The 72,089-nt window shown below is 34.7% G+C and overlaps 1 pseudogene across 4 annotated transcripts; it reads right to left on the bottom strand.

Moving 5' to 3' along the window:
- Nucleotides 1–33,304: 33,304 nt before the first annotated feature.
- Nucleotides 33,305–36,653, bottom strand: LOC149538687 (pentatricopeptide repeat-containing protein At2g13600 pseudogene; annotated as a pseudogene). Of its 4 annotated transcripts, none has more exons than XR_016356095.1 (2): nt 36,261–36,653; nt 33,305–36,163 (listed from the first exon to the last, which is right to left on the bottom strand). The product of XR_016356095.1 is annotated as a pentatricopeptide repeat-containing protein At2g13600 pseudogene, transcript variant X4 (transcript). The 4 variants fall into 4 exon arrangements; XR_016356092.1 differs by having other exon boundaries at nt 33,305–33,675; nt 33,796–36,640; XR_016356093.1 differs by having other exon boundaries at nt 33,305–33,648; nt 33,796–36,640.
- Between the last annotated feature and the right edge of the window lie 35,436 nt (nt 36,654–72,089).

The following is a 72,089-nucleotide window of genomic DNA, read 5'->3' as shown; positions in this document are numbered from 1 at the left end:
AGGCTAGGCCTCACATTGAGTCTCTTAGATGAAACATTTTTTTATCAATATGAGGGATTTGTGAATGTTGATTTGCAGTTTCTTTATAGAATTTCCATAACAGGTGGGGAGATAAGACAATTTGACAACAGAGAAGTGAGACACACTCTCCCATTCTTCTCCAAGCTGCAAGAATGAGAGCCACAAGGTATATATAGAATGGATTGGAAAAGAATGAAAATTGGCTTCCATTAATAATGCAACCACCCATCTTTCTATGACCATTATTTTTGATCAGGTGTGAGGAAAACATGTATGACAGGGATGCAAAAGATAAGCACTAGTAAGAGTTAGAACAGATGAAAGGTCATTTTTGGAGCTTTGAGACAAATGAGCATGGACACTAGTTGAACTACAACTTGAGGGAACTTACACGCATGAAGAACCATTGAGGGACCACGATTGAATCGGTCGAGGGGAATGATGAGCCCCAATTTTGGAATACTTAGGCTAGTAGATAATATGTTTTTTCATATACTTTTGAGAACATTATCAAGATCTTTATGCTATTACAAGGACTTTAAGTATTTATAATAAACAATATGTGGACTTCAAAAATTAGTATAAGTATGTCTTTATGTTATGCCATGTTGAATACTTGTTGAAATCATGTTCCTGAGAACTTCTTGTAGCCATTGTTGCTATGAGTCCTGCATGTTAGAAATAGATAATACTGGGTGGGTGTGAATTAGTATTCTACAAACTTTTTCCTACAACTGAATATTGTTAATTACTTTATAACTTGCATATGAAAGTAAACCAACAATTTTGAACAATGAATATAACCATACACAAAGAGAACTCATAACACCATTATTTGTTAACTATGGAAATCCTGGCCAAGGAAAAACCCCAGTGGGGATGATACTCACTAGATGATCCATTAAACAAAAGAATCTTGTTAAGGATATTGACCCAATTAGGAGTCTATGAATTAAATATAGTGTCTTGAGTCCTTGTTAGAAGCCTCAACCCTATTAGGAGTTGCTTCAACCATGTTAGGAGTTGATAGATCAAATACAATGTATGCAAGAAGAGCCCACTGCCCTAACATGCAATAATCAATAAAGTTCTTCACAAGTATAGGTATACATACAATACTTTCTCACTACTAAAACTCACACTTTCTCTAATCATACATTAGATCTTGCATCACATAAGGCTCCCGTATCTTCACAATAGTTTGCATGTTACACATCTTTCACATAAACTTCACATCATTTGCGCAAGATAAGATCTCTACTTATATCTCGCAAATTAATAATTCTTTGCTAAGTTGGCCTTCATGTCTTCACATGCTTGACATAACATTAAATTACTTGTGGATTGATATCTACAAAGTTGGCTCATCATGACTTAGTAATTATTTTGTCACCAAATTAATTCCTTAATTCATACAACTCATATTTCTGATATGCTCTGTTCTATTCTATCAAATACATGAACTGGTATTTTAACTGTAACTTACGGCATATTGTCCATACACATATGCACAATGACTTAAGTCATCAAGACATTGTCATAAATCTATCCTTAACAATGCATGAGCTAACTCGAAGTGTGTCATTCGTACACATCAAATATTTGTACTGCTACAAATTGTCTAACACTTAGACAATTTTCTATCTGTAAATGCATAAATGAAATGTTGAATACATATTGCCATAAATGACAACTCTCTAAACATCTAACTAACCATATTGCCAACACTACAGCCACTATGAGGAATTATTTCTTTAACTCTAATATGTGGAATAAATATGTGGATGGAATGATGAATGATACATAAGGTTTTATGTTGAATTAATCTGAGATTGCAGGATTGTTAGTTAGAACATGCAAGTACTAGAATTGAGAAGAAGATGGAGCCACTACTTAAAGACTATGTCACTTCAACAATAAACAAGGAAGCAATTGATGTTCCAGTTGCAATTCATTGGAACACATTAAAGGATTACACAAGGGGTTTATTATTCACCACAGATCTAGCAGTAGTGTTGGTTTATGATCCAAATATCTAGGGAAGTGGTTCCTTAATTCTTCTAATTGTTCTGACTCTTTCCTCATTCTCATTCAAATCCTCCTTCATTTCAAAAAGGGAAAATGTTGTAATAAAATTTTCCCTATTTCAAGGAAGAGATTAGTTAGTTAGTTGTGAACTCTTGAATAAAAGGGATTTGTTCACTCTTAGTAAGAACAAAGGATGATAGGTTAATGCATTTTGTAATAGAAATTCAATTGTGAGCACAATGATGTACCCGTTGAACTATTATCAATAAAGTTATGAAGTTTTCTGTCTAGATTTGTTATAGTAATATGGACACTACCTAAGGGGGCCCACTTAGGAAGTCATTCTCTTTCATTTCCAATACGTAGGTTAGTTATCACTATTTTCAGTTGAGTTTCAGTTATACTTTATGTATGGCTTTTCAACAGTAGCTTAGCGTGACTACTCCTACAGCCCATAGAACTACATAGTTGTATGTTGTTCTTGCAACCATTAGGAAAATAATTTTAGTCACTTGTAGTAGGAGTAAAATTAGAATGTATATTTCACAAGGATGAATCTAAGTAGAATCTATGTTTGTAAAGGAACTTAGTGCATATATCATGTTGACCCATTTCAAGTTTAACATCCCTAGGTTGATGATTAAATGATGTCTTAGATCCTAATTTGGTTGCTAGTTGTTATGTCCAATCCTTAAGTAGAGGGGAATATATGTTCCTAAGTCATAGTCTGTATCTAGGACACTACACCTCCCATGTACTAGGAGCTCTTGAAATTTCCCATCATTATTTTGTAACAAATAGGTATTCTCTCTTCCTTTTTCCATAATGACATTATGTCTAAGCCAAAGTGCTTCAAATTTCCCATGTTTACCCTTGTCTTGATCCTTAGCATTATATTTCAGGATCCACTCTCCTTCCTTCAAATCTTTGTTAGGTGCCTTTTATCATGTAAGAGCTTAACCTACTAATATTTTTTGATATTATACTTTTAGCTTCCCTTTGGAGCTCATCTAATTCTATTAACTGGTCCAACCTATCTTCCATGAAATTTATATCATTAAGATGCTCTTGAGTGATAAAATTTTACATAGATAGTAAATTTTTAAACAGGTACTAAGTGGATGTTGAATGTTGTAGGAATAATGTTGAACAAATGTTTGGGTAATCTCATCAAAGGACTTAAGTGTAGGGGTAATATTTTTGAACCATTCAATAGCTTGACCACTTAAGCTCCTAGGAATGAGTCTTATAGGATAAGTTTCATCATGCATAAAGTCCATGCTCAAAGCATAAAATTGTCTCACATGGTCATGCAGATCTCCATTCCCATCATTTTTGTCATATTTAGGCATCTCAACATCTATTGGGAAAGGAGGCATTTACAAGCTCTTATCAAAAAGTAGAGCCTTGTTCCAACTTTATTGTCATCCATTCTTGTTGTATTTTCTCAAATTGTTTTGCCATTATCTTCAAAGGTGTAGATTCTTCTTTCTAAACTAGGTTGGAAACATCAAAGATGTGAGGTGATTTAATGTTGTGAGAAGATAGACACACAAATAATTATTCCTTGTTTTGTTCCAAAGTATTTATCATAAGTGTTTGCAAGCATCTATCTTTTTGAAATTGGAGGATTTCATCTTCAATAATCTCAAGATCTAAATCATGACCATGTTTTAGAGCCATGCGAATCATGTCTAATAAGTGAAGATCTAGGTGGAGAATTATATCTAGCACGGTGAGGTGATCTTGGAGGAGTTCTTGTAAGTGAATCATTTCCATTATTTCCAAACACATTTGCATTGGATTGTTGATCTAAATGGTGTGCTTGTTCTTCCAATAGGCTCTCTTCCCTAATTCAATTTGCCTAAGTCCTTTTTTTTTCATGAAAAAATCATGAATATGCTTGCCACATTCCTCTCTAGCCATAGTGTAAGAGAGACTAGTTTCGAACCTAGGTGATGTAAGGGGTGTTTCAAAGTTTCTACTAAAGTGGTTAAAGGGTTCAAACTAAGTCTCTAAATTTGCCTTAGGGGAATTGTCAAAGAGATCTTGAGGATCTTTACCAAAATGATGTTGATGTCCATTAAACAAAAGTAACTCTTTAAAGCAAAGTTGAGGTTGCTTCCTTGATTAATTTGAACCTAGTTATCACCATTTTGTAAAAGAATGTAACAAGCTAATAGGATGACTAAAGATAACTTGATGTCCAAACTAGATAAGAAATATGTCCACTTGTTCAACGGTAAGAAAGAGAGTAAAAATATATCAAAAGAGATCTTATCACAAAGTGCCCAAGCTACAGGTAAATACCCTATGTAAAACACTTGTGAGAAAATAGAGAGATCAAAGCCAAAGCAAGACAAATAGATAAAGATAAAGATGGACAAGTAAACAATCTTACTTATCAAGAATGTAGTCAAGGTATCTTAGTAATATTTTCAACTAAAAATAACCTCTAACCTACTAGTTTTAGACTAAGGAATCTAAAAAAACCAGGTATGAGATGCCCTAATCAGCCCAGATCAATTTTAGAGTGTGAATAGCTTAGATCAACAATTAGGCAAAAAACCTTAGCAAACCAAGCAATATTTGGATAGAAAAATGACACTTCATAGAGAAGCAAGGTAACACTTTAGTAGGGAATATTATTCTAAAATATAGGTATATGACAATTCATAGTATAATTAGCTAACTTTTCAAAGAAAGGCCAAATGATACCCTAGAATATCGTACAATATTTGGCACCGAAGCAGGTGACAATAAAATCAATATGTTAAAAAAGACCAAGTTTTAACACAAAAACCCTATTTTGAATGACTGTTTTGACAATTTTGACTATGTAGATTTTTTTGATAGTCTGTAATCTCATTGTTGATAGAAAGTTCAAGTTTAAAAACCAAGTTTTTCAATGCAAAAGTGATGCATGGAGTAATCCTCAAATAATCAAGCAAGGGACAAAGATGCATTGCATGATACAAACACTTGGGAAGTGTCAAAGAAAAGCCTTATGAGTACTACCATCATGTGTATGTGCAATAGATTTCTATAGGTCTTAGCACAAATGGAAGACACATCAAGAAAATTCTACCTAAAGGACATGGGTCAATACTCAATACCTTGGACCACAACTCAATGTTCCCTTGCCTCACACAAAGTGGTTTTGACACAAAGAGAATCTAAAAAGATGGGGCCATAGGCACACCTAACTATCTAGTCACCTTGTTGAGTAAACACAATGGAAGCAAGAAACACAAAGAACAACACCAAGGAGAAAATGAACAAAAAATTATTTGCATACATGCTCGAGTGTGAGGCATTCTGATTTACGACCAACAAGATTTACAAAATTTCAGACTTAGAATTTTCACAGATCCATTCTTCTAACTCTTCTAGCTCCCTTGACTTCGCACTTCCCTAGCATGCCTAACCTAAAACTAAACACCCGTATTTATACTTGCCAAAATGACCTAGAAAAGATTCTAGATCTTTACATAATAGAAAGACGACCTTGAAATGATCAACAAACATCCCAAGACAAGAACTATACCTTAAATTCATGACCTAAATTAAAAAAACATAAGTCGGCTCAAACTAAGAAATAATCGTAGACAAACTTGGTCAAAGAAGGAACCAAGAATCAACAAAAATTAGGTTCACTCGACACACGAAGGAACCATCAACCTACACTAAACAACTCAGCACATACAAAAATGCTCAGCCAATGTTGGACAACAACTGCAACTCGGAAACCACTATAGCTCGGCAATGACTACAACTCGACACATACTGACAGAATGAACAATGATGAGTAGATAGAAAGGCATCCAAAGATGCTCCTGCATAAGGTTTCCCATAATAGATATTGACTTTGTCATAAAGTGTTATTAACACATCTAAAGGAACACATACGGTGAGTAAAATCTTGGGGCAATCGAAGTAGTCCACTAGGATTAATCCTTGTGCCAAGATATTGAGCAACTAAATAAGGGTGGTCTCTAATTTTAGGTTCTTACTAAGAGTCTTCGTTCATAGCACCCCATTTGCATCTGATACAAAACTAGAGCCTCAAGACTGAGAGAGTATTCAACTTAGTAATTTCTATATGGTCACAATCCCATGAGCGTCCTCACTAGAGTGAATGGAGATACTATGTCCCCCAAGGATTTGGCCTTTGCCAAGGGCTTTTTTATTATAGTGGGTTGGACTAGTTGGGCTTTGCTCATTCTCACTTGGGCCATTCCTATTGAGATGTTTTCCCCAATAGCAAGCCCTCTAAAGATAAGAATCTCACAAGGAGATTGAACACAAAGTGGATCCATATAAGGAGGTCAAGATTTTTTATTTTTCTCAAGAGGTAAAGAGAATAGTCTCCTATTCCAAATGTTTCTCCCAAACACACCAAGAAAATTTAATTAGAGCCACTAAAGAGTGACCTCTCCACTCACTTTCTTGATTTACACTAATGGGTAAAGATCTTGGATTGCCTTAGAAAGACAAGAGCATACTCTCCTACCATCAATATGAGTCCTAACTAATGAATTATTAAGTGCCTATGAAAATAAATGCTACTGGCAACAAGCGCAAGATACAAGCAAATAAAACACAATGATATCTTTTTGTTTTTGTTTTTGTTTTCCCTCAAAGCAACCCTACAAAGCTACAAGTTAGTATGTTTTAGCAATGAAATGTCATTTAGCAAGCAATCCCTAAAAAACCACAAGTTATGGCACAAGATATACAAATAAAGCAAAGTAGTCATGCAAAACAATTTGGTAGGAGCTACTAGAAAATTAGAAAACTTGAAATACAAGCTAAATAAAAGCAAACTAATTTCAATGACTTAGATTGTGCAAGCAAATGAATCTAGATGACACTCCATAGTTCGTTAGAATATTGTACGATATTTCCCCATAATCTAGATGATATTTCAAGTTTGGACAACAAAGAAACCTACCCAAAATGATATACTATAGAACTACATGCAACATATTATAGAATAGATATACAATATTCAATAATTGGTAAAGCATCATTTTCAACAAAATGAAGTATCGTACCATAGTTCTACGAAATGTCATACGAAGTTTCTGTCTTATTGTGGTTTCACAACACACACCCCATTTCTCCTAAAAAAATGGAGACGCCTAGTAACTTTTTTTCTTTTCAAGACCCCTGGTTTGAGGTCTAAGTCTTTTTAGGGCTTTATGTAGTGTCGGAGAAAAGCCTGGTCCTCTGCCTAAGAAACCCAGATCCCAAAAATTGAAAATTCTAGAGGAAAGTGTGATTTTAGTGTTAAGGGGCACACTAGTGCACCTAGCACACCCCTTAAGGTGCACTAGTGCGCTAGCTGCACTAGTGCAGAGTACTTCCTCTTGGAAATATGCAGGTGTGCACCTCCAAGAGGTGCACTTCATCTTGGTCTTCTAAAAGCCAAGGACCTCCCCTCTTGTATTTCATTCATCTCCTCAAGCAATTTGATGGCGCACCTTCACACTATCCAAAGTGTGCCATCTCCAAAAGATACCTGCACACATAACAAACCTAAGTGAAGGTGCACACCTATCCAAGGTGTGCAAGGTGTGCACCCTTATTCACCAAAAAAGCAAGAAAAACTTAATAAAGACCTAATAAATTGCACCTAAGGTGTGCATATGTGCACCTTTAAATATGCAAAGAACAAAGAGGATGGTGCATTTTTGTGCACCTTCAAAGGTTCGCAACAACACACCATCATAACAAGAAACACTAAGGGTGAACGGTGCGTACCTTTCCACGGTGTGCACTTGTGCACCATTTTTTTGGAAATCCTAGTCTTAAGCAATATTAGGGTGCGCAATGTGCGCACCCTATTATTCCCACACTTAGAGCTTTTCCATTATAAGGGTGTGCACATGCGCACCCCAAAAGGTGTGCATGTGTGCACCCTTGGTTTATGAAAACTTGCATATGAGACAAGGCACACCTAGCGCACCTTCAAGGTGCGGCAAAAATTGTGCAACATAGGTTTTAATAAGGTTTTTGAGTGTTCTATGGGTTTTTAGGGTTCTCGGTCATATTTTTTAGCAATTAGGTTTTGTTTAAAATTGATTTTTCCACCTCCTAGACTAATGTGATTATGTTTTGTGTAGATATAATGGCTTCTTATTCATCCTCCCTCGTAGAAAAGATTGCTCCTAAATCTGTGGTCTTTAAGTTTCAAGGTGTCCAATCCAAATCCCATTTCCCGGATGCACATTCAGAGATCCGAGATACATAAATGGGTCATATTAACTAGAATGTATCCCTAGTTCTCTGCAACAAACCAAATGAGAGATCCCCAATGGTTTTTGCACTCATAAGATCGAGAGTAGTAAACGCAATTTCACACCCTGTTTTAGTACAATCTTCCTAGTTGATCATGGCTTTGGCCAAGAATTATGTTTTAGAAGAGAGGGTGGTCAAAAGCATAACATGTGAGATCATTCTTGATCTAAGACCTAAAAACATCAAGAAAGTATTCCATCTTCTGAGGGTAGACCAATATATAAGATTGGCATACCATCAAGTAGAAAGGTGGTATAGAGATCATGAACAAGAAGCTACAAAAATTATTCAATCATCATATTTGATTGATAGGAAACCTCTGGGAAGAAAAGATGGAATAGTAGATATAACAAGAGGTTACATGAAGAATGATATTGAACATTCTATAGTGCTCTTGAGCAGGATCGTGGGATTACCAGCAGCAGGATACTTAAACATATGGATGGTACACTTCATCAAAACCATCAGAATAATGAAGATGCCAATTTACTAGGCTACAATGCTTAGTGAGAATTTGGATGAACAACTGGTGGCCATCAAAATTGATCCAAGATTCTATATGACCTCATACTTGGTATATCTATCAATAGTAAGGACTACTGATTACCTAGGGTTGTTTAAGAGGGGAAGCATGCAAGATGTTAATGCTTAGTTGTATGTGGTATAACCCCAGCTAGTGAAGAAGAAATTGTTAGATCAAAGTAAAGAGTATTGGATTGTGAATGACGCTTTCATTTTTGCAATAATTAGATTCATTGAAGGTGATTATGCAAAAAAGATGTCAATAGAGGCAACAACAAGAATTGCAGAAATAGGCGCCTACGACATCCAATTTAAGACATTCACTTACCTAAGGGTATAAGGCACAATGGTAAATCCTAAGAAGCTCCTTAGGTATCCATCTGATAGGCTCATTTTTCTGGAGATAGCGAGGCAACTCACATTTGCATATGGAAGAGTGAGGAAACAACATAAGAAGAGCTGGGTATGGCCCATCACCATAGGTCCTTTTGGGGTTAAGCAAAAGTAGGATATTATGAGCTTTGATTCAAAATGGGATCAGTATCCCTCGAAGGATTATAACTCCCCTCGTCCGTGTTTTGACAATATTGGTAGAGTCCAATATTTGGTGGGAAAGCAATTTGAGCATGAGGATGCCATAGAGGATCATTGGATGAATGTGGTGAACGACTACAATATTTGAATCAGGGATTATTGTAGGGTGGATCTTTATCTAGTAGAGAAGGTCTTGAAGGTTAAGGTCCCATTACAATCAGTTCAAGAAGACACAGAAGAAGTCTTGGATCCTTTGTACAGTCAAGATAAGATATTTGATGGACCGATCATGAATGCTGAGATTGACAGGGAAGAAAATGCAAATATCAACTATAGGGCAAGACATATTATCCAATTAACCAAAGATTGCATCAAGAAGCCTTTCAAGTTGGACCTGGTTCCTAAAACAATAATCTTACAAGCCACAACCTGCCCATTAAAGGGAAGAGGGGCAAAGTTTACAATACCAACATTCACAGCCCAATCTCTAATCATACCAGAAATAGTGTATCAACATGATAGGGAAGTTTGATACTTTAAGGCATAGAAAGGAAAGAATAAGCGGGAGAGCTATTGTCCTCAACAAGCTAAGCTTGAAGCTAAAGGGACTCAAGCCTAAGAGGCAACTCAAGCCCCTAAGAATCAAGAGTTGGGAAATGTAGAAGCTACTCAAGTCCAAGATAATCCTCAAGGACCACCACTAGACCAAGGGAAAGGATCGGAAGAAAGAGCACAAGAAGTGCCTCCACTTGACCAAGAAGAAGTATAAGAAGTGTTTCCAGCTAGTCAAGAAGCTTCCCCATCAGTAGCTAAGAAAGCTAAGAAGAAAAAGACTCTAATAAGAAGAACTAAGAGACAAAAGGTAATAAGAAGGGTTATTCCTATTCCCTTAGTTCCAGAAACCATCCCCAAAGAGGATGAAGAAGATGACCTTCAAGACGAGTCAAAGGACTCATCTTGCTAGGGCCATGGAAGAAGAGCGGAGAAGGATCTCCATTTTACTGCCATCCATTCCTACACAACCTATTCAGGTTACTACTTTAGAGGATGAGCTACAACAATGGATTGAAGATAGAATCAAGGAAATGATGAATTTAATATGTCAGATTTTGACTTCATGCCTGTGGGCATTGAACTTGTTGGCGATAAGATAAGGGATACACCAAAAAATTAGCCTTTGGAAGGGGATTGGAGTCAATCACCACCTCAACTACAAGGACTTCAAGGTGCCCCGCCATCACCAAGTCAAGATTTATCTTTCTTGGATAAAGGTTCAGCCACTCCTCTCCCTCTGGTCAATGAAGAACAAGTGCAACTAGTGCAAGAAGGAGAGCCACAATAGAGGCCTGCCAATGAAGTATCAAAAAAGGGGCCAATATATGAAGAACTTTAGCAAACTTCCCAAGATACAAAGGCAAGGACTTTTGGTGCAGGAGAACCTAGCCATCATATAATTAAAAGAGACCATAATTGATTCTTTAATGATATATGCTAATTCATATATGTTTCAATGTCATTCTATGTAATAGAATCCAATTGAAAAGAAAAGTTGTAACAAAAATGTAATGTTGTCCACATTGTCATTGTTAAGGTCATAATGGTTGAAAATGTAAAAAATTTGTAAAATGACCCTTGAAAGGATAATTACCATGTAAAAGGTTATTAGATGGTCATTTCAATATGTCTTTAATGTTTATGCAAATTCATGGCATCACATTTGTCAAAAGTCCCAAAAGCTTTCAAGAAGGTGAAGAGTTGCAAATAATGCAACAATGTAAAATTGCATTAAAGTTGTAAAAGGAAGTCTAAAGATCATGGGTAGTATTTGTAAGGTCTAAAATGGCCAAAAAATTATAGAATTAATTGTAAGGTCCAACCAAATTAGAACGGAAGGAATTAGTAACATTTGAAACAAATTTAGAGTGATTCTAACTTGTTATTTTGATTGGCTTTCTAGTTCTCTTGTTGTTTTCAAACTTTGTACATCCATGTAAAACCTAAAAATGATGTATTATTGATATGGTAGAGTAGAAAAATTAATAATCCTTCCTTTGCTTTTGGTTTGAGTTTGTCTCATGCAGATTTGAGAAAGTTATGAGAATTTTATAGATGATAGTTCTTTTCAGATTTTCAAATTACAGTCATATTGAAGCAACATGTAAGAATAGTTAATCTATGTTTCAAGGGATAAATATTATATTTTTGGAAAGAGGAATGAATCAACTTTATAATGCAATTGGTTTGTTACATTTTTATTATGTTTTGTATAAGTTATGACCATTTTAGTGAAAATTGGTTGTTAACCAACTTTAATGGATTCACAAAAAAATGGGTCTTGGTGTAGAGACCATAACTTGGGATTCTACTATTGGATGTTTTTGATATTTGGAAATGTTGTTGAAAACCTAATTGCCCCTAATGTGGATGGTTGGATTGAAGAAATAATATTTGGTTAAAAATTTATGAATCTTTGTATGCAGACCTATCTCAAAGGGCAAAATTGAAGTCTATGTTTTCAAGATTGATTTGTTATTTGATAATGGTGATTTGATGGATGATTATATTGGAAAATATGTATTGATGCCTCTAGAATGTTGAATAAAAATGATTTAAGATGGAAATTCATGAGTGATTTGAGGGTTCTTGAGGTTTTATAATGATACTTAATGACACTTGCATCAACTATGGACTCAACAGATAAAAAATGCTTGATGTAGATCCTTCATAGAAAGAAAGGACTCCAGAGAGGAGCGATAGGGGAAAGGGTTTAATAGAACAAGCCCCCTCTTCATATAAGCATAATTATCTAATGGAAACTACTCCAAGATGGTTGAATAAAGAGGTGATGGTTAGGCATAAAAGGCAATTGTATTGTAGTGAGGAGGAGGGAATGAGAGAATTAGTTGAAGCCCTCAAGAAACCTGAATTGCCTAAGGGTGATGCATGTACATTGGCCTTTATTACGAGGAACCAAAATCAAGACTTGTTCACTCACATTGTCATCCCTCCTCTACATGTCGATACTTCAAAGATCTGACCACAAAAGATTATTAGATTAAAAAGGTCTTGCAGGGAAAGCCAACTATGGACACAACTGAAGTGATGGTCACCACAGGAATAAACAAAGTGTTTAACCACTTGGAAAAAGATGACTCTGAATTATTTAAACTTTGAAAATAGAATAAGCTTCTAAGGGGCTATTTGCATGAAGTGGTTGGTCCTTTGGTCCCTTATGATATAGAGGCCACCCTTGAAACAACTTTAGAAAAGAGAGATAAAGAGAGGGCAGTTATATAGGTGGATCCATTTTTTAAGGCTTTTCAATTATGGCGAGAAATTTTTGACGAAAAGGGTGTGCAAATAATACAAGGGAACCTTAAGTTATTGCACCATATGCAGAATAATGTAGAGAAACTGGTTGCTATTTTAAACCAGGATTTTGGATTGATGGATGAGGTTCATACCTAGGGAAATGACCTTCGAGCATTGCAATCAATAAAAGGTCAGAGGTATCGTATGTTGATGGATGTATATACGGGGGATGAGTTAGATAAGATAGATGTTTGGATTGAGAATATTGCGGATGGTAATAAAGTAGTGGAGACATTACACATGGATATTCATAAGCTCAAGGATCAAACCCAAGAGCAAATTTTGTAAGTAGACAAGTATTATAGTGATGTGTGCCTTGACATTTTTGAAGATGAGTGAAGAGATAAACTCCTGTCGGTGCAAATAGTTGTCAAATTTTTTTGAAAGATCTTTGAAGAAACCTCAATTGATGAAGACATTAGATAAGTATTTAAGATGGAGGAGGCATTACTAGAATTGGATGCAAAGCTTGAAGACTTTGTGGAGACTCGCATAGAAGTGAGCAACTATCGGCAAGTAGTAAAAGATAATTATGATGCTTTAGATTTTCCAGATGCAACCCAAGTGATGGAGATAATAGAGAAATTCAAGAGCAAACATTCAAACATAGCTCTGGTATAAAGAGGAACAAAACTCAGAAGCTATAATTTCAATTTTGACACTTGGAAAAATTTCGCATTTTTTGAGCTCTATCACTAAGGTATGCCTCTCCAAAGGTGCACAGATGTGCAAGGTGTGCCACTCCCAATGTGTGCTTCTCCAAAGGTGCGCCAGAATTTTTTAAAGATCCCCAACATGTGCTAATAGTTAATTGCCAGTTCCAAATTTAGAGCTTTCCATGCAACGAAAATGCATTTTGACAGCAATTCAACTCCTACAAACATTGAGAGAAGGTTGAGCTTCTATTTTTGACATTTCCAAAGATTCCCACATCATCTGATGGCTTTCTTCTTCTTATTTTCTCATGCTTTCTTTTTTTAAGACATGTAAAGGCTCATGCACCAATTAAATAATATAAACAAGGGTGGAGTCCTAATAGCAACATTTAGAGAGTTAGTTTGTACATAAATAGATTTGTTTTATTAGTTTAGAAGCATATATTTGCATGAAGAAATCTCTCACTGTCAACACAAATTGAGGAGAATATTTCCTATAAATTGAGGAATTTACTATGTATTTTGTGTCGTTATTTTGATGCAATAATATATGCTATTGATGCTCTCATTTTGAGTGTATTGATTCTTGCTAGAGTGTGTTATATTTTGTGAATGTATGTTCATGGAGTGTAATGGAGCTAATAATTTTGTTGTGTTGATTTGATTGAGTGATCTTCTAATTCAGGTGTTTGCCGCATGTTTACAAATTTCACTAACGTAGTTAGTTGGACAAGAGATCACCTACTGGTCATACATAGCTTTTTGTCTCGCATGAGTGCACTTTCTGTGGCCTTGCGATCTGATGAAAAGTGAAACATCTTACAGTTATTAAATTCCCACTGACGATTGCATCAGTGGAATTAAGGAAGACTTGCTCCTATTTTCATTAGTTAACTACCGATCTTTTCAAAGGCTTAACTCGCAGACATGTTGTTTCCATGGCTTATGTCTGTTAGGGATTTACTTTTCAAGTCATTTGCTTAAACTTCTTATTACCATATCTTCGCTATTTGCTTTTACAAACACTTGGTTAATTTAGAAATTCATATAGTTGCATAGTTAAAATTGCATTCATTATAAACACAAAATACAAAAAAAAAAAAATTCTTTTTGTGTGGTTACTCTTTTGAGATAGCAAGAAGATTCAATATCTTATTTGAAACTAATCAAACCAGCAAAGGCCTCCTTGTGAACACTCACATTTATCTTCTATTGAGCAGATTCCAATAGGTCACAAGATCGTTTGGAACCTTGGAGTTGATCCCAGATTAGCTTTTCAAGAGAAAAGTTTGAAAGGATTCCTATCATTAAGCATCATGCAAAATGATACCTCAACATGCCTGCAAAAACCAAAATGACAAACCTACAATACAAAAATCAAAAAATGCAAGAAAAATAGAGTTCAACTCTAAGTCTAGCCCCATAGTGGGCACCAAAAATGTATGCTAAAAATGCATCACACTTCTATCGACCCTTTTATCCAAGGGATCCCATTGATTAGGAGCCTTGAATGGAAACTTATAGCTTCCTACTTGTAATGTGCAAGCAGAATAAGTGAAATATTAAGCTTGTGGTCTCAAATGAACCAAGAAAGTGACCCTTGCAAGGTGCACTACAAGATGGAATATTTAAAGAAATATGAGCAAGAATGCTAGTATCCAAAGAGCTTCAAATAAAAATGTAAATGAGAGTAACTAAGATGAAATGCAAGAGCTAATCTACAATGCAAATGCAAGAACGAGGAAAGTAAAGATAATCTAACAAGATTATACCATGTGATCTAAGCTATAATGCAATAAAGGAAAGATTAATCTAAGATGCAAGCAATCTAAATGAGAGTGCAAGTGTGAGTGCTCAAGTGCTCGACAATGCAAGTAATCAAAATGACATCTTAACAATACCATGAAGACATAAGATATTAGAGAGTGAGGGGAGAGCATCCTTTTAAAGAGCGATGGAAGGTTAGAGATTAAGAACCAAAATCTATGGTCGAGAATGATTCTCATTTTGCCTTTGGTGCACAATATTCTTAAGAGGTAAAATCAATAGACATGTTTAAGAGTAAAAAGATGTGTGGAAGATATAAAGAGGCAAAAGAGATTCCACTCACCTAGGAAAGTGTGCATTCAAGTTGTAGACAAAGCCTCTTCTTTTTATTTTTAAATGAGAATATTCCCTTTTCATGTGCACACATAGAATAAAAGGTTTTTTAAATTTAATTAAAAAGGTGCATGTTCTTCTAATTAGATAAAGAATTAGGATAAGGTGGTCAAACCATGGGATAAAATCGAATAAATAATTAAATGATGATTCGATCAGGGATTATAGATTGATGAATATGAAAAATTGATTAAGCATAAGATGTAGTCTAGCATAGAGATTGAAAATACTGAAAAGAGGGCTTATATTTTACCAGACCATTTTTGGGTGATTAAAAACATAAGACTAAAAAGCTATTATTTTTATCATAGGGTACATTGAAAATATGGAAAAAGCATGAAAAGTTCATAAAGAAAATAATCATAGTAGCATACAAAGAATGATGGATAGAGAATTGATTCATCCACTGTTATCAATCCACTATATTTCCACTTAAAACTTGACATTGTTTATGTAACACTCCACATTGTCTTTGTTTCTAATGTTTGCAAACTCAACATATTTCCAATCATTGGCACCTTAGTGCTTATCAAGTGTTATCATGATATCTATCTTCCCAAAGAACTACATCCCTTGAACATTGTGAATATATGAAATATGTGATGCATTCTTTTACATCACTATATGATTTAGCTTGATGGCTACAACTAAGGATTTTTAAGAATGTATCACTTGAATTTGAATGCTCTTGGCACATATTGCAATAACTTCCCCCATCTACATCTATAAGTTATGTCTCCCACTTTGATAGCAAGGGGAAAAGGTAAGGGGACATTATTTCACTTTCTTGCAAAAATATACTCCCACTAACTATATCATCCTGGTACACGCTTCCCCTAAAATGTAGAAGAAGTTCCACAAAACTTGACTTAGAAAAAACCTTATCTTCTATATTATATATTTATACATTGTTCAATAGATAATAACGGAGTTGGTGTTGAAGACCTTGAGAAAGGTGAGGAGAATGTTAAGAAGTGTGTGTGAAGGCTTTGTGGAGTTTGGAGCAATCGAGGAAAGATCCAAGTTGAGGAAAGTTGTTGATTAGTAACTCTATCATGGTTTGATAGTCATATACAAGAGCTTGTTTTAATTGATTTGGATATTTGGTAGATAGTGAGTCTAGGGTAGAAGGAAGAAGTGAAAAAAGCCTTAAATAACTTACCTTCTTGTCCCTAGGATGAGATAGGTTGAACGTCATCAAAGAAAAGTATAAGGGAATGTTTACTCTCATAGTGCTAGAAGATTGGTTAAGGGTTTGGCAAAGTGATCATAATTCAAATGAGATAATGCACAATTAAGTTTTTTAGGAATTATCGTAAATAGAGGTGTTCCCTATTGATAGGGAATTGGGAGTTTGAAAACAAGTTTAGATACAAGACTATGGCCTATGGTTGAAGAGCCATTGTGAGGAGTTGAAGTGTGAATGTCCAAAAGTAAGAAGATATTGTCATAATGATGTTGACATGTTCATGGTTAGAGATTGGCTACATTTCATATGTAGAGTAAGGAGGGTATGACAGTTGGTAAATAAATGGGTTTGACCATTGAAAGGTTTTGTGTGTGTGAGGAGTTAGTGGGTAGGTTGATGAAACCTAAGCAGTGCCTTGGAGAAGGTTATTGGCATGAGAAATTGTATCTCATAGTGATATTAAAGTTGTTTGTCCTTGTTTGGTAGGACTCAAGAGGAAACCCACCAATCTCTACATCATTTGGTTATACATTTTAAGAGTTGTAGACTAATTATCATGGCAATGACAGTGACAAATGATGACAAATATAAATTGTAGTGTTCTATGTAAAGAAAGAGTCTATAATGTAGAACATTGTAGATTTTGCATACACTATGGAGTTTTATAAATAAATTGTAATTGATTGAGATTGGTATTAAAAAAAGTGAATATATTTTTATCCTCTATTATTTTTTGTAGTAGACCTATTCTTTTTGGTTTCTATATTGTTTACTCTTACATGATTTCCATCTCTTCTAGCATCTTAATTAGAATCACTGGTGCCTCTCATTTGTAATGAAACATGTGAACTCGTCTATGACTAGACTAGGCAATTATGACAGTAAGGAATACAACTAATTGCAAATAGAAATAATTGAAATCTCTTTATAGTAGTATGTTAAAGGTAAGCTGAAGGGATGTGGGAAAAAAGTGGAATGACCTACAGAAAAAATAACCTACTAGTTTTGACATAGAAAATTTTGTTGTTAGGACAATTGGAGTCTATGATAGGGCGAGACATTTTTCTATTGTAACCCATCTAGGGCTTAAGAGGGAAATCACTTCCTACTGACATTAGTAGACCATGAAATAACCCTAAATATGTATGATCTAATGCTCCAAAATTATCTTTTAACTAATTTTCTATATAAATATGAAGTTTTAAAGAAAATAAAAAATATAATTTTTTGAATTATCTGACAAAACATATAGTAAAACCCTAAATTTATGTTCCATACTCGATGTATTTAATCATTCACTAAAGCATGCGAGGGCATTTTGGCAATATATTGGGTCACTAGGAAAATGAAAATACCATGAAACATATATTTTTGGTTTCTAATGCAATACTATTTTTATTAGGTTTAACAATAAGGGGCATAGTAGAGTCCTCAGCTATAGATTAATTATTGTTGCTCACTACAACATGTAAATTCTACATCCTCTAGAATCCTAGGTTGGTTGTCCACCACATTGCAAACAACAAATATGCAACATTATTTTTATTAGGTTTAACAATAAGGGGCATAGTAGAGTCCTCACTTGTAGATTAATTATTGTTGCTCATTGCAACGACCTGTGTAAATTCCACATCCTCTAGAACCCTAGGTCAGTTGTCCACCTCATTGCAAACAAAAAATGTATGCAAAGAAGCATACATGTATCTTGGCTTTTGGTTGGGGTGTATCTTTCGTGGATAGTTGGTTGAGCTTTTGCAGGTAGCTAGTTGAGCTTTCATAGGTGTATCTCGTAAAAATGATTTGTTCTTTTTAAATATCATGTGACATTGTCAGTATTTTGACTATAAGATGGTATTATGTAGTTGAAATTCCAATGTCAAAGAATATGATCTTTGCTGTTTCTATAGCCATCGAAATTGTAATTTTGACAAATGGGTACCATTTAAAAAAAATGAAAAATCATCACAAATTGTCTTCTTGATTGGAAATTTCCATCGAAAATGTACTCTTAAAACCAAATGAGCCACATAAATATTAAAGTCTTTCCAACTATGCAAAAAATATATTTCTAACACCAATATGGAACTCCAACTTGCACATACTACATGTTTACAGAATATTGATAACCCAATTAAATCATCCTTATAGAATGTAATGTGGCATACTTCTAACACCTCCTCTATACAAAGCTCACTCACTTGTGATTTGAGATTAAAAAGAACACCATCATCACTTAAACTCAATTAATCTTCATGGCTCATATACAACTATGATACAAAGACCAAAATTAATGTTTGCTAATAGGATGTTATGTTGAATTCAAAAAATGTCGAATCACGACCCCTTGGTACACATTTCATTGGTCACCAACCAAGTTAACACAGGGTAAAAATCAAATGACACTATCTCCAAAAAAAGACATTGTTATTTTTTGATAGCCAAATTTGCCAAATGATCAGTCAAACCACTCTCTTCTCTAAAGACATGAGAAATATAAAGACTTTCAAACATAACAAGAAACCTCTAAACCTTCTACACTACGTATTAAGATGTCAATTATAACACATTCTTTCTTTGCATGCATTAAAAACAATCAATGAATCACCTTCTATTTGAATAATAGAAATGTCTAACTATCTGGCCAAAAGAAAATCATGTAGATATGTCAATGCTTCTGTGATTGTATTTGTGCCTAAAGGTAAAACAATTGACTTGGTTGACTTCAAACCCCATGTGAATCTCTAATACAAAACCTCTACTCTACATACTCTTGGATTACCTTGGAAGCCCCACCAAAGTTCATTTTGAGAAAATCATAGATTGGAGGTTCTCATTTAACTTGATTTATATCAATTTTGGGCTTATGGGGTTTCTACAAATTGCGTTAAATGGAAAGCATATATCTTTCTTGTTCTTCAGAATGTTAACATCCCAATCCGTGCAGAGAGAATTGACATTCTTGTAATTTTGGGCATAGAATTTTATTTCTTCTAATACTGATTTTTCAATTACACATTGAACATTTTGAACTCCAAAAGAGATTTCCTAAAAATGCATTTATTCATTCCCCTCCATAATGCCCAAATGAGTGAGGTAGGAAGAAGGTGCCAAATGTGTGCAAATAAAGATGATTTATATAAGATTGACCATGCCTGAAATAGGTCCTAGATTGTTTCTAGAAAAGAAGAATAAAAGCCTAACTTATGAAACACAAACTTCCAACAATCATGAGCAAATTGACACAACAAGAACAAATGGTCGACATCCTTAAAGACTTTGCTGTGTAGTACACATTTGAAAGGTTTTGTGATTCCTAACTTATTGATCTTTTCACTTGCTAAAACCCCTTTACACTAAATAAGTGATGTGAAAACTCCCTACTATGGGTAATACCATACCATTCCAACAAAATAAAAAGGCTTTGTGACTGAATTTGTGTATCTCTATTGAGGACAACCATGTATCTTTGTTTGATTGTATAATTACCATTTTTGGAAGCATCCCAAATGATTTTATCAAAAGAATTTGAATGGTACACTACTCCTTTAGCTAAAGCATGTTGCATGAAGTCCTTTTAAGCTTTTATTATTTGCAAATCCAAAAATTGTTTCCATATTATCATGCTTGTTACCAACTCTAGTGATTCAACATAAACAATCAACCTAGTGCCCTATGACTGGGATAAGATTTGATTAGTAGTCTACAATTCTTGATGATCTTTGAATCGTGGAAGACAATTCCAAGAATCATTCCATAATGAACATTGTCCCCATTGTGAACCTCCCAAGAAGTGACCACCTTCTGACAAGACACCATGAAGTTCCACATAGCAGAACCATTCGAAGGATCATATATTATAAACATTCTTGATGGATTATGATAATTCAATTATTTTTCCTAAATGATTTGATACCAAATAGAACAAGGCTCGATATACAATCTTCAAATCAATTCACCCTCAAAAGCCAAGTTTTACTTATAAATATTATGCATTCCAACTCCACCTTTGGATTTTTAGAATACATGTTTGTCAATAAGCAATATTGTTTGCCTCCATCCATGATGTAGGAGCATCTCGAGGTAGTTGGCTATCCTGCATGATTAAAGGATTTTAGTGGAGTTGAGTGGAACTATTTGGGTCTTGGTTAATTTTTTTTGATGTGTTTAATAAGTATTGTAAGCCTTTAAAGGCATTTGGTATTTAATTTCTATTGGAGGCCAACTTGTGTCTCTTCAAGTAGCTAATGTAAGGGATATTTAATTTGTAGCTTACTAGGCTGACTTGTGGCTTAGTTGGGTATAATTAGAGGTTTTGGTGAAGTCTTTAGTCATTATTCATTCATTCTTTCATTTGGAGGAGTGAGTGTGGAGAGCGAGTTTTCCTGAGTCTATAGATAGAGCGCTGAATGCGAGGTAGTTTATAATAGGATTGTGATTATTCATCCATCTTGGAGAAGAGGAGGTGGTAGAGGAGCGACTTTTGAGAAGGGCTAGTGGTTGAGGGTTGGGAAACAAGGAGATTGCTTGGTGGGCTTGCGAGTACCAACTGGATCTTCCTTGGAAGTTTCTACCAGAGTGTGGATCTAAACTAGCTAGGGTTTGGATTGGATCTTGAGGGATCTTGCAGAACTATTACTTGCTTTAGATTTGGTCATAACCAAGAAGGCCTTACAATCCAACACATTGCATATAATCAGTTGCTTTATGAATAAAGAGTTGTGATTTATTATCAGATCATGCATTGTTGTTGTGTTTCCACTTTGTGGTTATATGTTGGGGGCTAGGACATCTCTTTGGGAGATTTTCCTGCCTTGCACTGCATCAAGTGGTATCAGAGCGAAGGTTGTTCCTAAGTATGTAGACAGATCATCGAAGTTGAGGCAGTTTGCACCAGGACCTTGGGAGGACATGCAAATGGATCTATGGTTGTAAAGATGGAAGGTTGATCTTGTTCGGGAAGATTGATTTGTTGGTGATTTATTGTAGAGGGTTTACAAAGATCTTGAAAGATGGCTCTAAGAGGATTGGACCCTAAGGTGATTGTGAATCTTCGTAATGTGATGGAGAAGAGATTTTTAGAGATGTCTGCTTGGTTTGAAGCTAGTTTGGTTGATCAAGTTAAGGAAGGGCTGGTTGAGTTTCATAGAGATTTGTGAAACTAGAGTCTACTGATCCGGAAGAGATTTGTCTAGTTGATTAGAAGACTTGTTCGAGAGAGAAGATGGCATCACAAGGTCGAGGTGGAAGAGGTTGATTTTGTTGACAGTTTATGGAGTCTGATATAGAACCTATAGAGCGAATTGAGGTTGTTGTTGAGGATATTCCTAATCTTGTTGATGTTGGGATGGAGATTGGTTTTCATCATTAGTTGTTTGAGTTTGACATGGAGATTGCAGAGCACTCAGTCATGGATGATCTGGTTGTTGTTGGTGGTGACTTGTATGTTGTAGAGCATCTTGTTGTGAGTAATGAGATGGTTGGTTTTGAGAGTTTGGCATATGTTGTTGAGGAGCTACATATTGTTGTTGATATGAAGTTTTTTGTTATCAATGTGGATTCACTAGTTGCTGATGTGGATGAGGGTTTGTTGATGAAGCATTATGTTTAGTTTGTTCCTGGAAGTGAGTATGTTGATTGAATGGTTGAGATTTTTGCATTTGACATATGGATGTAAGTGTGGATAATTTGCATGTTGGTTTTCTTGTCCCTGTTGGAGTGGAAGCCTTTGGTGAAGATGAAGATGGTTGTGGATTTTTCATCGGGCATCAAAGTGTGGGACACACTTTTCTTTTCACACCTAGGGAGTCTGATGTAGGAGCATCTTGGGGTAGTTGGTTATCCTACATGATTAAGGGATTTTAGTGTAGTTGAGTGGACCTATTTGGATCTTGGTTAATTGTTTTTTTATGTATTTCATAAGTATTGTAAGCCTTTAAAGGCATTTGGTGTTTAATTTCTATTAGAGACCAACTTGTGGCTCTTCAAGTAGTTAATGTAAGGGATATTTAATTTATAGCTTATTGGGTTGACTTATGGCTTAGTTGGGTATAAGTAGGGGTTGTGATGAAGTCTTTAGTCATTATTCATTCATTTTTTTGGAGGAGTGACTGTGGAGAGTAGCTGGAGAGTGAGTTTTCCTAAGTCTGTGGACAGAGCGCCAAATGTGAGGTAGTTTACAATAGGATTATGATTATTCATCCATCTTAGAGAAGAGGAGGTAGTAAAGGAGTGAATTTTGAGAAGGACTAGTAGTTGAGGCTTAGGAAACAAGGAGATTGCTTGGTGGGCTTGCGAGTACCAGTTGGATCTTCCTTGGAGGTTTCTACCAGAGTGTGGATCTAGACTAGCTAGGGTTTGGATTGGATCTTGAGGGATCTTGCAGAACTATTATTTGCTTTGTATTTGGCTATAACCGAGAAGGCCTTACATCCCAATACATTGCATGTAATTAGTTGTTTTATGAATAAAGAGTTGTGATTTAATATTAGATCTTGCATTGGTTGTTGTGTGGTTATTTGCTGGGGGCTAGGACATTTCCTTTAGGGATTATGTTGCCTTGCGCTACATCAATCCATATTACCATTCCATAGAAAACCTTCTAAAAAAATTGACTTGACCCATAATGATTTTGGAGCTTTAAGGATTGAAATGAAGTGCTTAGGGTTGTTAAAACAATCTTCATTAACAAAATGTGACTTGATAGAGATAGCCAATAGGCTTTCCAGGAGGATTCTTTGGATCTAATCATTTCAATGACCTTGGACATGTAAGAAGACTTGTTTGTGTTAGTATAAATAATTATTATTTACACTTTACTTAAGTTTACTCAAGATAAGTGCATTATTTTATTATTTCTTAGATTAGACACTTACAAGTTTGTGTACTCATATGAGTTGTCTTGTTGACAACACAAGAGTAAACAACTCTATTTTAGCACATGGTGTCTACAACACTGGAGTTTGCATAATCAACTGAGTTGTCATGTAGACAACACAATTGTTCACACTCTTAATTAAGCACATGGTGTCTACAACATAATTTGACATGACACACCTTTGTAGGCTTATCCTCTCATCATCGTACTAACTCCTATGCTCAATGGAGGATAATCCACTCTTGGTGGACATGTGCTTAGTTGTGAGGCTTATCATATTGCTAACTCCTAGACATTCTAGAAGCATCTTAGAGGCCTTTATATTCAAGCACTCCTAGTGTACTATTACATCAATTGAATATCATATTGTTATTTTGATCATACTCTATTGGTCTATTTTGTGCTAGTTGTTGAGCTTCTTGGTCTTGGGTGATTTTGCCCTATGAAAAATTATTACATGGTATCAGAGCCATAGAGATGTTATTTCATAGCCATTGGAGACAATTCTTGCTTCACCTCTCTAAGGACACCTCGATTCAGATCCAAAGTATCCGCAACTATTGGGAGCATCTAGAGCCAAAGCAAACCTCGCCATTGCATCCAGAGTGTCGATTTGATGAAGTTTGACTATAAAATTGCCTATATTGGGCAATAGTCAAAATTGAGGCAAATTTATTTTGCAAACCGACACCCGAAGGCCTGATTTTCAAATTTGATATGATCTTTTTTAGATCTGCGCATTTATTTTTTCAAATTTGAATTTATTTTCTCTGCCATTATTCTACAATTTTTGGATTTGTATTTTCAAATTTTTTTGAATCAGACCCTGCTAGCGGCCAACAATGAACTTCCGACAATTAAATATGGCATCGGTCCATTAAAAGCTCCCGTCGACACCGCTCTAAACACCCTCCGCCAACCTCCTCCTTGTCTGCACCACCGAGGAGCCAGCTCGATGTCCTTTGTGTCCAGTCAACCATCTAACTCAGTGGCATTTGCAGTGAGTGCCACGTCGATAGCGTTGTACAGTCAGCAATACATGTGCCTGCCACATAAGCAGATATCATACAAGCCATGTGACATAGCCACATAGTCAGATCTGTATGCCACACAACAATCTGTATGATTCTGTACAATTGACGTCACTACCACATTAGCTTGGAAGGCATTTTTTGGTGATGTCAACTGACCACGTCATTAAATTTGATGGCCATTTAACCGTCATCAGTAGGCCAAATTGTACTACCATGATGGTCATTTGGACATCAAATTTAACCTCACAGTTTGCTAATGAGACCCCTCTCTAGATTTAGTTTTGATTTGACAGTCCGACTTTGGGAGGCCATAACTCAATCATCCAGACTCCAAATTAGGTGCAATTTTTTAAAATTTTGGGTAGAATTTCTTGAACTTTTTAGTGGTGCTTTATTTTCTAGTTTTGGTGAATAGATTTGTTAGAAATTATAGTTTTTGGTGACTATACTTGTCCAAACTTGCATTTTGCAACTTCAATTGCTGTGTACAGGCTCATCTGGACTCAAAATCAGGTTTCATTTTTTTTAAAGTGAATAATTTCTCGTCTACTTTCCAAATCTGCAATTGTGGACAAAAATACCACTTTTAGAATTAGGTTTTTTTTTGCATTCTAATGCTTTGATAAAACTTCAGAACTGTTGTATATCTGAGATACATTGTAAAGTTCCAATTTTGAACTCCAAAAGGAGGTTTTAAACAACAAATCAGAAGACCACTAAGGCCAAAATTGGCAAGTGGCTATTATAATCACACTAAGTATAAAGTTTGAAAATCTTTCATTGCGCGGGGGGGTTCTTGATTGAGTGAACAGGGGGTGTCTCTTGGTGTTGTGTTCATCTTTTCCTGCTATTATCTTTCATTTCTTTCTTTATGGGAAATCTTAAGATTCCAAAATTAACACCACATAACTATGCCACATGGTCTATTAAAACATGGTGTCAATTGATGCATGATGAAGTTTCTCAATATGTAAATGGTTCTCTTCCTAAACCAACAGGTGATAAAGTATCTCAAAGTGATATCGAAGCTTGGGTAAAGGAAGATAGGAAAGCCCTAAGTGATATTAGGTTTGGGGTTGAAGACAAGATCCTCTATCAAATCATGAAGTATGATACATCCAAGGAAGCTTGGGATGCCCTCAAAAACCTATATGGTAAAGTGATTAAGGAGGATGTTTGAATGAATTAAGAACAAAACTTGATGATTGTGGAAGTCCTATTAAAGATGACATGTTAATCTATCTCATTCATAATAAGTTGTCATCTGAGTACTCCATAGTTGTCTCTTCTTTCAACACCACTAAGACTACCTTAGGAGCTTCCTATAAGAAAATCACTTTTGATGATTATGCTTAGCTATTAGAGGATGAAAAAACTAAGTTGAAAACAATGGGAATTCTCAAGTCTTCAAAGTCTAAGGCATTGGTGGCTAATAATGAGGGTTCTCAAAATTCAGCTAGTCAAAGTTCAAACAAAGGAAAGGGAAAAAAAAAAAAAGTAAAAGTGGAAGAATAACAAACAAGAGGATACAAAAAGGTCAATACCAACATCAAATCAACAAGAAGGTAGGGCTTCCCCTAATAAAAACAAAAAGGGGGACACTAATCAGGAGAAGAAAAAGTGTGCCTATTATAAGAAGATGGGTCATGATGAACATCAATGTTATCACAAATAGATTGATGAGTTGAAGAACATCATGAAGAAACACAATGTTCCACTGCCTAATGCTTTTAAAGAGAAAGGATCTTCATCTTCAGATTCTAAGGGCAAAGGGCATGCTTTACTCACAAACAATGTTAGTCAGGGAGAATGGATCATTGATTCAGGTGCCACACATCATATGGGTGCATCAAAGAGAGATTTTTCTTCCATGACACATTCTGAGGTACCACACATCTTTGTAGGTGATGATACTAAGGTGGATGTTGAAAGTAAAGGTGAAGTTGAGATGAACAATGGAGAGTTCAAGGATGTTCTATATGTTCCTGATCTTACCTCCAACCTTCTTTCAGTCTACCAACTGACTCACTATCGAGGTGGAAATAAAGTTGAATTTCTTCCAGATTCAGTGGTACTGAAAAGCTTCAAGGATGACTCTATGATTGCAATAGGAGAAGCCAATCATGATTCAAGGCTTTACACTTTCTCCTCCTTTGTGCCAAAATCAAATGCACAAGCCTTGTTATTACATTCAAATGCATAAATTAAATTGTGGCATGAGAGATTTGGACATCTCAACTATAGATATCTTCAGTAGCTTAGTAGCAAGAAAATGGTCAATGGTCTACCTCAAGTCCAATTTTCAGAAGGTGTTTGTTTAGGTTGTTCACTTGGGAAAAATCCAGAAAATTTTTATGAAAAGGGGAAGTCTTGGAGAGCACAATGTGTTCTTGAATTGGTTCATAGTGATGTGGTGGGCCCATTACCAGTGCCATCATTTGGCAAGTCTCACTATGCACTCACCTTCATAGATTACCACTCTCACTTTACTTGGGTTTTCTACATGGCTCATAAGAGTGAAGTGTTTGAAAGATTTCTCAACTTCAAGGCTCAAGTAGAAAAGCAGTTAAGAAAAGCCATCAAAGTTCTTCGAATAGATAATGGGGGGGAGTATGTGAACACAAGACTAATAGACTTTTGCACTCAAGAGGGAATTGACCTTCAGCATTCAGTACCATATACGCCACAACAAAATGGTGTTGCTGAAAAGAAAAATAGAACTCTCAAAGAGATGACCACTTGCATGCTACTGAACAAGTCTCTTAATCAAATCTTTTGGGCTGAAGCAATGAATTGTGCTAACTATATTCAGAATAGGAGTCCTCACAAAGCTTTAGATGGTATAACTCCTTTTGAAGCATGGATTGGCAGGAAACCTAAGGTTAAACACTTTAGAGTCTTTGGTTGTCCAACATGGGCATAAATACCTCCACAGAAACGCAAGGCATTGGAAGCTCAAAGAAAACCTTGCATCTTTGTTGGATATGCAGACTCACATTAAGTCTACAAGTTGATGGATCCTGAGACACATGATATATTCTATGAGAGGAGTGTACATTTTGAAGAAAGTTGTCCAAGCTTTACTTCTTTAACTCCTTCTTCCTCCATTGAAGAGAGTGATAGTGAAACCAATGACTTGGAAGATGTTCGTCCCCGACCAGAACAGAGGCATCAACTAGTTGAGATTGAGGATACTCCTACTACATCTTCTTCCAATATACCTAGATGGGCTAAGAAGACATTGGATGCAGTAAGACCATTGGCAAGGAATCCTTTAGATAATACGAGGAAAAGGTCACAACACAACTCCCTCGCACATGCTTATATTGCAGTTGCTTTAGATCCACAATCATTTAAAGAAGCATCAGGTATTCCAGAATGGGATAGAGCAATGGAGGAAGAATATAACTCTCTTATGAGAAATGATACATGGGACTTAGTCTCTCTTCCTAAGGGAAGAAAATTGGTTCGATGTAAGTGGATCTATCAAACCAAATTCATAGCAAATGGAAGTGTTGATAAACATAAGGCTCGACTTGTTGCAAAAGGCTTCTCTCAAGTACCTGGCGTTGATTACACTAAGACCTTTGCACCAGTTGCAAAGATGAATTTCATTCGTTTGAACTAGCTATAGCAGCAACTCAGAGATGGGTTGTTCATCAGATGGATGTGAAAAGCGCATTTTTGAATGGGGATCTTCATGAGGAGATATATATGGAGCAACCACAAAGATTCATACAGGATGCTACCTTGGTTTGCAAATTGAAAAAGTCTATCTATGGACTTAAAAAAGCTCCAAGAGCTTGGTATGCCAAGATGGATTCTTTCCTTCTCTCCAAAGGATTCACTAGATGTCATTTTGATCCAAATGTCTACATTCTTCAAAGGGATGATTCACATTTGCTTCTTGTGCTTTATGTTGATGACTTGATCATTACAAAGAGCACAACATTCATTATTGATAGTGTCAAGGCTACTTTGCAAGATAGGTTTTCGATAACGGACTTGGGTCTACTACACTATTTCCTTGGTATTGAGACACATCAGTCTTTATCAGGGATAACATTATCACAACCCAAGTATGCTCTTGATCTTCTTGCTTAGTTTCACATGAGTGACTGCAAAGCTGCACCTACTCCCTTTCTTTCAGTTGTTATGTTAGAAGCAAAGTGTTCCACTCCACTTGTTGATGCAACTTTGTATAGACAGTTGGTTGGAAGCCTTATCTACTTGACACATACACGCCCTAACATCTCATTTGCAGTTGGCATGGTTTCTCGCTTCATGCAAGAGCCACATGAACTTCATTGGAAGGCAGCCAAACAAATCTTGCACTATATCTAGGGTACACATACACATGGGATACACAATGCAGTTGGTACAAGACTTCATTTAGTGGGATATACAGACTCAGACTATGCAAGGGACCTTGATTCTTATAAGTATACTTTAGGATATATGTTTCACTTTGGTTCTGACCCCATTTGTTGGCAGAGTAAAAAGCGGAACACTATTGCTCTTTCATCGACAGAGGCTGAGTATCGAGGAGTTGTGACTACAGTGACAGAAGCTATTGGGTTGCAGAAAATTCTAAAGGAGTTTGGTTTTGATCTACCCAGACCCACAATCATCCATTGTGATAACCAGAGTGCTATTGAGATCTCAAAACATCCAGTGCAACATCAGCGCACCAAACATATTGAGGTTCATATGCACTATATTAGAGAGTTGATTCATGAGCAGGTCATCGCATTACAACATCGCCCTACTGAGCAGCAGGTAGCCGACATCTTCACCAAGCCCTTTACAAAGGTCAAGTATCTTCATTTGTGAGATCTCTTGGGGGTGAGGGATTTTTCACCAGGGGGGTCACATGATCCTTCTCGTCTATATTGTACATATCTCTTTTTTTGTGGGGAGGGTTTTTCCCATGAGGTTTTCCCTCTTTCTTCGTTTGTAGAGAGATTTCATTGCATTTCAGGATTGGATTTGTACTTGGGTACCTAACATGGCCTAGTAGTCGAGACCCATTATGCATTTCATCATAGCTTTTGTGAGCTTAAGTACATTCCCCTAAGTTGCACTTAAGGGGGGGTGTTAGTGTAAATAATTATTATTTACACTTTACTTAAGTTTACTTAGGATAAATGTATTATCTTATTATTTCTTAGGTTAGACACCTAGGAGTTTGCATACTCATATGAGTTATCTTGTTGACAACACAGGAGTAAGCAACTCTATTTTAGCACATGGTGTCTACAACACTAGAGTTTGCATAATCAACTAAGTTGTCATGTAGACAACACAATTGTTTGCACTCTTAATTAAGCACATGGTGTCTACCACATAATTTTACGTGATACACTTTTGTAGGCTTATCCTCTCATCATTGCACTAACTCCTATGCTCAATGGAGGATAATCCACTCTTGTTGGACATGTGCTTAGTTGTGAGACTTATCATATTGCTAACTCCCAGACATTCTAGAAGCATCCTAGAGGCCTTTATATTCAAGCACTCCTAATGCACTATTACATCAATTGAATATCATATTGTTATTCTAATCATACTCTATTGGTCTATTTCGTGCTAGTTGTTGAGCTTCTTGGTCTTGGGTGATTTTGTCCTAAGGCAAATTCTTACAGTTTGAACCCATCAAAAGGGAATTACTAAATATGTACATGGGAATTCTGCTTCTTGAAAGCCTAAAATCTGAAAAATTTCCCTTTGGTTGAAGCCTTGCAATTGAAGACAAATTTTGGACTTCTAAGTATTCATCTTTTGCCTTGACATTGAGGTATAAAGATTCAAGCCCCATTTTATTTCCTTGGCTTCTTCAATGGTACCTTTTGCATATAAAATGGTATCATCAACAAAAAGATTGTGTGTAGTTGAGATATTTGTGTGAGGAATAACTACACGTTGTAATCTATCCAACCTATGTCTTTCCTTTGTTGCCCTACTTGAAGCCTCAACCATAATGATGAATAGAAAAGGGGGTAGAGGATCCCCTTGCCCAACCTCCTATGTAGCACTAAAAAATTCTGAAGGAAACCCTTTAATAATTACTAAAAATTTGGTGCTAGACAAAAGAGCTAGAATCCATTTGCACCACTTGCTACAAAAGCCAAATTTGGCTTAAACCTTCATTAAGAAGCATGAATCAATCTGATCATACACTTTCGTCATATCCAGCTTTACAATAAAAGAAGATTAATGATGAGTATCAATGGAATAGGGTACAACATGTGCAACCAAATCCCCCTCGACTATTTCACTACTAGGGACAAAACATACATGTTCTTGTGAGATGATTTTAGGAATAAGGTGTTGCAATGTCAAATAGATTACATTTGTGAAAATCAGATAACTAGTATTACTAAACGAAATTGGTCTAAATTTTGCACATAGGACTTTGGCTCCTTTTTTTAAGGTAAAATTGTGATGTTTGTCACATTAAAGTTACTCAACCAATCTTAAGTGACTCTTCTAAAGCTAGCAACAAATCAAAACCTAGCACATGTAAATAAATTTGGAAAAACAAGGCTATAAAACCATAAGACCCTAGAGTTTTATCTAGAGAAAGAAAAAACTACATTTCTAAGCTCTTCCAAAGTGAATAGTTTCATTAGCTCTACATTATCCTCCTAGATAGTGACATTAAAAATTGCATCCAACAAAATATGATCATCATGATTAGCTTGAGGCAAGCCCCTCCCTAATGGAGTAAGTAGGTTCTTTAAAAATTTGACCCATTCATCCCAAGTCTCTTTGCATTTGTAATCGAGATACTCATTTCAACAACCTGAATATAAAATATTGATTGAGAAGCTCTTTTGAATTGGGTAGAAGCATGAAAGTACTGTCTGTTACAATCCCCCTCCCTTAGCCAAAGTTCCTTAGACATTAGACGCCAATAAATCTATTCTCTTGCCTAATTCTTGTTGTTGTTGCTACAACTACTTATGAATTTCACAAGCATCCAAACCATGAAGTATTATATGATCATGGGCCTTTGTTAATTGCTTTGCCAAAATCTACTTTTGGAGAAAAATGTTTTTGGAAACATTTATATTCCATGTCTTGATCTGTTATTTAACATACCACATTATTATGTAGAACTGAAACATATTTGTCCCTCATTCAAAAGGCATACTAACACATCATTGGTGAAGTAGGGGAAACAAAAGTGGGCATCTAATCCATGCTTTTTCAAATTTGAAAGAAGGCTTGTGCCAATGAATGGGGTTTCCATCCAAAATTTGTAAAGAGATTGCATAATGATCTAAACACACAAAAGGCAAGATATACGAAGACATGTCTATAGTCCATTCTGGAGACACCAAAAATTTGTGCAAACATTCTACAATTTGCATAAAGTTTTTCCTTTGATTAGTCCATTTAAAATTACCATTTCGAGGCAAGATATCCATCAAACCATTATCAAATATGAAACATCTAAAATCATGCATAATTTTGTGTGGTGGACAAATGCTGCCTTATTTTTCTTGAGTTGACAAAATTGCATTGAAACCATCTGCAAACGAACATTATATTTTGGAAACCTTGAATTACCCCTATTAAAACATCCCACAACCTCCTCTTATCTTGTATAGTTACTAGACCATAAAAATTGAATAGCTTGAAAGACATCAAAACACACACCATTCAGTAGTTGTCAATTGTTATCCCGACGAACTTCCACAATAGACTCCTTTTTTGGATCCTAAAGGGAAATTAGTCCCCTTGAAGATCCTTGAGCAAGCACGTGTAGAGACTTCCATTTTGACTACTTCATGATTGAACCCTCAAAGGAGTCATTATATGTTTATGTTTATTGCACCAACACAATATCTACCCACAAGCATCACGTTGATGCTTTACTTGGGCATGTTTGTCAAGGGCATCAATATCCATAGCATTCGAAGAAATGATCCTCATTGTACTTGAGGAGAGCAACAAACATTCCTAATGTTTAGATGATGAATTCGGAAGAGAATCATATATCATTTTTAGAACCCTACAATTTTTCCTTTTACCTGGCAAATTTTTCAGAGTGGGTAGTGACAAAGTCTCATAGAGTAATCAAAATTTGTCCCTCTTCGATCTTGATCAAGAATAGGAAAAAAATTGTGTTCTTCCACCCCACTCTCTACCTTTGCTAGCAACTGATTTTCTTCATAAAAATGCATCCCCCAAACTGCCATAGTTTCTTGAGAAACATGTGTCCCCGAAACTATCATATAAGAAGGTGATGGGTGATTTGTAATACTAGATTGTTTGCAACTCTACCAAGGCTTAATGAAATTCATTAATCCTTGTTATCTAGACATGTCACTAAAATTGTCAATATAGGTTATAGTGATATTGTCATAATATATTTAAGATCATAATTAAAGTCAAATAAAACCTTTTCACATTGATATCATTCTATTAGCTTTATATATACATAAAATATAGACTCTAATTTTACATACACAAATTATAAGACCTTGTCTCAAATTAAAGGCAAACAAATTGAAATTAAATTAAATGAAAAGAATATTGTGAGGATAGAAACACAGATGAGCTCTTCAAGAAGCAAAGGGATGTGAATCAGCAGAGAAATGGCTTTAAAAGAACAAAAATCCACATTGCCATATACTCATTTTCTTACATAATGTAGCAGGTGTAAATTAGTAAATAAAGTAATACAAACGAAAGACAAAATTTTGTTACATTAACTTCGTAGAAATGGAAGTCCTGACATTCGAAAAGATACAATTTCTCTAGCCAAAGAGACGACACAAACTGATGGAGGTCTTGAAAAACTAAGAAGAGATGCTTTCCTGGTCCTTTCTAAGCATTGGATCGATCGTAAGCCTTCTCCTCACATTTCTTGTTGGATGAGCAAATTTCTGTTTCCTTCAAACGTTCCTATCCTTCAGCTTTTCCATTGTTCATCTTCTGCTCCGGCTTTTCATTCCAAAATAGGCAGGATTCCTCAAAAACATTCCAATGTCATTTATTATAAAAAAGAGCTTAACATAAATCCTGATATTCTATATAGGCACTGAATGTACTATACATCTAATTTTACAAAGGCAATGAACATTGTCTAACCTATTATAGACGTAGGTTCTCACAGTTCATCACAAATAATCTTCACAAGAACATGGTTCTTGTTTTGAATGATGGAACTGGTCAACATCTCTGATAACAATTTCTTCTTACAATAAAGATTCAATACGTCCTGATTCTTGATGAATCCAATACTCGTGCTTGGGGATGTATTTAACAATCGGAATTCCATCACCAATTTCTCAGCATACTGTCATATGATTAATTCGTCTTCCTTCTTCCTCCACATCATGTGCATGGGATTACTCTAGAAGATACCCTATTATATTTATCTAACATGAAAGTTTCTCCATTTTTGCAAAGATCTCCTGTGTTTGAAGATGCACATTTGTCTCTTACACAAAAAGCGTGTACCGTTTTATGGACTTCAATCCAACTGCATCCAGGCATCTTTTTAACTTCTCTATCTTTCATCAAACTCCGTATCTTCTGAACATCACCCCACCTTCCCACTTTTGCATAGATGTCTGAAAGGAGAACATAAGGCACGGCACTTTTAGGATCCAACTCCAAAAGGAGAGCTGTTGTAAATACTCCTAATCTTATACTTTTATGAGATCTACAGGAGCCAAGAAAGCACATCCACACAACCACTGCAGGTTTAATTGGCATTTTGATGATGAAGTTCAGTGTTTCCTCGAGATAACCAGCACGACCAAGAAGATCGACCATGCATACATAATGATCAATGTCAGGCATAATGCAATAAGACTCATTCATAGCATTTAAGTATTTACAGCCCTCATTCACTAGACCCGCATGGCTGCATGCAAATAAAACAGAAATGAAGGTTATCTGGTCAGGTTGTGTTCCTGAATGCTTCATTAGATCAAAGAGTTTGAGAGCATCCTTGCCATATCCATGCATTGCATATCCTGCAATCGTTGCATTCCATGACACCACTTCTCGTTGAGGCATTTTATCAAACAGTTCGCGTGCTTTCTGTATACTCCCGCATTTTGCATACATGTCGATCAGGGCATCTACAACTGATACATGCGACAAAAATCCACTTTCAATTATTCTTTGATGGAACTCCATGCCCTGTTGCAGAGCTCCTATTTTGGCACAGGCTGGGAGGACGCTGGCGAAAGCTGTGGGGTCTGGCTTTACACCTGTCAGTTGCATTTCCTTGAAAATTTTCAAGGCCTTTTCAACGAACCCATTTTGTGCGTATCCAGTAAACATCGTAGTCCAGGAGACCACATTTTTTTGAGGCATCTTGTCAAACAGTTCTTGTGCCTTATCCATGCTTCCACATTTAGCATACATGTCTATAAGAGTGCTCGCAAGTACAACATCTGACAGAACTCCACTCGCCATTATACTCTGGTGTATGTCCATACCCTGTTCCAGAGCTCCCATTTTGGCACAGGCTGTGAGGATGCTGGCGAAGGTTGTGGGGTTTGGCTTTACACCTGCCAATTGCATTTGCTTGAAAATATCCAGGGCTTTTCCAACAAGCCCATTTTGCGCATATCCTGCTATCATCGCAGACCATGATACGACATCTCGTTGAGGCATTTCTTCAAAAAGTCTCGAAGCCTCATCAGGAAAACCATGTTGTGCATATCCTGCAATCATGGAATTCCACGATATCACATCTTTTTGATGCGATTTGTCAAACAGATTCCGGGCCTTCTGTATGCTTCCACATTTTGCATACATGTCTATCAGGGCATTCGCAACTAAGACAACTGATAAAAATCCGCTTTCAATAATTCCTCGATGAAACCCTATGCCCTGTTCCAATTCACCCACTTTGGCACAGGCGGAGAGTACACAGGCAAAGATTGTAGTGGTTGGTTTTACACCTGCCAATTGCATTTGCTTAAAAGTCTCCAAAGCCTTCTCAACCAAACCCTTTTGTGCATATCCCGCAATCATTGCAGACCATGAAACCACATCTCGCTGAGGCATTTCATGAAAAAGTTTTGACGCCTCATCAAGAACACCATTTTGTGCATATCCTACAAACGTGGCAGTCCACAGGAAAACATTTCTTTGAGGAATTTTGTCAAACAGTTCACGTGCCTTGTGTATGCTTCCACATTTCGCATACATGTCTATGAGAGCATTAATCACAACAGTATCTAACAAAAACTCGGTTTCCATTACACTTCGATGGATGCTCGTACCCTCTTCCAAAGCTCCCAGTTTGGCGCACACTTGGAGGATAGTGGCAAAGGTGAAGTGGTCAGGTTGGACACCTGTTCGTTGCATTTTATTAAACAATGCCAAAGCCTCTCGAGGGTACCCATGTCTTCTGTTAGCAGTGATGATCATATTCCATGAGAAGATGTCTCGTTCTTTCATCTCTTCGAAAACTTTACAAGCATCCATCAAACTACTGCATTTCACATACATGTTCATAACATTATTTTGGAAAAATGTCTGTGGAACAAATGAAAATCCCCTGTTACAGGCAAGAGAATGGATTTCCTTACCCTCCGAAAGAACAATCTTGGGAATGCAAGCATGGAACAGTGGAAGATATGTAATTGGGTATAGAATAGGCAGTGTCGCCATCAAGCTACAATGGAAAACTGACACCATCTTCGTCCTCTGACCAAGATTATTTCTCTCTCAATCATACCTCCCACTTTCTCACCAGGTTACAACTGTTTGCTCAAAACACCCATTTTCAGGGTTGAAGTTTACAGATCCCTCGAAGCAAGCCACAGGCGCCCCGCTGCAATATGATATGTTCCCTCCACTCTGGTGCGGTTTGAAAGAAATCCCATTCATCATATCTGTGGGACGCCATTGATAATGGCGTTCAAGCAGTTGTGACTTTTATAATTTTATGTACCTCGGTTGTTTTTGCCGTCTATTAGAAGGTAGAACTGTAGAAATATGGTGTTTGTTTCGTTGGGAAGTGACCTTTAGGGCCCGTTTGGTTGCTGGAATATAAATTAAGCATTGGCATTCGGAATGCTGGCTTTGGGATTCTGGAACTTGGAATCCAGATTATGGTTAGGGAATCCAATTTGGGACTGTTTGGTTGACCAAGAATTCATTGTGAGAATACATATTTCCTCCGTTTGGTTGCACATTGTGGAATTGGAATACTAGCCAAAATAACATGCAAAATATTATCATCCAGCTGTAGCATTATCATCATGCAAAAAAATTCAATACTTAATTGGTTTGTTGAAGTCCAAACATTTTTAACAAGTATAAAAAGATTAAGTCATGTTGAAAGTAAACATTATCATAACGAATGAGGACAAGATTGTACTAATGGATACTAAAACTTTTATGACTCTTGCTCTATAAAAAAAATACCATTGATTATAATACACATAATTACTAATATGAAATATGTATATTGTTCAAGTCTCGTTGAATGAATCCGAATCACAAGAATTGATGAAATAAGAGTCAGAAACATCCCATTAAATAAATAAATATATATTTGTAGAGATCCAATAAAAAATTTGATCATCACAACATTCAAACTCGCAGGTGCAAAGTCTAAATTTTTATATTAAATTTTTATGAAATCTTACTTGGAAACACTTTTCTGCCAGAAAAAAAATCAATAGAGTAGATTGTTTTTGTCCTGCATACAATTCATTTAACTGAGAAACAATGTATGTGAAAAGGTTATTTCACCAAACTTTTTTGCAGTAACTACTGAGGCAAATCAAGCGGAAAAACCTGATAAATTACTCAACAGTGGCAAATATATGAGCAAGTAATAGCAGAAAATTATCCCCCCATTTAAAAAAATTAAATTTAAAAAATTAGTGCAAAAAAAAGTGCCCCCAAATGGGCATCCGGAAGTCAAACCCAATCAAATTTTATTTTAGTTGAAATCCTCATTTTCAAAAAATGGGATTTAAAATGGGAATTAAAACGGGAATTCCAAATAACAAGTATTTGAAGGAATTTGGAATCCTCGTTTTGGGGGTCAAATGGGGATACCGGATTCCACTTTTTTCCAATTCCAATTTCGATTGTGCGGACCCAAACAATGGATTAGAATTTTTTTAGAATTTCGAATGCCAATTCCGTTCTAATTCCAGCTACCAAACGAGCCCTTAATGTGATTAAATGAAAAGAGGTATTGCAAGGGTTCATGGTTCTATTTTATTGGTTTTACGTTTAGTTTTAAGATGGTAAATATATTGTTAAAATAAAATAATAAGATAGATAAAAATAATAATTATATTTAAATTGTTTATGAAAAATTGGTTTGAATTTTTTTGGATTTCTATTGTTTTAGATAAGTTTGATGTAAATGTAGTATTATATAATAATAATTATATTAACACATTTCTATTGTACAACTTTTAAATGTAAAGCATTTTCACATAATGCTTATGTATACTCCTACAATTGCTTACGCAATCTTGCACACACACACACAACTCTATGCATAGCATTCATGTACAAGTGCACTACTTTGTGTAACATTTTGACAACATTGCTTTGTCCCACATAAACAAATAATTGGAGCATCAAATGTGTCTAAGGTGTTAAAGATGTCTAAACTCCACACTCTCAATACTACTTATTTGGTATTTGTTGTATTCATGCGTTATCATTGTCCTTGCATAAGATATCGAGCATCTTGTTGTACTTTTTGCCACATGTTGGTCATCTTGGCTTGGAATGGGTGTAGGGAGTTATGAGATGATTTTGTAACATTATATGATATGGGAGTTGAAACAAATTCTATGACATGTAAGAAAATGTTTATGTGATTACACTGGAAACTTGAACAATATTGTAACAATCTATGACATGCATCATTAAACATCTTTGAATGCATGAACATGATAAGTTGGGGCAACCAGGTCAGATTATGAGAATTGTAAGGAATATATTAAACATAACCTATAATTTGAAGTTGTAACGGGGTATTGAAATTTTAATCATAAGGTTTAGGTGTAATAGCTCTTACTTGTTGGCATATAGTTTTCCAAAACCATTGGGTGGTTTCTTGTTTGTGTTTCTTGTTTATTAGGATTCTTGGATGTAGTTTTCATAGTGTGTTGGAGGGATGTCATTAAGATAATTACTCCTTTATTTATGTAACTAGTGGTGCTCGTGTACGAACGTGTACCTAAAGTGTATGTAGTTGTATTAGTATTAAAGCATAATTGGGAATTTACTTCAGAGTGTGGATTTTTTTAGTAACTTGGATTTTCCCAACCATAACTGTATGTAATGGTTTGGTATGTGTATGTTCTTGAATCTATAATTTTATCACTAACAATTATTATATTTAAGCTTTTGTGCATTTTTTATCCCCATTAAGTAGTGTAGGAAATCTTTATGTACCTTGGCTTCCTTTTGTTAGTCCCAAGGGGTAGAAATTGTATTTTTGGACTTTTTTCTAAGTGGGAGCATGCCCAAAAATCTTATTTTTGAAAAATAGAAAGCCAAAGATTACTTTAGTGGTGAATATTTGCCTTTTGGTGATCTTGTCTCATGGGTCGATCGTCATTTGGCGAATAGCACATGCAACATAGGCCAACCGCATCATTGGATATTTATCAGATTTGGGTTCAACACCCGTGGTAGTCGCCCATTAGTTATCACATGATTAGTCAAAAATATTGGTCCAATCGCCAATGTAATATAAATTTGGATACATTTATTTTAAACATTTCGCCAGCTTTTGCATGCTTGTTTCTTATTGGCCCACGTTATTTCACCATTACTACAACCAAATAATTTTCCCTTGGGTTGGGCATTGCCTACCATTTTCCCGATATGTGTCGACCATAGCCCTGTTTAGCCAACTATTTCATATTATGGGCTTGCATAGGAAGGTGCACTTCGCGTACGTTTGACATTCCTGTTTGTTAATCTCGCGTAATTCGCCAACCTAGATTGGACTATAAGATATTATTATTCTACACAATTCGCTATTTTCTGGTCTAGAGACTGGCATTTTTTATTTTTGTCGAAGTTTCAAAGTGCTGAGTGCATTGTCCATTGACTCGTGGACCCTAGTTTTCGTAAAAAACAAGTGATTTAAAAAAAAAAAATTATGTCAACAATGGTACTACCATATTGGTACAGTGGTACTGGTTATTTTTTAGTTTTACCATTGGTGACTAGACATCTCACATGCTAAGATAGCCTATAAGTTTGTGAATTATATTGGGTAGTACTGTAGACTGTAGTACCATTTTTTGGAGAATGAATCATATTATTGTTATTATATGTAGTCTAAGTAGTCTAGTATCACTGTTCACACGCTTTGAGTCATCACTATTTGAGTCTTTTGTTCAACAACTAAGTTGATTTATTTATTGCAGCCTTTATTGGTTTGCAATGTCAAACAAGAGGGCTAACAGGGGTTCTGATAGGATCCCTGAAAGCCAAGAGAGGCCACCATTACCAAAATGTAGAAGCATAGCGGCATATTTTGGTGGTGGAAATGTTGGCAACCTACAAGATTCACAAGTTAAATCTCCAGTGCTTATTGAAAAAGGAGATTCATCACAAGTTGGAGACTCAGATCGTATTGAAGTTCAAGTTGGTGAACTTGATATCTCAGTCGAGAACAAACTTGAACATGATTTGGAGGCACTTCCCCTAAGTAGGGAGTTAAAAACTGATATTATAGAGTTGGAGTCGGTCCTGGACCAATCAAGTGAGAAAACCAAAAGTGATTCCATAAATCATGTTCATGCACAAAAGGGGGAAAGAAAATTGGAATCAAAGAAAGATCGATCTCGCTAGGATCTGTCCAAAAGGAATTTTCAATTAGAATGGGTGGAAAAGTACTGGTTCATTGAACCAATGGCTAATCTAATTGATGGTGAGCCTCCTATAGAATGCAAATGTAAGATTTGCACAGAGATAACAAAGAAGGAGAAGAGGTTGCAGCTTAAACTTGATACCATAGAAAAGCATGTTGGTAAAGTTTACAAAAAGGAAACTATAGATGGAGTTGAAAAATCCATGCTAACTTGGAAAATAAAGGACAACTATCTGCATATTAGGAATGCTGAAATATACAAATTACACCAACAAATACGGGAGAAGCGTTCTGCAATAAAAGGTTCCATCGAAGATTTCATTGGGAAAGCAATGGAAGTGAAAAATATGGGAATAGTAGTTCAATTAAGTGTGCTCTTTTATATTTTGAGCAGAGGATGTTCTATGACAGACTACCCTTCAATTACTGCCTTATTGCACTTTTTCAAACTTGAAACTATCTGAACAGTCACTGGTCAGTAAACAATTGGTGGGAATGGGCTAGATGTCTTGCACAAGTTGAAAAAGAAGATATCAAGGAAAACATAAAACACTCAAATTTCATTGCACTATCTCTAGATGAAGTTACATCAATTGATAATACTTCCTAGGTGTGCATGCATGTTTATACTGTAAACAATCTTTATCGTCAACCCTTTCTACTATCTGTTGCTAAATTGAATTATAGTGCGACAGCTAAAAATTTATATGATTTATTCAAGAGTACTCTAATTGTATGTGAAGGTTTGGATAAAATGGAGATTGCCAAAAAGTTGGTGTGTGTTAAAGCATATGGAGCTTTAGTTATGCAAGGTCATAAAGGCGATCTTTGCAAAAAGATCAAGAATGATTTGGCACCCTACGCTATTCCCATCCATTGCATGGCCCATCGAATGAATCTAGCTTTTGGAATTGTCAACAATTTTGGTTGTGTAAGTAAAGTGGAATCTCTAATCAACGAGATTTACCAATACTTTTGTCGAAGTCCAAAACGAGTCCAAGAATTTCAACACTTTGCTCAAGAACTTACTGATGGGAAGAAGCTTCTTAAAGACAATGATACCAGATGGATCTCTTTGGATGGACCAGTGCATCGAGTAATCTCTAAATATCCTTAGTTGCTTGGACTAATCCACTCTGTGCAAGACAGATTCCCTCAGCTATATTCAAGTCTAACTATTTGTTAAGATACTCTTAACTTTAGCAACTATTCTCCCCATGCTACAAGACATGAGAAATATTATTAAAAAGGTTCAACAAAGAGCTATGTAGATTGAAAAATATAATAAGCTACGTAAAATGACATGTAATAGCCTATATACTCTGTATCGATTACTACCATTAGATGAATCAAAGTTTGCAAAGTGGATAGAAATCACAGATTTGAACAATCCTCAGAACTTTTTACATATTGGTGCAAATGATGAGGTTTATCCCAGGGTACATGGAGTTGACATACCAATGCGGTACTATGCCTGTGTCAACCTCGACTTCAACCCCAACAAAGTAGGAAGCGAAGTTGAATCAAAACCAGAGAAGGTACTTTCACGTGTTACAAGTGAAGACCTCAAGAAGATCAAAGACTCTGTACTTGACTCTGTCAAGTGAGTTTGCTACAATCTTTCGTCAAAAATTAAATTTAGATTCCCCCCAGAGGAACTGCTCGAAGCAATGTCAATTATTTTTCCACAACATTGGTCTCTAAACTGTTCAAATGATTTTTGAAGAAGGATGACGACTTTGATTCAACATTTTTGCAAACCTAAAGTAATCAATGAGTAACTATAAATAGAATTTTAGAACTAAGAGATCAATCATATTCTTTTGCAAACATAATGAGGGAACAATATGATCTTATGGAGAACCCAAATGAAGAGGGAGCAGTAACAAAGCTTTGGAAAAATCTTGGTGAGAGCAATCAGTTGAGGGAGTCAATACCAGAATATTTCAAGCTTACCGATTTATGTTTGACAATGATATTGGGTTCAGTGGAGGATGAGAGAGTTTTTAGTACTTTGGGCTTCTTGAAGTCAAAGGTTAGAAACAAATTAGACAAAATTTTGGATAATTGTTTAAGGCTCTATAATTCTAGGTATGAGGTAGATAATTTCCCTTATGACAAGGCTCTCAGCATTTGGAGAAACCAATGTCAAAGAAGAGGGATTGCCAACATTTCAGATCCAAGTAGTAGTGGCAGTGGCAGTGGCAGTGGCAGTAGCAATGGTAGTGGCAGTGGTAGTGGCGGTGGCAGTGGTTCATGTCCTGATATTAGAAGCAATGAAGATGATGTTGACTTTGGCATGCATATTGATGCTAATAGTGAATCTGAAGAAAACACAACGAACAATGAAATGTTATATGAAATAAATGAGGAGGATTCTGATGATAGTGATGCTAAGCCAGTCTAGGTAGATTGGCAACTAGCTTCTCAACCTCAAGTTCTAACTTCTGTGTGAGTCAAGTAGTAGGCTACTAGTAGTAGCTCTGATCTAAGACTCTATCTACTAATTAATTATGTTTGTAAAAGTCAATTTATAGCCTTCATTCACTATCCTTTTATAGATGCTTAAAAAGAAATTTGAACATGTTGATATTACAAACTTACATGTTGAGATTTTCATTGATTGTATTTTTTTAACATGTTGAGATTTTCATTGATTCTAGTTTCTTTAAGAAATTGTAACATAATGCATTCAACAAAATAAGCTCTATTTTTAAAAAAAATGTATTATAATTTATAATTATAAATCAGCCTATAACATAATACATTTAACAATTACAAACAATTACAACCCTTTCCAAATGACTCGATGTCAAATTGAAATGATCATTGACCCTGAATTTCCTTTTGTAGATACAAGGGAGCAATAATAGTTGTAAGTTAGTTTTTAATTGTATATATAATTAAATTATTACTACATAATACATTATGTGTATACAACATAGTTCCAAGAATCACAGTGATTCACACAATTCACAAGATTCGACGATTTGATTCGAGCTTGTCGATTCTGATTCAATTCCAATTCTTGTTACTTTGGTATACAATCACATTGCTAATTGTACAATTTTTTCAAGTAGTAGGGAAATTTTTTCCATCTTCTCTGTGTAGTAATAGTATGTCAATGCCTAGCTGCCCAACTATCTTGATATGTTGGTTCTTGATTCCTGTAACAATTAACATTAAACAAAGTTGAAATTAAATCCAAAATTTGAAATTAAAGAGCAACAAGTAACAAAATGATTATAGTACTATCACTTACTAAGTTGTTACTTCTTAGTGCTATTAGCTATGACTACCACTAATAGCAACAATAATAGTTTGAGAAGATGACCCACCTTTAATGAATTTCTTTAGGGCGCTCCATTCTGCATCATTTAGAAGCACCATTTGTTTGAGCTTGTAGCTAAATAGTTGTAACTTTGTCAAAAATAAATACTTTTCAGAGATGGTTTTACATAAATTGAGGAATTTATCTATAACTTCATTCATTGTTGACAGTTGTTTGATGCAACTTGCAATTCTTTCTAGAGTGGTTTCCTCAGGCAAGTTGCCTAAATTCGAATTCATGTTGTTCTACAACTTTTTCATGTAATTTTATTTTCCAATGAATCTGCCATCTGAGTTAGCTAGATTTGGTAATCCAATAGTTAGCAAGTTTAGTATGATGTTATTCATCTTCATCAAGTATTTGGAAGCAGATTTGAGAGCTTCAACTATTTCCGTTACTTGTTCACAATTGTGTCAGACTTCAATGGTCATTACAGAGGCATCCAAGTGATTATTTATTCCATGATTTTCTGAATCCCTGTCACTGGATCTCTTTACTTTATTCAAAATTTGGTCAACAAGATTTTTTAAGGAATTGGTGAAGATTTGTCTTTTACCCATAATATCATTTTTTACATTTTCAAAGACAAGTCTGAGATTGCTATTTAAGTCAAGCCATTCAAACAAACTATACCTGTTCTTCATTATTTTGTTCCAATTTTCTTGTTTGATAAGCTTAACTATGTTTATTATACTATCCTTCACATGATGGTCTTCAGAAAAGGTCATTCTATTTCCTACCATTACATTCTCAATCTTTTTCTTCATTTCAAACATCTCTTTTTCACTCTTTTTTTGTATTTCCTCTAATTGCCCTTGCCAATTAGTTGCTCTTTTCCTCTCATCCTCCAATTTATTCTTCAAATCTTGGATTGTATTTGCAGTAGTTACCTCTTTTTTCTTCTCATCCTCGAGTTCCCTTTTCAAATCATGAATTCTCTTTGCAATGGACTCCTCCTTTTTCTTCGCATTGTCCAATTCCTTCTTCAAATCATGGAGTCTTTGAGTAGACTCCTCTTTCTTCATGTTCTCCAATTCCTTGATCAAATTGAGGATTTTCTTTGCAGCTGACTCCTCTTTTTTCTTTGCATTCTCCAATTCCCTCCTCATATGGTGGATTGTGTTAGTGCTTGCAGTAGCACTAGAATCCGTTTTCTTCGCATTCTCCAATTCCTTCTTCAAATCAATGATAGTTTTTGCAGTTGACTCCTCTCTCTCTCTCTCTCTCTTCATATTCTCCAATTGCTTATTCAAATTGTGAATTGTGTTTGCACTAGACTCCTCTTTTTTCTTCTCATTCCCCAATTCCTTCTACAAATTAAAAATCATCCTTGCCCTAGACTCCAAATTTTTTTTTTCATTCTCCAATTCAATCTTCAAATTATAATTTTCCTTGATAACAAAGTCCAAGTCAGTTTTTAATTTATTGTTGACGTTTGCACTACTCTCTACATACTTGAACAACTATGTAGTAGAGGTTTGTTCATGCTGAAGTCTTTTTTGGCACTCGTCCAATTCTTTAGTCAAATTTTGCACTTGTTCATTCATCTTTTCTTGCTGGACAATTGCCCCTATAGGAGAAGATTTCTTTATCTTGTTTTGCAATTCTTTGAACCTATTGTCTGCTGGTCTCTCCTTCACCTTCACATTATCAAGGTCTGCCTGTAACTTTTCTATTTGCTTTGTAAGCCTTTTGTTTTCCCTCTCCGCTTTTAGAAGTGTAGAGTAGACCATTTTGTTGCTCTCTTTTGATATATTTATTTTGTCAATATTTTTTACTTTTGACAAATCCATTTGAAGACTGGTAACTTGTATATCGTTACGATTTATTACATTTTTTGGTGGATTATTATCTCTACCTAGGGGCATAACAACCATGAAGTTCATCATTTCATTCTTTGGATCATATGTTGGAAATACTCTGTTAGTAGATCCTTGACATTCAGCAACTACATCACTTTTCAAAGTCTTCATAATTTGCCTATTTCTTTTGATTATATGTTCAAACTTTGATGCAAACTCGTTCAAACTAAAATCTAGGTTTGCTAACACAATTGAGTGTTTGAAAGGTGAATTATTAGTTTTATTGTTGTATGCTCCTCCAACTCCAATTAAACTTACTCCATCTACAATTGTATTTTGAGGATTGCTAACAGACTGAAGATGGCCCATTCCAAATCCTGGCATTTTAAGACTATTTTTTGGGCTTTGTATAGAAGCTACTAGTACATAAATTGGTGAAGTAACTATTGACATTGCTGGCAGTGTAATTGTCATAACTTTTTTCTTTTTTGCACAAGGTTCGTCCATGCTAGTGCGAGTGCTAGTGCGAGTGCTAGTGGGATCAACTACAACTTGATTTGAAGATTTAACAAATAATATGTTGGGATGACCTTTAGAAGCAGAAGTATAATGTTTTTTTCCCTTTCTAGATGAATCATCTTCAATCTCAGAGAGTCCAATGATTAGATTACATCCTCTTTGGGTGGGTCTGGTACTGGAACTAGATTCCAAATCCCTTCACCACTTGCACCAATGGGTTATATACCTGCATAACCCATTTTTTGTATCATAGTTGCCCCTTTACTATACGTTTGTTTAATAGAATCACTCATTTGAAGTTTAACAATATATCTGCCCCTGGTTGACCTGAAATCCTGAATACCTTGAATGTTGGCATCAGACTTGAGGTCCTTCTGTCTTTCATTATCATTGTCACTACCAAAATCATATAGTATAGTTAGATGCTCTTTATTCCAATAATCGCTGAAAACTTCGTCCTCCTCAATTTCATCAAAACCAACCGATGTCCTTGGTTCACCCAAATTTTGCCTCATTTTCCAAAAATCAGTCATCTTGGTTTGACACCACAATTCAGCTGCGCGTGCCTCTTTGATTTCTTTAGGCATAGACCTCTTAGAATGTTTAGATGCTTTCTTGTAGAAATTTAAGTATGTCAGAGGCTTTGATTTGTGCAATATCGTAATTTGGGATGACAATTCTTGCATTGAAATATTATTCTCAGTTGCATGTTTCTCCATCTCTTTCTTAACCTCATCCCATGAATCCTTGTTTTTTAACTTTTCTATTAATGGCATCTCCTTATGTTGATATTTGCTCATAGAGTTCCCACAGGCAATAAGTCTCATTTTTATTATGTTCAGTGGATCATAATTCCAGAGACTGACAAAATCAAAGCCAAAAAAATTTACCAATTCATTTGCCACGTTGAAAGCCTTTCTCTCAAATGTGAGGCCTCCAATTGCGAAAGGCAAGGAAGGAAATATTGCTTTCTTTTGTTGTCCACTGAAAAGTTCATCTACGCTCTCTATCTACTATACATATTCTAGTGCAAAAACCCTTTCTGTAACATCCATTGGAAGTTTGCAGGGTTCAACCCCTGAACCATAAAACCTTAAGACAATATACTCTTCCATGAAGAACTAGTCAGCTAATTGAATCTGACTTCCCAGTTGAATGCAATCTTTACAAGACACATGCAATCTAGGCATCGAAGTGCCTGTGATTTTTTGGTAAATAGGTGCCAAAAAGAAGTCTACATAATGGTTGTAGTTTTTATTTGTAGCAGTCATCCTCATCTTATGTGTCCACTCATATACTAGACTTGGAGTCTCTAATTTCTTCTTGGTTTTCTCATCAAACTTATAGACCTCAATATCAAGCTTGTTGTTCTCTATCTCAAATATTGGGTGATGCTTTGCTAAAAGAAGGTAGCACAAGTAACTTGTGAACCTAAATGTCTTCATCTTGCCTGTAGTTGTACTGTGTTTAATCATTAGTAATTATTGTTGCATAGATTCAATAATGTGCTAAACAAAATTATATCTTACATCTTCCTTCTCAACTGACTGACCTCGACAATGGATAACATAAATTATTTTAAGAACACTGGCCCCCACTTCCTTGTTACTGTCCAATCCCAAACATAATGATAACAAATAAATAGTATTCTGAATCCATGACACAAAAATATCATACTGATAAGGAGGCTTATGGTCTATGTCCAATGTAACACTAGTAGAGGAATCATAGTTTATTAAACCCTTAATAAATGAATCTTGAAAAACTCTTTCCAATTTGTCATAAGCTTGTGCTAGTTTATCCAAGTCAATTCACTTGTTAAAGCTTTCTGGTTTAAACCCTAGCCCTAGGTCTAATAGAGTGAAAAATTCACTCTTAGTTATGGATAAAATTTCCTTCTGAGTGTTTTGGTTTACAATTACCTTTCTATTTTCATCATACTTTTGAGCGCATAGCATTACAATTTCAAGGTAAGGGAATACTTCAGGTACAGTGAGGTTTGCTAATCTAGTAATTAGAGCAACTAGTTTATTTGTATGTGCACGAATATTGTTGTTATATTTGTAATAATTTCTCCCTTCAGTGGATCTTTCCACTTATTAAACAATGAATGTCTAATTCTCATGATTCCTAAATCTCCATGGATAATAGGATAAAAAATATCATGACATTCATCAGTGAAACCTGGGGTTTGTAACACTTGCCTGAGTTCTATAATATGTTTCTTTTCCTTTATGCTTGCACTCGTATGAGAGGTTTTTGACTTTTTTTTCCCATGCCTACTACTGGTTATTACACAAAATTCTTCTTCAAGCTCTATTTAAAATAATTGTAAAGTGTAAACCTAAGACAGTTAAAATCAAGATTTCTATTGCTGCAAATTGTAATGAAAAATATTTTTAAAAAATTAAATACCTAGAATCGAGATTGGATAATTGGTGTTGTCATCTAATACTCAAGTTTCACACTTTTAGTCTTCAAAATAAAAAATGGAATTCTGCCAAGCTTTGAAAATTTGAAATTTGAAAACCCTATCATATCGGACTCGACTTGGAGAACTTTCAACTTCATACTCTAAAAACATATAGGGTTAATAGTTAAAAAGAAAGTATTAATTAATTAATGGTTTTAGGTACTTTACTAATAGTATGTACAATGTACATGTAAACGACATAAAGATTCAAGACTCAATAATTTAGTAATTTACATAACAATAATAATAAAAAGTAAAAATTTATTACATTGATATACATTTGAATAAATTTGTTCATTTTAAATAAATAAATTAATAAAAATAGAACTTAATTATCGATAATTCGATATGATTTTTGGATGAATTTGTGGAGTGATATTGTTGTTGTCAAGAGTCATCCAAAATCATGACATGTGTCAATGTAATGTCCCTTTACTGATTTTTTATGATATTTCCAGCCTCAAATCAGAACTTTAAAATCAAACAACCAATATTACAAAGATCTGCCAATTTCCCAATAAAACCCAAATCGGGTATGTCCAAATTAGTGCCAAAAACTTCACAACTTCACAAATTATTAATAAATCTGAAAATGGACATTTTTACAGAAATTTCAGCAGCATAACAGCCTACAAAATGACATTTCCAAATTTGTATAGCTTTTACATAACAGCTCACAAATGTAGGGCAAAACTATGCTCAATCGGGCTCCCGAAATTAACACAAAAATGCCCAGAAACACCACAAAACACTCATAAACTATCTCAGAAGTTTAATCACGACCCAATACATATATTCAGCTGTATTTTAACATCATAAAAACACCCAAATCGGCACTATTCAGCACAAAGGCAAACTCTGTATGAGCATGAACATGGAATGGCTTCAAACTCCCATCCTTAGCCTTCCTAGAAACCTGCAAACTCCCATTCTTGGGTCTCCTTCTCCACAGGTTTGGCAGCCTCTGAAGAACAACAAGAAAATTAGCAAGAATCAAGATGTAGAATGAGCCCAAAATGCCTCCAAACCCCTTTTAAAGAGGGCATAACCCTAACTCATGTCCAAGAGGGGTTAATAAAATATAATTTAATAATAATTTTTATTTATTAGTCCATTGGTTTCCAAATATTAGCCCCTTTTTCCGAAATTTCACCTTTTTGGAGCCTGCCTGCCTTAACAAAGTTTTTTTTTTTAAAATTATTTGAATAGGGGACATGACAAGTCCTCCCCTCCCAAATATTGCTTGTCCTCAAGCAATGAAGGTTGGAATTCTCAAGAATATGTGCTCCTTCCCAAGTTGCATCCTCTAGTGGTAATCATTTCCATTTGACCAAATGCTCTATGATGCTCCTATTTCTCAACCTTTTCTCTTTTGTATCCAAAATCTCTTCTGGTATCAAAACTAATTTCCCTTCATCATCAAGAGGTGGTAATTCTGTAGATACTATGGTTTGCTGGCCTAGAACCTTCTTTAAGCAAGATACATGAAAAATATTATGTATTTTGCTGTTTGGTGGGAGCTCCAATTCATAAGCTACCTCTCCTACCTTCTTGATGATTTTATAAGGCCCATAGAACCTTGGCTTGAGTTTCTCTGCCCCACTTCTCTTCAAGGTGCTTTGCTTATATGGCTGCAACCTAACAAATACCAAATCTCCCACCTCAAAAGATCTTTCAATCCTTTTCCTGTCAGCATATATCTTTTGTTGGTTTTGTGCATGTTGTAGATTATCCTTGAGGGACCTTATTATGTCTTGGCTTTGCTTGATGAAATCACTTGCTGCGGGTACTCTGCTATCGGAAAGTATTAGATCAACAAAGGAAAGAGCATCATAACCATAAAGAGCACGAAAAGGAGGCATACCAATAGACATGTGATGAGATGTATTGTAACAATACTCCCCTAGGTGTAACCATTTCACCCAAGCATGTTGTTGATTTGAAACATAGTTCCTCAAATATCCTTCTATCCATTTATTAACTATCTCTGTTTGTCCATCTGTTTGAGGGTGATAGCTAGTACTGGGAGTGAGTTCAGTTCCTGCCAAATGAAAGAGCTCCTTCCAAAAAGAGCTGAGGAATCTACTGTCCCGGTCACTAACAATGTTTCTAGGCAAACCATGTAATCTAAAAATTTCCTTGAAGAACAATTCGGCCACTTGTGATGCCTTGAAATCAGATGTGATAGGAAAGAAATGTGCATACTTAGTTAGTCTATCTACCACCACATATATGCAATCCTTACCTTGAACCTTGGGCAACCTAGTGATGAAATCCATGGAAATACTTTCCCATTTTTGTTCGGGAATAGGAAGTGGCTGCAACAACCCTGCAGGAAAATTTTGCTCACTCTTCCTTTGTTGGCATACCATACATTCCTTAATGTGTTTAAGGACATCCTCCTTCATACCATTCCATGAAAACCGCTCTCGAATTTGCCTGTATGTCTTGAAGTATCCCTGGTGACCAGCCAAAGGTGTGTCATGAAAGGCCCTCAATATCCTCTCCTTAGTTTTTGACCCTGGCACTAAGAAGATTCTGTTCTTGTAATAAATCAATTCATCAACAACCTTGTACCTGTTATCATCCACTAACTTATCCAAAATCTTGGTGGCAAATGAATCTTTAGCATACTCTAAAATTATGGAGACTTTCCAATCAGCAGAGATAGATGATAAGGAACACAAAGTGGGCTTTCTTGAGAGAGCATCAGCAACCAAATTATTCTTTCCTTTCATGTATTCAATATCAAAATCATAAGCTTGCAATTTGCTTACCCATTTTTGTTGATGATCATTTAAATCCCTTTAGTTCAAGAAGAAACTAAGGCTATTATGGTCTGTCTTTACAATGAATCTCCCACATACCAAATATTGTCTAAACTTATGAAGTGCATGCATGATTGCCAACATTTCCTTATCATAGATGGAGTACCCTTTCTCTGATTGATTTAATTTTTGACTCTCAAATGCTATTGGATGTCCCCTTTGAGTTAGGACAGCCCCTATACCTTCTCCCGAAGCATCACATTCAACAACAAAAGGTAAAGAGAAATTTGGAATTGCAAGCACAGGGCATGAACTCATTACCTCCTTAAGCTTATCAAATGTTTTTTGTGCCTCTTCTATCCAAACAAAAGCTCCTTTCTTTGTCAAATCAGTCAAGGGGGCAGCAAGCTGAGAAAATCCCTTGGCAAATCTCCTATAGTAGCTACACAACCCGAAGAAACCTCTCAACTGTGTAAGATTAGTGGGTGGAGGCCAATCCAAAATTGCCTGGATTTTTTGTTGATCAACCTGTACTCCTTTAGAGCTTATAATATGTCCCAAATATAGGATCTCTTGATTCTTTGGAGAGCTTTTTGGTTGGATTATGACTCCTGCTGCCCATGTTACTTGTCCTCTTCGAAAAGTCCTCTCCATCCTCTTTGCAGAGACCGCCTTAGGTGCTCCATTCGATAACCCTCTCAATATGACTTCTTTCCCATTGGAATGAAATTTAAACTCCATAGTTTGATGGTTCATGTTATAGCCTCCGATAGAGTGCAACCATTGAACACCCAATACAAGATCTGTCTCCCCAATACCAACCACATAGAAGTCATCACATAACTCATAATCTCCTAAGGTCATCTTGAGTTGTTTCACCACCCATGTGCAAGGGATAGTGAATCCATCAGCTACAGTAACATTGAATCCCTCAAAATCTTCTGCTTTAAGCCCTCTTTTCATGACAAATCCCTCATCAATAAAATTGTGAGTTGCCCCACTATCAAGAAGAACAGTCAACCTTTGCCCTGCTAGTACCCCTCGAATTCGGAAGGGATGGTATCTTGGGACTCCTGATAATGCTGCTAAAGTGCCATCCTTGCTGATTTCTTTTACTTTCTCTTCTTCTACCTCCTCCTTAGTATCATGAAATTCCTCATGCTCATCTGAATCAGATTCTGAAGCAACTTCAATATAGTGCACTTGACCTTTCCCCAAACATCTGTGTCCTGGAAACCATGGTTCTCTACAAGTAAAACAAAGCTTTTTCCTTCGTAATTCACTCCTAATCTCTTCATCTACCTTCTTTTTTGCCACATTTATTACATCTTTTGGTGGTAGTGTTGGGAAAGTCTTTTTCTGAAAATTTCCCTTATGTTGCCAAAGATTTGGGGGTTTTTGATTAGTGATTGATTTCATAGGCACGCAAGTTTCAAGTTGCAAGCTTCTTTTGATAGCTTCCTATAAGGTTGAGGGTGAGAAAGCCTTAACCAAAACCTTAATAGAATCTTCTAAACCATCAAGAAAAAGATAAACGATCCTCTTTTCACTCATATCAGGTACCATAACAACCACTTTTTGAAATTCTTCTATATACTCATTAACTGATTTCGTTTGCTTCAACTTTGACAATTCTTTAAAGTACTCTTCATCATCCTTGAGGTCAAATCTATCTATCACCCTTTGACTGAAATCTTCAAATGTAGTTACCTGATCGTGACCTTGAGTAGTCATTCCATGATACCACCAATCATAGGCTGCATCTTCCAAGTGTAGACTTGCAAATTGAATAGCATCACTCTCTTTCATGGGGTTAAGTGTGAAGAAAGTTTGTAATTTTTGTAGCCATGCTCTAGCTGAAATTTTATTTGTTCCATCAAAAGTAGGTGCTGTAAACTTGCTTATTTTATTTTTGAGCTCTCTTCCACTTGTGTCATGCTCCCTCCTGTTCTCTTTCTTGGGCAACAAAGCGTTCATCATATCCACATATTCTCTAAAAGGAACTAAACTACGAAAATCATCATCTAAGCCATTGTAAGTAGCTCTTAATGTAATCAAATTACCTGTAACCTCTTCCACTGGATTAATGGCTGGATTTGGTACTGGTGGCTCATCTGCAGGCAAGAAAATAGATTTGGTTGATTTAGATGGTGTGGATCTCCCATTTCTTGGCTCCTCTGAAGTGCTCCCTTTCTCATTAATAGATGCAATTCCTTGTAATTTTTCTGTCAATATTCGCAAAGCCTCTCTAGTTTCTGCCAAACCATCCACTGTTTGCTTCTGAGTATTTTGGATGTCTTGGAAGAATTTCTTTGCCATCTCATCTGGATCAGCCATACTTTTTTCTTCCTTGGATTTTGTACTTTTGCTTTCAACTGGGGGTTTGATCAAAATTTCTTTATTCTTTTCTCGCTGCAAATATCTTTTTTCTCTTTCACTTAGTTGCATGCAATCATAAAATATGACATGCAAGATCTGGGTAGTTATCAAAACTTGACATGCAAGATCTGGGTAGTTGTTAAAACTGACATGCAACTTCTACAAACCCTCAGGCTGGCAAGATCACGGCTCTGATACCACTGTAATGTCCCTTTACTGATTTTTTATGATATTTCCAGCCTCAAATCAAAACTTTAAAATCAAACAACCAATATTACAAAGATCTGCCAATTTCCCAATAAAACCCAAATCGGGTATGTCCAAATTAGTGCCAAAAACTTCACAACTTCACAAATTATTAATAAATCTGAAAATGGACATTTTTACAGAAATTTCAGCAGCATAACAGCCTACAAAATGACATTTCCAAATTTGTATAGCCTTTACACAACAACTCACAAATGTAGGGCAAAACTATGCTCAATCGGGCTCCTGAAATTAACACAAAAATGCCCGAAAACACCACAAAACACTCATAAACTATCTCAGAAGTTTAATCACGACCCAATACATATATTCAGCTCTATTTTAACATCATAAAGTCTGAAATACAACAGCAAACCAAACTGATATGAAACACTCAACTGAAAACCCAAACTCAAACCAAAAACAACCCCGAAAACACCCAAATCGGCACTATTCAGCACAAAGGCAAACTCTGTATGAGCATGCATATGGAATGCCTTCAAAATTCCATCCTTAGCCTTTCTGGAAACCTGCAAACTCCCGTTCTTGGGTCTCCTTCTCCACAGGTTTGGCAGCCTCTGAAGAACAACAAGAAAATTAGCAAGAATCAAGATGTAGAATGAGCCCAAAATGCCTCCAAACCCCTTTTAAAGAGGGCATAACCCTAACTCATGTCCAAGACGGGTTAATAAAATATAATTTAATAATAATTTTTATTTATTAGTCCATTGGTTTCCAAATATTAGCCCCTTTTTTCGAAATTTCACCTTTTTGGAGCCTGCCTGCCTTAACAAAGTTTTTTTTTTTAAATTATTTGAATAGGGGACATGACAGTCAATTGTAACACTTGTCAAGTACACATCTCACAATTTTGGAAGAATCTAGGCACTTGGGAAAGCATTCCCCAAATTAGCCCAAAATTCATCTCGGACTGTCAATCTTTCTTTTAGTCAACGGTTGGAATTTCAATTTTCAGGTAGAATCTTGTAGTACACATGTCCTGTTTTCAAGTTAATTTAATTATTTATATAAAATATTATATATATATATATATATATATATATATATATATATATATATATATATATATATATATATAATTCATAATTATAAGTGCTTTCCACTCTACAAAGTCGATATGAATAAATGAAGGAACGATGTCAAAAATTGTACGTGGCAAAAAGACGATTTGGAAAGTGACACACATGCAATTGAAAAAACCCAAACTAACAAACTGAGATGATATCCATATGCCAGAATTATAGACCATAAGTCAGATTATGAAGTAGGAAGATATGTAAAAAGTCACTATTTTTATATATTATATATAGTGATAATGGTATTTACATATCAAAATTGTATATACGATAGTTTTGGGTAGATAAAAGGACTGCTTATAAAATGCAGCCTTACTACAACTTGTTGAATAAGAAACTATAACTGGAAACTAGTTAGCGAGAAGTAAATAACTGATACCTATATGTAAGTACTATGCCCTATATATAACTAGGTCGAAATAGTACTACCAAAATGACCTAGAATTATAGCTAAGTATGTCAATACTATTTCTTAAAAACCATGATAATCTCTGAAGCCTCATGCAAATTTGTGGCCTTTGAACTCAGAGGAAATCCGTAGGCTATCCTGCCTCTGCTTGATTTGTCATAATTTGGAATACAAAATGCCACATTGTCCAAATTAGAGAGATCTGCATTCGGGTGAATGTATGCATCAAAGGCCCTCAAATAATTCAAAAGCCAGTCTCTACCGGGATCCTCAATTATACCTCTCCATCTTAGCAAGAAGTTAATGCTTGCTTCCATCCTCGACCACTCTTTGAAGAACTAAATTGTTGTCCCTGATTACCAAACACGATCGCCTAGGGCTTCTAGCTAGCTCTGGACTATCCAATTCATATTCCATGTATACTTCTAGAAGGGGGATCTGTAGCCTCTCATCGATGTTAGCTACCACTATCTCCAGGCATAGCAACCAACAGGGGTCGAAAAGGTTGTAGCTTAGCCTAACAATGTCTCATTTATCCACCCCTACCCTAGCAAGGAAGCCTACCCAAAGCCCTATAATATCACTATTAGTCCTCCAAGAATACTCGTAATCAAAAACCCCCTCACCCAGTGCTCTGCTAACTGCAATTCGGCTCATATCATCTATTGGCCAAAATAACCTATTCCATCTTTCTTGCTTGATAGGGCTGTAGAAGGCCATAGTGTAGTTATCGAAGGTATGATATAGGCAGATATTTCTATCCATAAAGAAGCAAAGTAACATTCAAGGGCTACTATAAGAATAAATGCTTCCAAGCCGAAACCACTAGTTATAGATTTTAGGAGGAAAAAACTAGAATTGAAACGATGACATGGATGCCCTAATAGGTCCGAAAATGTCACTTCAAATCATAATTATGTAGATTTTCATTTACGAAGAGAGATATGCTTCATAATTTGGTACAATGCCCAATTTAATGATATTTATGATTTTGAAATGGGAATGAGTTGGGCAATAGAATAAATAACTAATAGGAAAATTTATCCTATTATGTTTTGGTTATATATAAGTAAGTTTTCTCCATCGGTGCCTTCATTAGCTAAGCTATAATTTATAATTATTATTATAATAGTTATAATATAATATAAATAAAAGATTTTCTTTTCCATTATAGAAATGATTTTCTTTTCTATCAGAAACTTTTTAATCAAAAATTCAATGAAGATATATTAAATTTTATAAAATAAAATTGGTGCAAGATATGAAACTACTGCCACTAGTACTTGCCTTTAGTTTTTATATAAATCTAATTTAAATTTATTATAATATATAAAATATTTACATTAATAAAAATGTGATATAATTATATTTTTTTGTAATGATGTTAATTTAAATTTAAATTTTATTCATAAATATATTATATAGTCATTGATATATATGTTCTATTACATATATCATATGGTTATAATTATATTATAATATATTATATTATAAATAATTATATTATATGTTCTATTATATAATAAATAATTATTTTTAAAAATATTTTTATAATAATAATAAATCTTAAATGATTATATAATATAAGTAATATTATTTTTAATTGGATGACAAAAAACATATTATAATTTATTAAAAAATACATTATTAGAATATAAATTATAAACCAATGCACTTACATTAAAAATATAAAAATATTAATGGTAATGAATCACATTAGAAATGAAATATTTAGCTTTTAGCCCTAAGCCTAGTACCTACCGAAAAGTACTAATAATTATTAATAAATTATAATGAAAATAGTTTAATTTAAATAAAATAATTAAATTAAAAAATATAATTATAAATGTTATATTTTTATTCATATTTATTATTTAGTTTCAAAATAAAAATGTAATATAGTTTAATTATCTATATATTATTAACATATATTGATAATTGTGATAATTATTTATAAACATAATTATTTATAATATTATTTGAGTCTTCCAATTGGCAATGACCAAACATGTGTCACGATTCTAGATGAATTTAAGCACATGGGAAAGCATTCCCCAAATCAGTTCGAAATTCATCTCGGACCGTCAATCCTTCTTTTATGCAACAATCAGGATTTCGAGTAGAATCTTCGAGTACACATGTCCCAATTTCGGGTAGAAATAGACTTTATCTTCAATCTTTTCAAATTTGGCCCAAAATTGAGACTTTAAGCCATGGTCATTGAAAAGAATTTACATAGCATATTAATTAATATAGAGAAAAATAAAAGAAATTGTTATTAATTATTATTATTTTACTTTTAAGCTTGAGCAATGAGCATGTCAAAATCATGATGTTAATTTAATTATTTATATAAAATATTATATATATATATATATATATAATATAATTTATAATAATTATTATCATAGATTTAATATATATAAATAAAGGAATTTTTTTTCTATTATAGAAATGATTTTTTTTTCTATTATAAGCTTTTTATTGTAAAGATGATATGAAAAATTCAATGAAGATATATTAAATTTTATAAAATAAAATTGGTGCAAGATATGAAATAATAATGACAATAGTTTAATGTAAATAAAATAATTACAATTTAAAAATATAATTGTAAATGCTATATTTTTATTCGTAATTATTATTTAGATTCATATTTATTATTTAGTTTCAAAATTAAAATATTATATAGTTAAAATATCTATAAATTATTAACATATATTGAAAATTGTGATAATTGTTTATAAACTATTCTTCATCATTTAAAAGATTTCATAATAAAAAAAAAGTTAAGAATAGGTGACAAGATAGCTATGAAATAAAAATTTGACACATAAATTATCAAAATTATATTTAACTTTGTTAAGGTTATAATCTATTAATCTTTAGTTTTCTTTGAAGCTCCATTTGTTTTAACCAATCAGATTAAAGAAAAATAGTTAATTATTAATAGTTAACTATTTTTAATAAAGTCACAGACTAACAGTAACATTTCAATAGTGCATTGAGAATCAAGATGCCAAAAACAAACTTAAAAAGTCATAGAATAACAAGAAAAATGATTTGAGAAGCCAAAAACTATTATTTTCATTGATAATATTTTAGACTGTATAATGTACATAATATTGATTCATAGCATAGTTATTCAAAATAGTTGATTAAATTAGCATGATTTTACTATTTTGTAATTTACAAAAAAGGGCAAGGCCCAATCTAAATAAAAATACAAATATCTTAAAAACATTTTTTTGCCCTAAGGGCAACAGGTAAGGAAACAATATTCAAGAAATAGGGAACAAGGAACTAGGAAACTACGAAAGCTGGAAGCATTAGCAGGCTAAGGGGCAGAGGGCTTGAAGCCTTTAATCAGAAAGGTCTTCAAGTCCATCTGCGAGGAATCTGTTGGAGAAGATGATGTCACTGAACTCATCTAGCCATGTGAAGTCCATCTCGCTGACATCGTCCAACAAAAACCACTTCCGTAGAAAATCCCTTCTGAGCGGCGCCCACTTCCAATGGCGAGTCAATTGACGTTTATTCATGTCAAGCAAGAAAGGATGCTTATGTATAATGCACCCTATGCCTTCCTCCCAGCAGTTGTCTGCTACGTCTACAAAAGAGATGTCAATGCCCATCCCCTGTACCTTCTCTGCCAATACAAGAATTTTGACATCATCTTCTAAAAACATTTCCTTAAAAACATTACACAAAAGCATCAGAATATCTATTTGACTGCCTCTAAGGTCAATAAGAGACATGAGGAAGTGGGAGGTAATATCCGTGGACACACAGTACCTCTTATCGTTTCTCAAAAATTCATGGCCGAGTACCATGAATATAGCATGGCGGATAAAAGGACTTTGGGCATCTGGCTTGCAAACAATGGCAAGGACATCATCAGGAATTCTACCCAAAAAGGGCTTTTGTAGAGCCATTGCAGTGCATTTCAAGTGAATAGGCGTATCCATGACTAAGATTCAAAAAACTCTGCAAAGTGCAATTGCAAACTAAGTCAGATTGAATAATGAAGAATATGAGCATTGAGAAATGATAATGAAAGAGGGATTTAAGAGGCTATTTAATGATAGTTGCATTTAATTCTTTCGTGTTCGTGATCTTTCATATCTTATTTTTTTCCTATTCCTATTAATTTTCAAGCGTGTGAAACTTCGAAATGTACTAGCATTAATGTTGGATAGTCGATAGTGCCTGACATTGAGTAATAATTTCCATGCAAACCTTTCCATGTGTCTCCATTCCAGAGATTTCGTGCCACTCCAGGTCTTTTCAAGCGAGTGGCCCTGAGATGCATCTTCTATCATTGATCTCTAATTAATCAACTGTCAATTAAACTATTGTATTTACTTAGTACTATGAACAATACGAAAGTGAAGGTAGCCGACTTGGTAATAGTGACACTGACATAACAATGTTACAACATTAATAATAATAATAATACACCTAAGATAGTACACAAGTTGAAACCTTAAGTGACTACTCAGCAGTTAGTACAGTCACTAGCCAATACATGTGCAAATTTTGCTTTCAAATTAAACAATTTTTTAGTTTACCACTGAAGATTAGCCAAGATCATTATTATTCATTTTCTTACAAAACAATAATTCTCCTCTAACATTACTAATTCATTTTTGGCAAGGGAAAAAATAGCCATCATTTATTTATCAGTCAACAAAAAATAAATTAATTCACCACATTTAAAATGATTTTTGCTAGTGCAAGAAAAAAATCGGCAACTTATAATATTTTATTTCCCTATATGGAACAAAAAAATTGCCCTTGACATTAAAATTTTCCTACCCACAAAATGTTAGATTCGCCAGCATTTTAGGCATTTTTTTCGGGAGGGGTTTCTTAAAGTTATCGCTGTAGAAAGCGCAAACATATTAGAGATGGAGAGATTCAATGGAAACAACTTCAATCTAGGGAATCTCGAGATGGAGGAACCACTAATAGAAAAGAATATGTGAGAAACTTGAACTTTATTTGGTGAAAAATGAAGAATGGGTCATGTTGAATCAAAAGGTGAAAAGTGTTATTATACTTATCTTTAAAAAAATAGTATTACTAAAATTTGTGACGAATCCACCTTTAAAGCCCTTTAGGAGTATTTTTAGAATATATACAAAGTTAATCCCTTGTTAATAAGTGTTTCCTATGGTAGGGCACATGAATGCATTCAATAGGACCACGAGCCAATCACAAACCATTGGCATGAAAATAACAAAGGAAGGTGAGGCATGGTCCTTCTATGTTTAATTGATAAACTTGTATGATAAATTATTGATGACACACAAAAATATTGTTCCAAAGCATGTGATTCATGAGGTAATGGGTGATTTACTCTAAAATTATGAGATGAAAATATCTTGAATCTACTAAAGAAGCGTTGGCTACTTCTAGATGGTTGAAGGAGGAAGAAAGAAGGATGGAATTGGACTTGTCTCCTAGAAAAAAATCTAATCCTTTGTGAAATTTCAGCAAACCAAGATATTTCAAAAAGGATTATGAGGAGAAAAAGAAGAACAAAAGTGGCTCTAATGATAAATGTTCTTGGAATGGTGTATTTGATGCCTTTTTCATGGTGAGAAGCACATACATGTGAGGATACATGGATTATTTACTCTAAAGGTTCATTCCACAACACCTTGAAAAATACTTATTTTTGGATTACAAGAAGTATAAATCTCACAGACAATTCTTATTGTATTATTATTGGTTTTTGGAAAGCCAAGATTTGATTATTTGATAGGATGATCAAACATATTCAATAAGTTTTTCATATCATTAGTTTGGCATAAAACCTATTCTTTATTAGTAAAATAACTGATGAAGGAGTATATGTTATCTTTGATAATGGATGGTGTAAAATGGTTCAAAAAACTATGGTTCTTACAAAGGGGGTTTGAATCAATACCTTATTTATCTTATTGCATACATATATATTAAATATAATAGTTCTTTAGTACATTTTAGTCATACATATAAATTGGTTATGGGTTGGTTACAAGTATACAAAGGGACTTTCCAAGGAATTACAATTCAAATATATGTCTACAACAAGATGTGTAGAGTAGTTGTGAGTTGGTTATATACATGTCTCCTCAGTTATAGGACTTCTAGATAATATCCAAGTTGAACCTATATATTGTAATCCCCTAAAAGTAGTCATCTAGACCATTATCCCCCTTCTCAACACTTTGGCTAAATTATTTAATCATTTGCCTAGACTAAATTGCTAAAAATAAATTAATTTGATTTTAACCTATAGTTTGGCTATATTATCCTAAGTCCATATTTGATTAAAAGAACATGTCCCCTTTTAATTTCATAAAAGACCCCATTCTTCTAACCCACTCAATGTGCACACATTAAGTCCTTTTTCTATTTACAAATTAAAAGAAAATGTTTTTGTCTCACATGAAAAGTCAACTCCTTTCATTAGTTGACTTGCTCTTACACATGGATCATGCCAAAAGTCAACCCCCACCCTTGACTATCCACATCTTGATATTTATCTCAACCGTCTGTCTACCTCTAAAAGAGAGAGCTCTCTCCTTCTCAAAGGATCAATCTTCTTGAGTATTCTTATGCTATAGGTTTCTCAATAGATCTTCTTAGAGCTTGTGGAAAACTTCTCATTTCTTGTCTAAATTCTCTCATCACATTCTCATACTAGCTTAGATGCATTTGCAATAGTGTAGCTTTCCTTTTTGCAATAATCTAGATCACCGAGTTTAACTAGAATGGTTGTTGTAATATTCTCATTTTGATTAATCTAGTTGCATTGTGCATATCATTTTATCATAGATCATACTTGCATTTCATATTTGAGAGTTCTTTTGGACACTTGCATTCTTTCGCTTGTCTCAAGAACCTTCCATTGCATGGTTTACTAGCAAGGGTTGTGTCTCTAAGGCTCAGCTGAGAGCTATTAATATGCTCAAAAACACTCATTTGTACTCCATGTGTAGTGCCTACCCCTAGTTTTCATTTAGTTATTATTGCCGAACTCTTTTAGGCCAATTTATGTTTATGCTTGATGATTAGTAGCATTATTTTCTAGATTACTGGATGTTGTTTACACACTCAGATGATTATGCGATGAGACTACTTTGGTACCAGTTAGTTCATGTATTCATGATTATACCTTGATGATGATTATTATAGTGATTTCAGTTATTTGATGATGTTAGTTAGATGGATTGTTTATACATGTTTTCTTATGGATACTTACCTCATACTGAATGTGTATGGTGTGCATGTATGTTTTCTTTATGTATGACATTTTTGATGTGATTAAGGAAGGGAGTCATAGTCACCTGATAGTCGAGATCTACACGATGCACCACTTCTTGCCATTGCATGTTTAGCTTATAATATATGTGTTTGTGCATGCATGGATTTTATGTAAATTGCAGGTATCAGGTATCGACTTCCCTGAATTGCCAGGATGATCGTACCCTATCGCAATATCTCAATGGTAAGATAGGGGAGATAAATTCTTGAGTCCAAATCTTAACCTTTAAACCAATTGTCCTGGAAAAAAAACTAGGATAAGTATCTGAGATGATTACCCTTCCAAATTTCTCATATGATGTAAATTCATGATTATAACCCTTGACTTTGATCTTGTATGTGGTATTTTACGATGGGTTTTCATATTTTGTCTTTTAGGTCTTTGGTGATTTTTCGGTTAATTAAGTCAAATTAAAAGATTAATTAATGATTTAATTTAATGAAAAATTATTAAGATAATTTCAATATTTAATTATATTTAATTAATTGGAAAATTAATTAAATACAAAAAATTAAATTTAAAGAGAAAATTATAGTCTAGTTTGAGAGCTTAATAATATTTATTTAATTTAACAATAATATATTTAGGAGATCATTTTAAAATAATTTCTAAATATTATTATTACTTAAGTTAATAAATATTTTATCAATTAACACTTCGAAAATAAATTAAAGAGTGAAAAGAAATAATTTTTTTAAATATATTTAAAATTGCATAAAGAATGCATAAATTTTTGAAAAAATTAATAAATAGTTAAAAAGTTATTATCAAGGAGTTCCTTCGGTTGATCACACAATTAGTGACCCAAATTTAGGAGAGAACTCTTATTAGCAATGGAGGGGTCCATTTCCTAGTGACTGGGAATTTTGGAGATAGGAATTTTCAGAGAGAAGGTTTTGAGAGAAGAGATTTCTCTCACAATCTTTGGATGTTTGCAAATTAGCATCAGAACCAAGTAGATCCTTGTGTTTTGTTCACCCAGTTTATTATGTAATTTAATATTCTTGTCTTCATCGTGACTGTGAATTGTTTATCCAAATTTCATTGTGTTGAATCTTTCAATATTTTATTTTGAAATTATTGGTATGCATATGGATTTTTTCTATATACATGAGGATTTAAAAAAAATCAGTAAAACCCTTGCTCTGTAGATTAAAAAATGGTTAATTAAATTGGGAAGGGTTTTGAAAGAAATGAAAAATTTAGACTATGAATTTGGCTGGTTGATCATATTTTTCCTATCAGAGTGTTTGATAGAACATCTAAAAAATATATATATTATAAAGTTTGAATTTGGGAAGGGGATTGTTTGATTTATAAAAAAAATATTTTAAAAAATATTAAATTAAAAAAAAAGGGAGGAGAGGCAAGTTTTACCCCACCTCCCCCCTTATCCTTCCCTCCTGGCGGCATAACCGCTACTACTCGCAGGGTATTGCGACAGCAACAGTACTCTGTACTATTACGGTCGCAAGCCCCTAAGGCAACAAGGTGGCCACACGGCTTCTAAAGGTCAGCGAGCCCTAAACGCAGTATTACATGCGTTTTGAAACTTATTTTTTAAAATTTTATTTTTATTTAATTATATTTAATTTAAATTATTATTTATTAATAATTTTATTAATATTTAATAATTTAATAAATAAATAATGAATATTAATATAGTTGTTATTTATAATTATTAATTAATTTAATTTAATTTAATTTAATTAAGTTTGATTAATAATGAATATTATTTAATGTATTTTTAAATTTATTTTATTATTATTATTAATGATATTGATTTTAATAAAATTGTAATTATTTTATTTGAAAATTAATAATTATTTTAATAATTTAATAAATAATTTCATTTAAATTATTTTAGAATATTTGGCTTATAATCGAATAAGGGTGATTGTGCATGTTATTCAAATATAAGAAATGGGTTAATTTGTAAGGGTAAACTATGAATCTCATCTACTTGAAAACATACATTGGAACAAATACTTAAACCTTACTGTTAACTCAACTATGTGTTTTTCAAAATCAAACCAAACTATGAAACTACATTGTTTCTTGTATATTGTCTATGTTTTGGTTTTGGGTTGACTAGAGTGTTGACTAGTCTTAGGATGTTACCAGAGGCTCAGGAGTTCTGTGTTTGTGATGTCATGATGATGATTTGAACTCAATCTTTTAAACTCAACCATGGTAATGTGTCTGGTATGCTCTATGATGAGTTTGGATTTATTGTTTGTTATTGTTTTCAGTATTCTTGTGGAAAACTTGTTTGACTTAACCTTTGAGTCTTCGATTAGTTATTTTTGGGATGCTTTCTAGTTGCTTGTAAAGAATTGAGGCCTTATTGTGGATTATCTTTTGATGCTTTCCAGTCACTTGTATAAGATTGAGGTGAAAACTATGATTCTTTGATTTGTACTTTTATGAGCTTAGGGTAGGTAATATGTATGTTAAGTTGGGAAGTGACTTGTAATGAAGGTTGTGGCCCAAAGTAGCTGCTAGGGTAACCCATTGTAAGTAGTTAATAAGTGAAAACACTACAATAAATGAGAGTAAAATGAACTTAATAAGATTCTTTGCCTTTCCTCGTCCATGCCTCGAGTGCTAGTACAAACTAGGATGGGAGTAGAGAGGACGCTTGGTTGTGACCATGCAAAGTTAGTATGCCTTGTCAATACGAAAGGATACTAGTGCTGCATAGAGTCACTAGGGGGCCAGAGGACTAAAAGACTAGCCTTGTAACCCTAGAGTTGGTTTGTGTGATGACACTTGCCCACTAGCAGTATAGATTTCCTACGTGTCTGTGTTTGCCTCTGGGTCGAGATATCAATTTATCTTGGAACCTTTGAGTTAGATTACTTTTAGGGATTTCCTTGACATAGATATTACTTTTGATTTTTAGGATTGATATCTTGTGTGGGACTTGAGACTATCTCCTCAATGCGGTGGGAGTAGACCTTTTTGGGTTACCATGAGGTCGAGTAGTAGTGCTTTTTACTTTTACCATTGAGATCCGTCCGTAGATGTCGTGGCTGGAGTTCCTTATTCTGTATTTCCCTTCATTCTATCTTTGTGTATTATGATGGGTGGTTATATATTTATGATGGATGGTTATATCTTTATGATGGATGATTTTACTTATTGTATTGTACTTTGTTTCATGGATTTGAAAGGGATGATGTAATCTATTTTTATAAATGTATATTCTTTCAGCCTTTCATACCTTGTGACATGTATAGTGGATGATTGTGCATTCCAAATTTTATTGCCAAGTGGCATTCAAAACAAATGTATATTATTTAAATGGACTTGTATTTGTAGTTATTCTTATATGTGGATGTGTTATTTATTTGACTTGGTATTAATTAAAATTAAATGTGACTCAACATCTTGGGATCCTTAAGGAATGTAATCTGTTATGTTTGCTTATGTATGATTGTATGTTATTGCTTCTACTACTTTATGATTGTTGTTATATGTTATCTTTAAAAAAAATTATTTGGAAAACTTAGTAAAAAAATAGGTTAGTTGTTTTGGATCCCTTGGCGGGGCATCACACCATGGATAGGGAGCTCTAAGCTGGCATTCAAGCATTCTACTTTATGGAATAACATGGATAGATGCTTAATGTTGTCACTATGGGGCAATCAAAAGTTGTCCTTAAAGTTGAAAATGATCCTAAGAATGCCTCATCATCCAAACAAGAAGCTAGCCCTACTATATCCAACTATGACCCTATCAGTCAGTTGCAAAGAACCCTGACACAAATATCCATATTTGAATTGTTAGAGATATCTCCTTTGCACAAAGGTAGCCTTGAAAAGTCATTACACACAACCAATGTCCCCTTGAATATTGATGTTGAGTGATTCCAAGCTATGGTGAATCACATTTCTTCACCACATTACCTCACATTCTTCAAAGAAGATGAGAGATTGCTCAGTCATCCCCGTAATCTATCCCTACACATAGAAGTCCAAATCTTCCATACTCGTGTCTGTCAAGTCTTGATAGACAATGGTGCAGGGTTAAACATTATCTCTTTCAACATTACTCAATAGCTTAGTGTGTCAAAATTTTCTATCGAACCTACGTAAAGCCTATGATGAGGTTGAAAGGTCTTCTAAAAGTCTTATTGAGCTACTGATCCACATTGGTCCTATTGAAAAAGATGTGATCTTCCAAGTTCTAGACATCCCACTAGCATATAATTTGTTGCTCAGAAGACCTTGGATTCATGACATGTAGGTAGTCTGTCTACATACCACCAATGTATAAAGTTTCCCTTCAATGGTATTGAAATAGTCATTCCTGGGGACAATTCTATGTCTATCAATACATTGTTTGCTGCTGAAACACTTGTCCCTCACAATTTCTCTTCTCATGAGCTTAAACCATCCCTAAAAGACTGTAAACAAAAATTGAAAATGTTGAGCCTAGGTATGGGCGAATACACTCTAGATTCTATTGTTGCTCTATCGATTTCTCCTCAATCTTATGGGAAACCTTCTGGAAAATTAAAGCCCTCACCTTTTGCTATGACCATTTTTGGCACTTTTATTCAGTCCTTGATTCCCATAGAAGTATAAAAAGAAAACCAAGCTATTAGAGATTGGATATATAGGGAAGAGGAAGATATGGAGGAAGTCACGATCACTACTCCTATCTCTCCTACGTGTTATGGCAAAGGATACAAATTTCTAAAAAATATGGGCTATCAAGGCTATAGGTCCTTAACTAGTAACAAGAAAGCTCTCAATATAGAACCCTTAAGTCATAGTGAGGGTCACAAATACAAAGATACTATTGGCCTAGGCTTTGGGTTGGAAGATGAATTTCCAAGATTTGACATAAGAGCTCCCATGTTTAGTGAATTATAGGATGACGAACCATCCTTTGCTACAACTATTTTACAAGAAGAGGATCTTATGCCTCCTACTTCTCTCATTTGGGGAGAAGAGCCTGTGATTACCTCTAATTATGTTGAGACTTCTACCTCTAGACATCACCATTCAGATGAATCTGATCATGAAGATCCAAACAAAGGAAGGATAAGAGAGAACATTTCTTGCTTGATTGCTAGGAACTAGAGTTCAAATTTTGGTGAGTATGAATGGGAAAATCTCTCGGATGCATCTTGTGAACTAGAAGTGGATATCATGCATGCCTATGCTACCTAACCAAATGTAGTCAAAGAGTCTAGTTTAGGGTCTAACAAGTTTGGTTTGCAAAATGCTTTAGTGGATCACACTAATCCCTCTAGGCCTATTCTTGATCTGGATTCCTTCAAAACTTTAACTATAGGATCAACCTCTCATGTCACCGAAGATGACTCTTTTCATATCAATAATCTTAAAGCCTCCACATCCTTGTCACTAATCCACCTCGATCTCATAGATTGTTCTTCTCAACACTAAAGACTTGAACTACCATATTTCCAAAATAACTATGAGATTGCCTGCTACCTCAAGGCTATCAAACTTGTGATTATCTTCCACCAGTTAACCTATAGTTAAAATGACGGAAACAAATATCAACTACCTCAGTCATAAAATCAAAAGAAAAAATAAGTAGTCAGATGGAGAAAACCACTTTGTGGCAGTATTTGAATCCAAAAAAAGTAAAAATAAAGACGTATCTAAAGGTGAAAACCTCCTTGAGGTGCCTACAGATGAGGTACTTGGTAGTTTTCCAAGTTATTTTTAGGATAGATCTTTGGTTCTCATCGAACCCACGTAGCCTATTAACTTGGATACAAAAGAGTCTCCTAAAATCATTCATGTGGCTTAGTCTATATCAGCTAAAGAAAAGGAGAAGTTTACTACATTCTTTCAAGAAAATCAAATCAAATTTTCCTAGACCTACTCGAATATGCCTAGTCTTGACACAAATCTAATTATGCATTATCTATCTATTTCTCCTGGTGTCAAGCCAGTTAAACAAAAGTTGAGAAAGATGCATCCACATGTGGCTCTCTTGGTTAAGGCAGAACTAGAAAAGCTCCTAAGTGTAAACTTTATCAGAGTTATTGATTATGTAGAATGGATCCCCAACATTGTACTTGTATCTAAACATGACAATTCCATTCAAGTGTGTTCTAATTTAAGAGACCTAAATAAATCATACCCTAAGGACTATTTTCCACTGCATACCGTAGATATGGTAATGGATATGATTGTGGGCTATGAAATGTATTCTTTAATGGACAACTTCTCAGGTTACAAATCCAATCAAAATTGTCCCTAGAGATAATGAAAAAAATAACTTTTACATGTACATGGGGTACCTTTTGTATGAATGTCATGCCCTTTGGGCTAAAAAATGTAGGAGCTACCTATCAACGACCCATAACCACCATCTTCCACAACATGATGCAAAAAAATATTAAAGACTATGTTGATGACATATTGGTCAAATCTAAACAAAGAAATACACATCTTGATGACCTTAGTTTGATCTTGGACCATATGGAAGAATTTTGACTTAGGCTAAATCTCAAAAAGTGTTCCTTTGGTGTCAAACTCGAAAAATTGTTAGGCTATATCATATCAACAAAAGGCATTGAAGTTAATTTCAAAAAGGTACAATCCATCATGGAAATGAATAATATTAGTCAATTAAGAAGTCTTTAGGGATGTTTGTAGTCCATTAGGAGGTTTATTTCTTAGCTAGTTGATAAAGCTCAATCTTTCAATAATAACTTGCATAAAGGCTCCTAATCTATTTGGAATGAAGATTATCAACAAAGCTTAGATCAAATAAAATGGTGTTTGGCTAAACCTCCAATATTAATGCCACATATCCTAGGAAAACCTTTGATTCTATACATTTCATCTACATATTCTTCCCTGGGAGAACTCTTAGCACAAAGTGATGGAACTGGCAAAGAGCGTGTTATTTACTACATCAGGTTCACTTTGGTGGCTTTTTAGGTGAACTACAACAACATTAAGAAGGCTTGCCTTGTGGTGATATTTGACTCTCAAAAGCTTAGACACTACATGTTGGCTCACATAGTGCATCTCATTGCAAAAATAGATCCCCTTAAATACCTATTGAGTAAATTTGCACTTATCGGTCATCTAGCTAAATAGATGATGATTCTCTTTGAGTTTGACATCTAGTCCATTGAACACAAAGCTATCAAGGGGCAAGCCATAGCTTACCAACTTGTTGATTTTCCATTACAAGATACAACTCCTATGCATATTGAATTTCTTGATGCTTCCATCATGTATATCACTGAAGAACCTACACTAGTACATTTGCACTTGTTTTTCTAGCAAAATTTTTACCCAAAGCTATGATTCCATCTTTTTTTTGTTTTAATTCTCGTGTTGGTCAAAATTGAGATAAGTTTTCCCAATTTGGTCAAAATTTTGACCAACTCCGGTTATATATATATATATATATATATATTGTATTAGTAAAAGTATGAGTGACAACAACAAAATTGGGGCTTCATTCGCACGTCTGGGGAGCTCACGGTATTTTGTATGGTTTGAAATTATGGTTTGCAAATGATGAGTAGTAAAAGTATTGTTTGTGTTTTGTATGGAATACACTAAGTCCTGGGCCTAAAGCTAGAGGACTTCCATTGTTTTAGGTTCTTCTTCTCTTCCAAGGCTTGATGCATGCATTTGTGCTTTTAGATCTTCAACTTTGGAGTTTTTCAATTGATTTGTGTTTCAATGTCATTTGGGTTGGATTGGGAAAGAGCAAAGGCAACAGCGAGGGATCACCATGATGACACCTCCTCTTAATCCAAGCATGGCAAGATGATCCTATTTCTCTCTCATCTTGATATTTCCAAACTTTGCTTGTTGTTTTCAATAACTTTTCCTGGTTTTATCACTACTATGAGGAATTGTATGATAATGTAACTAGCTACTACTAGCAGTTTTCTTTTAGGTTTTATTCTCGAGGCACAACCTATTTTGAAGGTTATGAAATATTAAAACTATTGATGGTGTTGTTTACTTTTCTTCTAAAAATCATGGTGAATTTTTATACCCATACTTGTTTTAACCTGTCGAAGGGCTTCCCATTTATTAGACCTGGATTTTTTCTATTATGGAGAAGACTAGCTTGAACAATGTATATGTGACAATCTTGACCCTAAATGTAGAGGACACTGCTAACAATTTGTCTTGTGCCATGGCATTGTCCTAGTTTGTCTTTAGTAGCTCAATATGTTGTTAAATTTTTGTCTTTTTTGTGAGATCAGTCATATGATTGGAAAATTATAGACTCAAGGCAACAATAAGATCTTAGGTGATCTTTAATTGATCTTGAATTACCTCAAGATGAGGTAGTAGTAATGCTTGAATTTCATTAATCTCATCTCTTAATCGACTTTCCTCTTGTAAGAGATTATGTTGATATCTATCACTCGGGAGTAATGTAATGATGAAGTACAGATATCAACCTTTAGTGTCTTTGCACTTGCTTTTAAATCTTCACTCACTTTCTACATTTTGTCTTTAATTTTATTGGTAAGAAATGGAATATCACACAACTTATTGAACAATGTTAAATCATTTTGCACAATTTTTTCTAATTGGGTAAATTGGGTAGACAAACCCACTTGCTATATAGCAATAATTCTTGCAATCATTTCCAACATTTTATGTTCAAATTTCTTCTTATCTCTTTTCATCAGCTTAGACTTGGTATCCACATCAGGTTCATTGATCTTCTTAATAGTTGCACCAATTTCTCCAAGATTGGAGTATTCTCATTCAATGTACTATTTGGCACAATTTCCATCAGTACGTCTTCCACATCATCAAACATTCTTTCTTAGCTTTTATAGCACACAATTCACTTCATACAACCATGGCATCTATATCCAAAGTGTTTAGATTGAAATCAGGTATAATTATCACTTCATCGTGAAAGACTTGATTTGGGAAAGTTGGATAAATGTTCTGAAAGAAAGAGGCAACAAGACTTGTACAAGTAATTGATAATGGAGATGTGGTAGATGGAATGGAGGAACAACTAGTTGGAGAGTGCATAATCAACCACACTAGTCCCACCACTATGAGGCTTGCAAGTGAAGCAGTGGGAACCTAGGTAGGAAGCAAAGACATCACAAAGATTTTTTTCCTTACCAATTCTCACTATCTCTACATGCCATAAAAGCATGTCTCTTAGAAGTCATTTCTGTGAAACTTCTTGATCAATAAATGTTTGACAATTGTT

Source organism: Cupressus sempervirens, chromosome 9 (assembly GCF_028749045.1).
Source record: "Cupressus sempervirens isolate cs-2001-9-10 chromosome 9, ASM2874904v1, whole genome shotgun sequence".
Taxonomy (NCBI): domain Eukaryota; kingdom Viridiplantae; phylum Streptophyta; class Pinopsida; order Cupressales; family Cupressaceae; genus Cupressus; species Cupressus sempervirens.
Note: the sequence above shows the minus strand (reverse complement) of the source record. Positions and strands in the feature narration are given on the sequence as shown.